This window comes from Motacilla alba, chromosome 3, assembly GCF_015832195.1.
Source record: "Motacilla alba alba isolate MOTALB_02 chromosome 3, Motacilla_alba_V1.0_pri, whole genome shotgun sequence".
Classification (NCBI taxonomy): domain Eukaryota; kingdom Metazoa; phylum Chordata; class Aves; order Passeriformes; family Motacillidae; genus Motacilla; species Motacilla alba.
In genome coordinates this window covers 35,077,853-35,149,311 of record NC_052018.1, presented here as the reverse complement: position 1 = coordinate 35,149,311, position 71,459 = coordinate 35,077,853, and the positions used below count along the sequence as shown (strand labels likewise).

General features: G+C 42.1%; 2 protein-coding genes across 6 annotated transcripts; one reads left to right on the top strand and one right to left on the bottom strand.

Annotated features, from left to right (window-relative positions):
- Positions 1 to 25,037: 25,037 nt before the first annotated feature.
- Positions 25,038 to 28,281, bottom strand: LOC119699702 (neural Wiskott-Aldrich syndrome protein-like). Of its 5 annotated transcripts, none has more exons than XM_038133561.1 (3): positions 28,112 to 28,281; positions 26,565 to 26,860; positions 25,038 to 26,185 (listed from the first exon to the last, which is right to left on the bottom strand). In XM_038133561.1, the coding sequence occupies exons 2-3, from the start codon at positions 26,727 to 26,729 to the stop codon at positions 26,000 to 26,002; spliced, it is 351 nt and encodes a 116-aa protein (XP_037989489.1). In that variant the 5' UTR covers positions 26,730 to 26,860; positions 28,112 to 28,281; the 3' UTR covers positions 25,038 to 25,999. The 5 variants fall into 5 exon arrangements, with proteins under 5 accessions (XP_037989489.1, XP_037989487.1, XP_037989486.1 ...); XM_038133559.1 differs by lacking the exon at positions 28,112 to 28,281 and adding an exon at positions 27,903 to 28,023; XM_038133558.1 differs by lacking the exon at positions 28,112 to 28,281 and adding an exon at positions 27,858 to 27,982.
- On the top strand, positions 27,987 to 50,879 carry TBX18 (T-box transcription factor 18). Its single transcript, XM_038133556.1, has 9 exons — positions 27,987 to 28,083; positions 28,499 to 29,202; positions 29,990 to 30,173; positions 31,706 to 31,807; positions 34,861 to 35,032; positions 41,411 to 41,578; positions 42,747 to 42,811; positions 46,485 to 46,579; positions 49,103 to 50,879. The coding sequence occupies exons 2-9, from the start codon at positions 28,929 to 28,931 to the stop codon at positions 49,825 to 49,827; spliced, it is 1,785 nt and encodes a 594-aa protein (XP_037989484.1). The 5' UTR covers positions 27,987 to 28,083; positions 28,499 to 28,928; the 3' UTR covers positions 49,828 to 50,879.
- The last annotated feature ends 20,580 nt before the right edge of the window (positions 50,880 to 71,459 follow it).

The window sequence follows — 71,459 nt, the reverse complement described above, 5'->3', positions numbered from 1 at the left end:
TGATGGAATAATGAAAATAAATGTTCATTACTTCTGACTTTTTCTAGAGATGATTCTCTATTGACAGAAATATTGTCAGGGAAAAATTATAACATAATCAGTACAGAAGTCTGTCTATCTCTTGGAGTCTTCTCTCTTCATTCAGCAGTTCAGTCCTGGCGCAGTTTTCAGAGTGTACTGTGAGGATGCTTTCAAGCACGTTGCCTTTAAATCACTACTTAGGCCACAGCAAAAGTACCAGTATAACCATTTCCTGGAAAGTTTCAGTGCCTTCTCTAGGTGTTCCTAACTTTCTTAAAATCAGTAATTGACAATGTCAGGGTCCTATTAGTTACCAGATGGATCATTTAACCACTCACAGAAGGTATCCAGCACCTGCTCCAGTGGTCTGTGTTTCCCAACCAGAGTCTGCTGCCTTTTGATCTTGGGCTGCAGTTTGACTGTGACTTCTTGTGAGCAACAGCAGAAACGCTGACATCTAACACCTCAAAGTCCACTTTTAAGCTAACACAGACCCTGGAAAAACAGTTGGAGAAATGGAGCATCAGTGGTCAGACAATTCTGCTCTTTACCACAGACCTTACACAGAGCCAGGATACCCTGCTCCTTTTTTTTTGGTAAATACCTTGTATAGAGCAGCTTGTCCCAGACAGGCTCTTATTTAGTTCAGCTCAGTATAGCATAGCAGACCATTTACAGGTACGTTCCTTTTATTTTCCATACCTTTCATTTGAACATATTTGTTATCTTTCACCTAATAAATCTTTTATCAAATTATACATAAAGCTTGGATTGATTTAGAAAAGTGTCTGTGGCAGGTTTTACAGCTGAAGATCTCCAAAGTGCTCTTTTATCACTGCTGGGTTTTCCATATAATGCTAATACTGGTTGGTCCCTTTGTGCAGCCCAGGGACTAGCTGCAGTATGTCCTTTGAGGGCACTCCAACTGCTTGTCCCAGGAGAGCCCCTGTTCAGGACTCATGAACTTGAACAGAGCTCACAAAACCTGCTGCTAAAACTGGGGCTAAAAGCAATTCTTCAGGAAGCACATGCTTAACAGGTGATGTGCCTGCAGATCCCCACAGTAGCAGAAGCAGAGGTGAGGTTTTCATGTCCATGTGGCTCAGTTAGGGCCTAGGGCCCTTAGTAGCAAAATCTGGCCACCTTTCTATGCAGGAGATGGTCAGGAGAGCTGGCAGGAGGCTCCAGACTACATGCTATGGACTAGCCCACCCCCTGCTGAGAGCAAGCCCAGGAATCTCCTCTGGGGCTAAATTCAGTGTCTATAATCAGACAGATTAGTAATTTCAAGGAAAAGATTTAAAGTGCCATTCAGATGTGGGATGGGTCTCAGCCCAAAGGTCAGCTGGAAGTTGTACATTACTCTGAAAGGGCCTGGAAATTGCAACCGAAACAGAAAACCTCCTCCAGCCAGAATCCTTATATTCGTGGTGATGACCATATTCCCTGAAAAAAATTAGAAAGGGGGCTGTGGACTAAAAGGACTGCTGCTGGATGAGAGGTACAGCTGAGGTACATCATGCAAGGTGTGAAGTCAAACTTCCCTGGTGCTCAGAGGTGTTGAGCCCTCAAACAATTTCTGTAAGATGCACTCAGACAGCTTTGCACGGCAGAGGAGAGGCAGTATTTTTTAAAAAGCTTATTGAAAAGGAATTTGGCTCTCATAGGGGGTCAGCAGGATTGAGCTACTTTAGATCTGCATTAGCATATTTCCTCTGTGTTCAGCCAGACATTGCTGATGCATCACAGCTTTGAACTTTAAAGGAAGCTGAATGACTTCTGCTACAACTTGCCCAGGGACTGCAAGGAGCCCCAAACTCCAATTCTGGGTCTGCCAAGGGAGCTGAGGACATGACCTGGGAGCCCAGAGCGGCTTTTGGCTCCCAGAAGAGGATGTGAAATCCAGCCTTACCAGGCTGTCTGGAAACAGAGCTGTCTGGAAAAGTGCTAAGGAAGGGCCTTAAAACCTGCCCACTGCAGCAGGTTTAGATTAAAACAGGTATGTTGCAAGCAAACCTAAACCCACTCAAATGGCTGGAGACCCAGCTCCTGCTCAACTTGCAGGGATTAAGTGCCTCACACTGACCAACTTCACGCTAGCAGCCAGCCCCCATGCTGCTCAACTCCCATCTTAACTCTAGATCCCACCAGAACTCCTTTTTTCAGCAGGTGGTAGGTATTTACTCTGCAAAGCAAAATCTTTGTTGAACCTGCTAACTGAAGGCTGATACAGCAGGTAGTGCTTTCTTTATGTTATTGCATGCAGACATGGGAGCATCAGTGTGCCCAGCTGACCTCGTGGGGCACTGCTTGCACAGCACCTTTTTCCACTCACACATTAAAAATTGTCCTGTGTAGACACTTCCACACACTCTTGTGAACACTTTGCTTTTGTTCTTTCTTGTTTTGTTTCCCTTAATCTAAAAGAAATTACTCAAACTGAGAACATATTGTTGCTCTTTGAGTGTGGAAAAACATAACATAGCAACTTGTCTTAGCTTTCTAATAGTTTCACGATGTGCTTTTAAACAATGTCAAACTTGTTCAAGGCTTGTGACATTTGAAGTTGGCAAGTAAATCAACGTTTGGGTTTTTTCCCAAAAGCAAAACTTTTTAGAAATAAAATGGTTGCATTTATTTCAAAAGAAAATATTCGTCCCTGTTTTTTCTGGTTTGGGTTTTTTTTTTTAGACACAAAGTGCTGTGTATGCAGGATTATTTTTATTTTGTATGTATGTTGCAGTGCTCAACATTTTAATTGCCACTTCCTCAATAAAACTATTGGAAATCTTCCATCTTGCCATTAGCACTTACAAAATAACTGTTAACAATATGTTATCCAGACACAGAAACTTTATAATTAACATTGGACTAGTCTTCAAAGTCCAGTGACTAAAATATATCCTATAAAATTACTGGACTTCATTCAATGCTATTCTGCTGGTTTAATGTTCAATAAATGTGTTGAGGGGAGATATTTGGCAGCATGAATTGGTCTCTCTGGCAGAGAGAATGACTACAATGGGGTTTGGTCTCTGCTCTATGGCAAGAGCACCAAGGCTCTGCTGGGCTGCCGCGCAAACACTGAAAGGTTGCTGCTGGTGTGAAATAACATCGCTCCCAGACACACTGCTGTGCAATCCTTCACTGCAACGCTCCTCCCTTGTCAACTGACAAGGAATTGGACAGTTTTCACATGAGCAATAAAACACAACAGGCAGTGTATTTCTGGACCATTATAGCACAACTGGGGTAGTGTCAGAAGGCTGAAGGCCAAGCGTCTCAACTACGGGAGAAATACAAGATTGGCTCTGAAGCGTCTTAATGCTATCCTTAAATGGAATTTCTACAGTACATTAAATAAGGACGAATACTTAGTCCTGTGCCTTTAACACAGACATGGACATGACATCATTGGCAGCTAATTAAGACTTATTCCAGCCAGGATTGTGCTGCAGCCATAGCAGGCCATTGCACTGGTAAAGAGTTTGGAGGACAGGATGAAAAGGATTGGAACACACTTTTATTTAGATTAAACTGTGAAAAAGGCATGATAATGGATTTAAACCCACATAATTTTGCAGGATGGAGGTCATTTAAAGCAGTGTCTCCACATAAACTGATCATATGAAGCTCTTTGCCCATGGGAAATATCTGAAAAAAATTTCTCTGCCTAGTTTCTGATATAAATAAGACTAATGGACCAACAGACATGTGGATAGATCTCTTAGTCCAGCCAAGATTGTGTTTGCCACTCTAGCTGCTCATGGGATGAAGCGGTCACTGTCCCAGTACACTTTCATTTCTTCCTAGGTATGAAATACTTCACGTGCCAGGTGATATCTGTGCCTGGAGGTGCTGAAGGCAAGAGTCAGGCTGTACAAGGTTCCTGCCTAGCAAGAAAAGTTGAGAAGTCAGAAGCAAAATTTTTGGCCTTAGAGCCACTGGACTCCACAGGACACTGAAGAAAGGAGGGGTGCGAATGAGACATGCACAGCTCTTCCACCCCTGCAGTTTTTGCCCTGGGTGGACCCAAATATATAAAGAGAAAATGCATAAATATGCACTATAAATATTAATACAGTTTTTCTCTATCCAAAAGGCAAAATTTACTGTTTTTCCAGATCACTGTACTAACCTTTTGCAGATTTTTTTTAGCAGGCAATATGTAAAAATATGACTGAAACATCTGGGCAGACTTTCCTTCAGAAAATAAGCTTTAGTAGGAGCTGTTTTCTTATACTCTCCCTGTTCTCTGCTCTCAGGTCATCTAATGAGGCCACAGGTCGGAGTAAGGGCTTCAGAGGAAGAGCAGCACCAGGGAAGAGCTTTCATCTTTCATGCTCGTTGCACATATGAAAATTTCCTTTCTGTCAGCAATTTGAACACCCGGTCAGACTAGTTATTTTCAAATTGTTTGTCATTGTCTGTCATTGAGCAGGTTTGGTCTCTTTGCAAAACATAATTTTTCAGCTCTGTCTCAAGCAAGAATAGACATCTGAGCAAGTAGTTGGATTGCTGAGAGAAATAGTTTGGCCTCAGAAATACTCCCTAGGACACAGTGCAAGCTCTTGTCATTTGGATATTTCTCTGCACTGAATCAGTGGGCTCCTTCTGTTCAATAATCTACTTATACTATAATCTAATAATACACTTTTGAAATTAACTTACTGATCACTGTGAGAGTGACTGAATTGTGCTAGTATAACACCACTATATCACAACAGCCAGGTTTGAGATTAAAAACATGGGCAGTTTTTTAAAGGGAAAAAAATCCTTTGTTTAACCACTGTCAAGCACTCAGACTGAAGAGAGAAAACTTATTTTGGAGGATATAATTTTTGTGCTTTTTTTTTTTTGCCATCATCATACAGTTATCACTCATAAGGTCAGAGGAAAGGCACCTATAAGGGACACTAAGATGTTATCTAGCGGATCCACCTCCAACATCATAGGGCATATAACCACATGTACATCATTCCTACCATTTGCTTTTCTAACCTCTTCTTTTGTCCTTTTGATAATTTGGCTTCACAGTTTCCCTAGACAATCTATTTCAATGGTTGTTTATTTATTACAATGGAAACAATATTCTTACTCTTCTGCAACCTAAGAGAATTCTTCCTTGTTTAAATTGCCTCCTTTTTTTATGCACGAAGGGCAAAGGAAATTTTTTCATTCTTCTTCCCTCATGTATCTCAAGGCTACTTTCACAATTCCTTTTGATTCTTCTGCGGACTAAACAATCTAAATTCCTTCAGTTGTTATTTGTAAGATGTGATTTTAGACCTTCGCCCACTGTGGATGTCCTCCTCTGGTGCCCACCATGTCTTTTTGGAATGCAACACCCAGGGTTTACACACACTGAATAGAAGGAATATGACTTATGTCTTACATGATATCCCTGTCAGCTGGCTTCTTCTAACATCTGGGATTAGGAGGCAGAGAGAAGAGATGTGAATCATTCACACTGTGACCAGGGTAGGTATTGTAAGACAAAGCATTTCTGTGATCTTTATCCAATAAAACCATTTTCATCTTGAACTCCATTTATTTTCCTGAACATTTGCCTGAATACACACAGAAGGTGTGTGCAACTGAAGACACAAAGGCAGCTGTAACAAATTCAGACAGATATCCCTAAAATAAGTGTAAATGTCACCTCATCCTGAGTTAATATAGGTACCCTTCTTTAGGATGATGCAAGATTATAAATTATTCTGCAAGTTTGAGAAGAAAAAATTGCATAAATTTGTCAAACTGGGAGTAGATGTACATCATGTTGTAGTTTTAATGTTTTAAGAAAAATGAGGCAATGCTTATAAAGAATACATGGTCTTCTTATGCTCTAAACAAGAAGGGAAAATACACAAAAAAAAAAACCAACAAACAACCCAACAATGAGCTATCATCCACAAGCTGTCCTCAAAACAAGCCTCTGTCCTGGAACTGACAATGGGATTTTGACCTGAAAGCTCATCTCTTTTTTTCCAATTATATTAGTCAGCCTAATAAAAGAGATGGCCTCTCTCCATAAATCTTGTTGTTGTGGTGGTTATCACTGTGGTATTTGCCACCACAGGCCCCTAGGAATATATGGATCACTGTCTCTCTCCCTCTCAAAAAGACAGAAAGGAAAAGGTCAAATGAAACCCTACCCCACTCCAGGTCCATACTCCAGTGCAAAACAGCAGTGTCAGGGATTCTGTGTCAGCCTCAGGTGAGCTCAGGGTTGATACAATGGGGTGCAGTGCCATGAAGAAATGTGACCTTGTGTCCCAAAGCCATGAGACCACCAAAATCAGTGCTGCACTGGGGCAGTGACAGCAGGGCTGGTTTTGGAGGCTCTCCTAGCACTCCCTCTGCTCTAGTGCAGCTCCCAGACTTCTGCTCCTGGGGTGCATGGTGGCTTTGGAAAATACAGTCTCCACTCACAAGCGGGAGAAAATCACCAAGTGATTTGTTACAAATTATTTGCCATGCTCTAAGAATAACCAACTTATTTCATTTTAAAAGAGGGCACAGAGGTTCTCTGCAAGCACGTGAGCACTTTTCCCCAAGGAAAATTTCATAATGGTTAATATAAGCAGAACTACAGTAGTGCATATGGTTAACAGCTGCTTTAACATGATATGGCATGACAACTGTCTGGAAATCATTAGCCTAACTTTTCTTTAATATTTGGGTAATTAACCATCAGACAGAGCTATTTCAGCTTATCAGATAATACTTTTTTTTTATTTTTCCATTTTATTTACAGTACATATAGTGCTGTTTCTCAAAATAATACATGAAATGATTGCTGAGTGAATGAAAAAAAAAATCAGAAGTCTCAACAGATATTTGACATATATTTAGATCTTTCCAAAACATTGAAGCATTCATGGGTTCCAAAGAAGACTTTCCTTTAAGGAAATTAAAACATAAAATGCTATTACTGTTAAGGTTGCATAGAGACTAGCAAAAGCCTGGAATATAAATATTTATATGTGTGTATATATATAAATATATATATATAATTTTTGTTAAATATATTAAACAGTAAAGCAGAGTTCTCAGGGACTTTGATAATGTCGATCACCTTTTGGTACAAAGACTCTCTATAGCATATTTTTATTGCTCTTGACAACTGCCACCTTCCCCCTTTATTTTCTATCCATAAGAATTTTGTTAGCAGTACAGCTATTCTTCAGCTTAAACAGTGATATCAGAAGTATTGCAGTATTAGGCAGAGCCAAAACTGAAGAGGAAGAGAGAGCAGCACACACAGGGAAGGCAATATAATGTTATGTTGATCTACAGAAAGCAAGAAGTCATTGCTGTCTTGTATGAAAACATATATAAACATGTGCAGCATAAAGGAAGTATAGGAAGCTTGAAAATTATAATAGTTTAACAAGCCAGCAACTCTATAATTCATTAAGCTTGCTGGTCTAAGAATCAAAATTTTGTTTATTAAAAAATTTTGAAGTCTTGTTGCATATTAAAACTTTATTCATTCTGCAAAACAATCACATTATAAGAATAATATCACTTCCAGAAGCTTCTTTGGGAAGTAAATATGGTCAAAGGAATGTCCTAAAATTTAGGATGTACATAAGTGGCAGAAATAAATGCTTAAAATCCTAAGGGCTGAATCCTTTTCAACTTCATGAGTCCAAGTAGTAGGGAGGTAAGGACATAAAACTTTCCTTTCTGCTTCCCAGGGTATTTCATTTGGGGATTTTTACACCTGTCCTTCCTTGAGGACAGCTCAGAATTCATATTTAATACCCACAGAAGGCGCCCTCGTGCAGGTGCATCCAGCTTCTTTTAAGAGGGGAAGTGAACTGCTCGTAATAGTTTTGTCATAATGAAGATTTTGGAGTGAGGAAGGAGAAGTGACAGGACAAAAATAAAAGGGGTTACTCAGTTGCCTGAGAATAGGCCAGAGATTAGTTTGATCCAACAGACTTCTATTTTGGATGCTACTAAATGCAGCCTTCTTAGCTGCTCTACACAGCATAGCTTATCTTCCATTTAAGAACCTCATATGTACCAAAACACACATTTTTTTCCAGTGCACATCTGAAAACAGACTGGTAAATGCTAATCCTGTGATGGATTTTGGAGCACAGCTACGTTCTTGCTCGATAAAGATTCCATTTCAATGGCAGCTGTTTCGTAAGAAATATGTGTAATGCACTGCTGTCTGAATCTGATCTATCACGTTTCTCCTAATGCAAAACTTTCTAGAAGCCAGACACAAAAGACTTATTAAGCATCAGTAGCTTTTCCAGATTGCCACTGCTACTAATTAAGTGCATGTTAATGAGGACAGCATGCTTTCTAAATCCAAATCTAGCAACTTGGACAGAACTCGGCAATAAACCCACCATCTTGATAGGATTTGACAAACTACTAAAATGCCTGTTTGTGGTCATTGTTGGATAATATAATGAATAAAGCTACCTGATGGTAATTCCACATCTACCGGAGTCCTGTGTGTTTTGTGATCCTGCGTGAGCAATGAGTGCAGTACCTGCAAAGTAACGGTGGAGATGGATCCAGCCGCACCTTGTCAGTGGAAGCTGGCAAAGCACAGAGCAAGAGCTCATATAACATGGACAGCTAAGCTTTGGGAATAGATGCAGGGCTGAATCTGTTCCTAGTTTTGCTTCCATGGGAGACAAATAGCTGAAAAACTCGCATTTCCTCGTAAATGTCAAGAGTTCAGTTATTTCTCCAAGATCTTCATATAGCAGAGAATGCTTTTGGGCTGACAGTCTTGCACAATGTTTAATTGTATTATATTAATTAATACTTGACCTGTAACTCTCAGAGTATTTAATTACATTTTGTCTTCTCCAAGCCTGACCCAAGCTTCTGCTAAGTCATCCTGTGACTGAGAAGGACTTTTGGAGGTGCAACAGTGGAAGTCCTACCATCTTCCAGCTGAGCATTCCCCTCCTTGCAGAGATCATGGGAATACTTTTGGAGCACCTATCATGCACTGCCATGTGCAAGCACATTTTGATGGCAGCATCTGAGCCAGATTCCCAGCCTTCCTGGGGAGTTTATAGGAGTAGGATATGCACTTTCAGATTGCTCCCATCTTGTTGCAAATGAGGCATACAGCCATTCACGTACAACAGGCCATTGCAGTAAACAAGCACACTGGGGTCTTGTGACCATGGATAAAAAGCAATTCTCATTGGGGGAAAAGGGTTTTTACCTCACTTGCCCTTTTTCACTCTCACAGGACAATAGCTTGAGTAAATCTGCACAACAATAGAATCAGATTTCTAATCACAAACTAATGTTTTCATTCACAGCACATTATTGGCCTCTGACCAAGTTCCATGTGGGTCCAATACTGCAATCTTCATTCAAATAAGAAGAGATTTATCAAAGTGAGGATCGGGACTTTTGTCTATAAAATCAGCTGGTTCCTGTTAGAAGATTCATTCAATCATGATGACGTTTGTAATATCTCCACCAAAATCAGTTAAACTCATTCCTTTTGCTTTGCAAGATTTGTCTCATAGTGCATTATCAAAGTCTTTTTGTTGCTCAGGCCAGTGACTGTAAAGAATTATCAGAAAAAAAATCTGAAACTGCTTAGAAATACTGATTTCATGAGGTGGGTGGGATGACTGTACAGAAATCCCCTTCCAAATTAATAGCATTTTAATCCTGAACCAAAGGTAATGCGATAAAATTGTCTTCAATGTCACAATGATTTTAATGAGTCGTAGAACATTTCAGTCACAACAATAAAACACAGACTTATAAATAACAATAATAGTAACAGACAAATTTGAAGAATAAGTAGTGCATCTATCTGGTAATAACAATGGTGAGAAAATGAGAAATTAAATCAAATCAGAAAATGAACTTTCTATTGAAAGCTTACTATCCAGGCATTTTATAATTTAAAGTATGTCTAAAAAAACAAAAGTAATAAGAAAGTGTTAAATATACCACCATAATATTAATATTCCAATTTTTTCCAGTTTCATAACTTCCATCTTTGTTTTTCAGTATATAGGGCAAGATTCCTGGGAATGTGTTTCATAGTTAGCTTCCCATTTATAGTGTCTCTTCTGTTTTTTGTTCCTAGGAGGTAAGAAATGGCAGTAAAGGAAAAATAATGGGTCAATGGAAGGAAATTATAGAGAAATTATCTAGCTTTATTCTCATTTTCTATGACATTCTATGACAATTTGTTGAAAATTAGAAATGGCACATTATGGTTTCTAGGTATTGTTAAATGCTGAATCGACCTGTCCACCAGGCCCATAGTTCCCAGACTATTTGTGAATCCAGCACTGGACTGTAGCTTGTGCTATTCATTAATCCAACTGGCTCTTTTGCAAGTGACCCAACCTGTAGTTTATAAACCATTTGTGCATCCAGTGTTGGACCTGTAGTTATAGTTTTGCAACACCAGCAACACTTTTGAGAGGACTGCTGCCAAAGAACAATATAATATCTACAATTCAAGAAACAGAACTCGTGTCCTACTGCTTCCTCCAAGAAAAAGGAGAACATTACTTCCCATACTTATGTGTTTCTGAAGAAACATTTAATCCATGAGCTAATTGGTTCATTTTGGCAGAAGAGTTGTCCTTTCCTCTTTCTCTTTTTTTTTGTTTTTTTCTTTATTTTTCCCTTTTCTTTTCTCTTCCCCTCCCTCCACCCCACCCCCAGGGAAGCAAGGATGCTATCAGGACAGCTTTTTTAAATGTGAAGATTTGCTTAATAAACTTCTTTGAGACTATTTGGGACAGAGATGTTTCTTATAATTATTAGTTATAGCTAAAGATAAAATGATAAAGGCAAATTAGAAGGCTGGGTTTTTTAGTGTGCAGATATTAAATCTCTATTAATGACTTTATCCAGCTGTATGCAACAAACATATTACTGCAAAGCATGCATTTAATATACAGTGCGCATGTAGCCAGATAGTTGAAGGACATTACAAATAATGCAAATATTTGCATTCTTTTTCCATAAGGGTGCATTTATTTCTATAACATAAAGCTGTCCATGTTCATCTAATACAAGAATCGGTGTTTTTTCATGGCAAATACATAAATCTTTCCCCCTGGATGTTTTCCTGTAAAACTTAGGTGGCTCAGCCCTCTCATGCAGAAATAGGATGGCACTTGCTGTCGACCAGGACAATATGGCCGTGTTAGACCTGGACTTAGAAAACAGGTCTTCGTTATTAACTGTCTTGCTATGCTTAGAGGGCTCTGTTAGTGATCGGGATCTGCCTCTTCTGGGCACCTCACATACAGGTAAGAGCAAAATTTTTGGTTCCCAAAAGAGTTCAGAGGCTTGAGAAAGGAATTTGCTCCTCAGCCAGGCAGTTGTGGCTGGTACATGTTCCTCACCAAAGGCAAGGGGACAGTCCCCAGCTGAGAGCAAGGGCACAAAGCCTTTGGTGCCCCCCCAGGCCATGTTCTGAACTGCTGACTGCAAAAAAGTCGTGTTTTCTCCATTTTTGACATGTCATAGCTGTGTTCGCTTTCTCCCTGTTTGTGGGGTTTTTTGGGTTTTTTTTGTTGTTGTTGTTGTTGTCGTTAGGGAGTGTTTTCCTTTTTTTTTTCCTCTCTCATTCCCTTTCAAATCCTTCACTGTGTTGCCACAGAACTCATTTAAGCCATCAAGGATTTAAATTTAGCTCTGGCAGAAGTCAGAGGGTAGGCTTATGCACCCACCTCCGGTGATGTAAGCTAACCTCAAGGTCCACACTTCCAGCTGAGCCCAGTGCTCAGCCCAGGAAAGCTAAACACACTGATTTTCCCATGCCCTCAGAGAGGCCTGCAAAGCCTCTCTGGGCTGCCTGGTGGCAACCACTGGAGTAAACAAAATGAAAATTCAGCACAGTCAGTTCTTGTTTAATCCTTGTTGCATCAGCATTGACCTGATCAACCCAGCAAGGCTATGCCAGGTTCTGTCACCTGAGGGACCTGGCCCCTGGTCTGAGGAGTCTGCCTTGAAGTTCACTGGGCAACTTTCAGCCAAAAAGCTTTGTGTTCCCTTTCCAAGACTGACTGCCTTTTCCTGCCCTCTGGAAATTCTCATAAAACATGTACTCTTGTTATTATTGTGGGACAGTAATGCTAATGTTATAGTAGCACCCAGGGGCCTGGAATGAGGTGCACGCCAGCCATGCTTGTCTTCAAATACCCAATCTTCTGTGCAGAGGGCAGGTTTTCACCCTCCTTTTCAGAACCTCAAGAAGTCTTCTGGAAAGAAAAGTTATAGGATGTAACATAAAGCAGAGGGTAAGATAGAGAGGTCATGGTGCCCCTCACAGAAGAAGTAAGAGAATATCTGATCTGTGCATCAACATCAGTGTGTTTTTCAACAGGAATATTCCAGTCATAGTTTCTCTGAAAGAGAGACTTTTAATGGCTTAGGGTAACCAACAACTGGCTTATGTTCCCTCCCAGGATTCCAAGATCTTTCACATCCAAAAGGGAGAGAAGACGTACATGCTCCCAACTTCTGGCTCTCAGACATACCTTTAAAAATTGTACAGCGCCCTGAAAAAGTGTTACAGAAGAGATGTCACCAAACAGATCCAGTCTGAAAGAAGTTTTCCATGGTTCAGACAAGCGATCTGCTAGAGAGACAGGGGAGCCCACAGTTCATTTGCTCATTCATTTATATCAAGAATGAAAAAAAAAAAAAGTATTCAATTAGCTTTCGTGGATTTGGTTAAATATTTTACTATTTTAGCATGAGAAAACTCTAGTTATTGTGCCAGTTTTTTTAATGGAGAAGCAATTATTGATTGACACATGCTATTTATTGGTACTCTTTAAACAGATTTAACATTCGTCAGTCATAGTGCTGCCATTTATTCTCTGTCCTAGGGTACCTGGAGACTGACCCCACGCTTTATCATTCTGCAAGGTACTCTGCGGCCACGTAATGTTTTGGAAACTCTGTTTTGAAGACTTTTTAAATCACGTTCATGGTTTTTGGACTGGTTTCTCTGTTAGTTTGAATTGGCAGCCCTGCACTGACTTCACTGAAAAGTCTGGCAATTTACACCAACTGTGAATTTTGATCTTTATTTCTTCTTCTTTTAATTTCTGAGGACAGATTGGTTTATTTTAAAACCTGGCTGCTGATTCAAAATGTGTGAAATAGCTTTTTTTTGCTGCATAAATATTTTCAAACAGTATTTTCAAGGATTTTGCAATGAGCTACATGAAGCTGGCAAAGCTCTGGTACCCCCTTCATCTTGTGCAAACAGAATTATGTAAAGAATAGGCCTCTGGGACATTAACATGTTCAAGCAAAAAGGACATTAAAAAGCAACTTTTTTCTCAGAGACCCTTAACCTTTCCCCATCCCGGCCCCTGGAGTGACATTCCACCATCTAGATTTTTACCTGATGTATCCTGACGAGATTTTCTTTATACCCCTGACAGAACCAGCTGGCCAGTTCACTGCTTGTATTTGCCATCACTGCAGTGAACAATTTATCTCATGCTGTGAGTCCCTTGGTCTATAAAGCTTATTCCAGATTCAATTAAATTTCTAAGGGTAGGCACAAGGCCATCTAAAAGTTGTTTTTCGCCTGAATTTAATGGGGTTTGGCCTAGAAAGTTGATCCTCTGGCTTGGTAGTCTTTCCCACATGAGGGATGCCTTTCTTCCTTACTCAGAATTACCTCAAGATCTTCTTAGCAGTGAGTATTTGCTTAGCTATACACCTTCCTAAAATGCTTTAATGTGATGAAGCTGTTGAGCATTTCCAAACATAGATGCAAATTTGAGACTATACTGTAAATGGTTTCTGCATCCCTTTGAGCATTGTCTGAGGCCAAAACTCATAGCCAAGGAAGCAAGTCTAAAACCTTGCCATGAAAATCAAGGCTCAGTATCTGGCTGTCGAAGGAGGGCTGCACCTCCTCTGGGGCTGCAGGGATGTTCTCCCTTCTCCAGAGCTGGCATTCGCCCAGCTCCCTGCACGTGCCTCAGCATCCTCTCCCTCATCCAAGGTTTTCTTTCCCTTCTCAGCAGTGTTTCGGGGAATCAATATCAACTTCATGCAACATCCAGTCTCTTTCCTGATGAAGAAGAAATTTTCCTCCTCAGCTCTAACCACTCTTATTCCAGCCTTCCAGTCAGTTTTACACTGGTATTGCCAGAGGAAAAAGTTAACAAATTGAATAACAGCAAGACACAGACACTGCCAGATACCTACATGCATGTGGGATGACTTTGATCCCGAATTCCTTTCACTTCCTCATCTCCAAAGGCATGTGTGCATGTTGGTGCAAGGCTGCATGTAGGTGGGTGAGAGCTGCACAGACAGTTTCAATCCCAATCCCAATCCCAATCCCAATCCCAATCCCAATCCCAGTCCCAATCCCAACACAAATAGTTGTCACAGGGCTTTGGGTATTAGATGTTGATGGGTTCTCCTGGCCTTTGCTTCATTTGACAACATGCATGCCTTGCACCAGTGCACTTCTCCATCTAATAACAAGAGATGCTGCTTCCTGCCCCTTTCCACCTGCCCCAGATGTGCCCCCTGCCTGCCCCTGCTGCCCAGCTCTATCTCACTTTGCATTTCCAGCCCCGAGGGGCTGCTTCCCTAGCTGCACTGTGCTTCCTCACTTTTGTATTCCCATCACACATACACAAATACACTGCTGGTACATCTGCTTCTGTAGGGATTTCCGCTGCTCTCTGCCCATCCTCCTGCTCCCAGTTTTCCAATTCAGAGCATGGCAGCAGGGGCTGGCCAGGAAGAAAGCCCAGGAGATGTGCATCCACCTGAGCTGCTTCCCTCTCCTGAAGGTGCAGGGGCAAGGCACAAGGGGCCAGGCAAGGAGGGCTTCCTCCCAAAGGCAAAGCTGAAATTTATTAGAGGGCTGGAGTTCTGTCTTTAGATCTTTCCTGGCTCTGCTCCCGAGAAAATCATGTCAGTGAGAAGAGCTGGCAGCGCTGTTGCCGGCTCCCCCGGCTCCTCAGCCCTGGAGCACAGGCTCAGCACTCGGCCCTCCAGCTTCTGAATCGCGGCTGAGCCGCACGTGGAGCTGGCTGTCGCTCCCAGCCTTTTCTCTGCCTCGCCATGCGCCGCTTCTATGAATCACAGGTGTTGTGCATTTCCCTCCACGGACTGAAAGGAGTTTTCAAGAGCTCCAAAATCACTCCAAGTTAATGGGAGCTGGGAGCCCAAAGTGCCCCTGAGGAGCTGCACTGCCCCAGCGCCGCTCAAGCCCTGGTGTGTGCTGGAAGTGGGATTCCTAAGTCACAGGATGCTCTTAAAAATGTGTTTCGCTCTCTCACACAAGTAGGAGCCAAGAGCTTGAGAGTTCTGGTTTGGCTTCTGCAATTAAACTGTTCTAAGTTTTTTTAGGCAAGTCACAATCCTACTGAGCCTCTTTCACCATCTGTAAACAGGAGATAACAATACTTAACATCCTTCCAAAGTAAATGTTAATGAGACTTCAGCAGCTTACGTCTGCATTGGGTCTTGGAGATACAAGGCACTGGGAGAGCATTATGTGCTGTTGTTACTAATTGTGAATATCCTTCACTTTAGTTTGTTGTCAATTATTATTAAAAGTGAGAATTTGTGATCCAGTGTAATATTACTCCGAAAAGATTTAGTATCTTTCACAGCCTGTAAATAACTTGGTTGTATTTGTCTGATGCAGAGATGGTAATAGGAAACAGATTTCAAAAGTGGTGCAAAAAGGAATGTGTGGTTGTTCTGACAATATAGTTTTCTTAAATTTAAACCTGATAAATCAACTTTGGACTCATATTTTCTGTGAGAAGGATATTTTTAAGCGAGGCAACATAAATGAATTCCTTAACTGAAACATAAACATTAGCACTATGTTCCTACTCTTCTGTTGAATTCTGATGAACAAACAGACACATGTCGAGGCTTTAAACAACATTTGGCAAAGCAGTATAGAGAATTTGTTCACAAATTGCAGAAGGAATCTGAGGTGGCTCTTTCTTTTACCAACTTTTTAACCCCAAGAAGTGAAAAGTGATGCATGCATTGCGAGTCAGACACATCAGTGTCATGAAGGGCATTGGGACATTTCATCTGTTTACCAATACTCTTTGTCTTTGTAACCATGAAATACCTATCTGAAGCCACCTAAAATTTGCAAAATAAAGTTAACTAATCTGCAGTGAAGATATTAGATCAAGTAAGCTACTCACAGGGAAAATTGCCCAGGCACAGGAGAGCTCTGCTCAACTTCCTTCATATTTTTCTTTTCTTTCCCTCTGGTACCACAGGACACTAGATGCATACACTCAAACTTTGTATCTCCAGCATGAATGTCTGGATTTCCTCCCCCATCCTGTTCATTCCTATGGATTCCCGCTACCATGGGCTTCCCTGAAGTGCAGGCTGTCCCTAAAAATCAACCTTACTGTAAAGGGCGGCCTAGCTCTTGGCTGTTGTGTCATGAAGTAGTCAGTTTAGGAAATGCAGAAATTTTCCCAGGGATATGGGATTGCTTGTTAGGGTTTGCCTCTTAGAGACTTCCATCCCCAGTTGACGGAGTCTACACTCCCTAAGACCAAAGGGCTCCCAGCCCTTGTGGGCCGTGGTGCAGCAGCTGAAGGATTACTGATGCCGCTATACTTCCTTGCACAGGAGCATGTACGCACACAAGTACGGGTCACTGACGCAAAGCAGCCGATTTGTCTGTGGAAAATGAAGTCTGGGCTCTTTCTTTCATGGCTGAGGGATTTTTTTATGCTCTCAAGCCTCATAAAGCCACCGGGTAGCTCCAGGTGTATGCATGGCTTTGTGTGTTTTTAATTTGACTTCCTAAATACTTTAGATTAAAATCCATAATATTTTTAATATAATAGAAAGTTTGGAAGAGTCCGTTCTAATTAGTTTTATTATTGTTGGTAGCAGCTCTTGGCATACATGGATCTTTAATGGAATCTTGACTTCTGTGGAGCTGGAGCAGATAGGAATTTCTTACAAGGACAGAAAGGAGTGAAAATTCTAGTCTTTTCCATATTTCTAAGCAGCCAGTTATTTTGGAATCTGTTGCAGATGTATCCCATTAACTGTCAAGTTACTTAGTAAACCCACCAAATTACTACACACTCACTCAATAAAAGTGCTAGTTATATAAACTATCAAGGAAGTTCTCAAGGTTTTGTTTAAACTTCAGCAGGGAAAAAATAATTTGTTTTCATTTGGTGTTTTTTGTTTTGTTGTATTTTGGGGAATTTTTGTTTGTTTTGTTGGTTTGGTTTGGTTTGGTTTGGATTGGATTTTTTTGATTTTTTTTTTTAAGCAAGGAGTACAGCCAGGGAAAATGAATGTTAGAAAACTAGCAGCACAAAATGAGGGCTTACATTTCCAAACCTCGACATACCACATGTGCCTATAAAATACAGGAAATGGGTACAAATGTGAAGCTGCACACAGGATTAGAGGCACATGAACACATTTAAAGCAGGTGGAAATAATGTCAGCTGCAGCTGTAATGTTAGGTTTGTACCAGGGGGCAAAGAGTAGATGTGGCTGCACTGCTATTAAAGTACTCTTGATACAATTTTCTGAGAAGAAAGTATAAACGCAAAAACTTCTGGCATCCTTAAACAAATGTACAGATGTTAGCTGCATCTCTTTCCATTGCTTTTAAAACAGGAAAGCCTCCAGGCCTTCAGTTCAGCTGCAAAGACATCCAAATCCAGAGAGCTACTTTGTCAACCAAAGAAGCCTTGGGGAACAACACAAAAGTGACCTTTTTTTTTGGTCAACTGGCATTACACTATCATGCAAGGCCAACGCATGACATCAGGCTATTGGGAAATCCGTGGTCTGGTGTTCAGTTATCCTCGAATAGGTGTGTCATGCATTAAAACAATGATGGGATGTACAGAGAACAAGTAATAAGATGGCCTCTACTGCCCCCACAGACTCATCCCTACAAGATCGTCACAGGCAGAGGTAATCCTCTGTAAATCTTCTGTTTCCCCCCACGTTTATCAATGCCCTTTGGTGTATTCTATATCAGAAAGAGCCTGCCAGGATCAGTGTAAGGTCTACAGAGGAAACAAGCTTTTCATCTCTTTTCAGATAATCCTACCATCAGTGAGGGTAAAAGTAATTTGTCTTTGGCTATGCCCAGCACTACAATCTCCTCCCACAAGATCCTGGGGGCAGCTTGAGCTACAAATCCACCAGCCAGGTGCAAGGGCTACGATGGCACAGCACAGGATGGCCCCAGTCCTGTCTGTGTCCTCTGGGATATGAGCTGCTCTCTGTGCACAGTTGGTAAAGTTTACTGCATCCTGTGCCTCTGCTGCCAAACTCTTGCTCACAGTGAGGATCCAAATCAAAGGCTCTTCTACTTCTGCAGCCCTGCTTCCTCATAGCAGCTTAGATTACACATTTTCCATGGACTAGAGAAGCACCCATATCCTACAGCTTAAAAGCAAAACCTGAATAATTGCCCGGTCCAAAGAAATTTGTGTTTCCAAAAAAGACAAAATGTGAATGATTTCAGAATCTGGAGTCCCTTCAATCAATGTCTTCCAAAACCAACCCTAGCCCTGCATCCAAAATCTACTGAGAGAAAACAAGCAAACCTTTCCCACTTCTGAAGATACGGCATACTTGCTTCAGTGCCCGTTAAATGAGATAGTAAGTTTTCCTCCTCTGTGCCAGGTTAAACTACAGATACTCCTTCCCATTCTCTTCTACTGTGCTCTTCCAGAGCACAAATAAAGCACCATCTGGCCCTTCATTAACTCTATTTGATTTCTTTTGATCTCATGTAAACGATGAGAAAAAGATCTAAGACTCCCTTCTCCTCTTTAGACATGTGCATAACTCACATCAGTGTCAATGAGAGTTAAACATGCCTACAGAGAGGAAGAAATAGAAACCACTGTGTGTTTCACTGTAGCATCTTTGCATTTGCAAAATGGAAACAAAATGGTCCAAAACCTAATTCCCAGATCACATTCCTCCAAGTTTCAAAGTGAACCTCAGAGAGGATGTAGAAATACCAGAATACTGTGACAGGACACAATGGGGTTGTTGATGTTCTTATTCATAGAGAAAATCCTCTCGATTGTCATGAATTCAAGTGTCTGCAGCCCAAAGGAAGAGAAAAATAATAAAATTTAAAATGCATTTTGAAGTTTTCCACAATATACTTAATCTTCTGTTTATATACAAGACAAAATTTGCTATAAATTAATGCCCAAAGTCACGGTGCTTTCCAAAGCTCCTCTTTTATTTGCCGTCCACAACCCCCCTCCCTAAACAGCACCATCACTCTCCAGATGAACGGAGCACGTTCAGCATTATCTTTTCTCACTGCTGGTCAATTTGTATGGACAAAAGATGCTCTCCCTGTTTTTCATTGGGCAAAGAAGCAGTGGTTCTGGAGAGCTTGCAGTCGCCAGTGAATCCCTCACCCTCCCCAAGGCACAGGGGGAAGTTCGCGCCCATCTCGGGCAGTAAAGGCCAGGAGTACCCGCAGCCCCGGGAGAACACCAGTCACCCACGCAGTTGTGGCCAGGCAGGGGCAGGGATGTGGCTGACCCCCTCACATCCCCTGGAGCGGGGTGCTTGCCGTGGGAGGCTGAGCCGTCCACTCCACACCCTAGCACTGAGGCTCCCGCTGTGGTCTCCCGCCAGTGGATTTCTCAGCCTCCACCCCACACCTCAGCATTCCCTTCAGCCCCATTAGTGAAACTTTCCATGGAGCAGGTAATGGATCTCAGGGTACATGAGTGTGGTAAGAACAGCTAAGAATGTCCAAGAGCTCATCGCTCTAAATGTTTGGCCTCTCGCAGCCAGCGGAAGCCCTCTCTATGCGTGTGTGCATATTTGTACGTACACGCTTACACATCTCAGGCCAGTCTCTGCGGTCCGGTACTCCCGGCCTGAGCACCGGCCGTGCAGCCGGACAGCCGGACACCACGGGTGCTTTGCTGCCGGACCTGGCCGGGAGGAAACGGAGAGCGCGGGGCTGGGGAGAGCGGAGCAGCTGCGCGGGATGCCCAAGGGGCTTTGAGCCTTTTGGCGGCACCGCGGCTCGTCCCGTCCTCCGCGGGTGCGGAGCGCGGCGGGGAGCGCGGCGGCCCTGCGGAGCCCCAGCCCCGGCGAGCCGCGGATACCGCGGGCGGGAGCCGGGCCCGCACAGCCGGTCCATTTCGTTCCCCTGCCGTTTAATGCGGGCTCTGATCTAGTGCAATAATCAATAATCATCCTTTAGTCTTTGAACACCAGGGGGCTGAGAGGACTTTTCAAGACAAATTCCTCTGGCGATGATGTATATTTCACACTTACTGTGCACTTTCCACTGAGAAAAGAGAAAGAAGGAGAAAGGAAGGGGAAAAAAAAAAAAGGAGGAAAAAGAAGAAAAAAAGAATAGAGTGAAAGAGGAAAATACTAAAGGAAATAATTTAATTTATCTACAGACATGAGTGACTGAACGAATCTGGACCGCAAGGCATGTCTATATGTAATACAGAATAGTGCAATCGATATACATGTATGTGTGTATATGTGTTTAGACATACATATAGATTTATATTAATATGTATATATGACTGGATATACACACAGGCATTTGTTTGTTGCTAAAAAGGCGCAAAGGGACTTTACCCACACTAACTTTAAAGGATAGCGATTTTAAAGCCCCGCTTTTATTGAGTCCCCCACTAGCGCCGCGTTCTCGCCCCGCTCCCCTGCGTAATTACGAGCAGAGTGCTCGCACAGTTTTAATAACTGTCTCCTTTTCAGCTCATCATCGAAAAAAACCAATATATTTAAAAACATATCTTGTATGCAAGATGTGTTGATAGGTAACTCAGGGGAAATGATCTCCTGGATGTTACTCTGAAAGCGTTTTGGTCTGAGTGATTGCGGAGGAATTTAATTTTGACGGCCCAAATCCCTTCATTCAGGTGACAGGCTGGATCGGGCCATGCTCAGGGGCTCGGCCGGCACCTCGCCGCAGCGGGCGACGGGGCGGCGCGGGGAGCCGGCGTGCGTGGGCGGCACGGCAGAGAAGCGAGTTTGATGCCTTCTTCAAAAATCGCTGCCCATATGGAGCTCAGTTTTTTCCTTCATCGATGCCTTTCTAACCCTACAGCCTACCCGCCTGCATCTTTTTCCGCCGGCTCCCCGAAAACGCGCTCGCCCGCCGCTTCTTGGGTGCGCCCATCCCGGCCGGGCGCCGGGGCGCGACGGCCCCGTTCCCAAGCAGACTGCCCCCAAAAAAGCGAGCAGACGGAACCCACGGAGCGCGGTTGCGGGCCTTGGAGATGTTCCAGTACGGACACGGGACAGCGGGGACCCGTGGAGGGTCCCGGAGTGCCCCCATCCCGTCACCGTCCCCAGGCGTGGGCCGCCGCCAGCCCGCGGCTCGCCTGGGCTTCGGGGACGTTTGCAAGGGAGGGAAAAAAAGCAGAAAGCGAGTGCTGCCCCCAGAATGAGCGTGTTTGCCCTCCCTCGGCAGCCAGAGACGCGCGGGGCTGATCCGAAAATCCGAGCGCGAGGCTGCGAGGTGAAGCCTTCGGGCTCCCAGCGCCGAGTCCCACAGCTCGGGTAAAGAGCAATCGGCGAAGGTGCGCTTCAGTCAGCGAGACAGTGCAATTCCCCTCGCATATAAACACAGGAACGACCTTTCATGAAATTCAGACAACTTTGTAAAACACCATCTACTCACACGTTCGCACCGAGAAGAGCAGTAAAAGGATATGAGTGCAGGGTCTGGATTTTATATTTTCCTGTCCTCTGGGGTCTGGTTTTAGACGGAGGGGATTGTGTCTTTTTTTTTATTTTAGAGATTTTTTTTTCTTTTTCTGTGTGGAGAAAGATTAACCTTTCGAGCTGAGAAATACAGGTGCTTCCAGGAATTTCTCTCTCCCCGCCCGCCCCCCGACTCACACATCTAGGAGAGAAGGGCCAAACTGGGTTCTGCGGCTCAGGGAAAGAGAGATTACAAAGCTGAAAGTTAAAACAAAAGGCTCTCGTGTTTCCCACCGAGCAGTAGTGGGCTAGTCATGGCAGGGAAAAATGTCGAGTCCTTAGCAAGTGGGGGGAAAAGGAAGAAAGCCAGTTCAAGTCGGAGAGACAGGGACTTTCGTTCAGAAATTTGTCTACGCTTGGAACAGGAAAAATTGACTCTTCCCTTCACATTTGCCCGATTATTTCGGTTTACTTATATCTGATGGAGAAAATATCTTCTCCCTCGCCTTCCTGGAAACAGGAAAAGCACTAGTAGCTCTCTCCTACGGGATGAGCTTTTCTGCCGCCGAGAAGAAGCGCTGCCCGCGGGATCCGCAGGGCGGGGGCTGCTCCGCGCACCTCCTGCCCCCGTCGCTGCCCCTCGCCCGTGTCCCGCAGAGCCTCAGAGCGCCTCGCAGCTCAGCCTCGCGTTTCGGGGGAGCCCTGCGAGGCGCGGAAAAGGAGGCCCGATCCTGCAGTCACCCCCGCATAGCGTTGGGACTGAGCAGAGACCGTAAGGTCAGCTTCCGAAGCAGCCTGCTGGGCCGTTTCTTGGCCATAAAGTCCTTAGGTAACCTTGCATTAAAAACACAGGGGGAAAAACAAGCCAAGGATAAAAAAAAAAAAAAAAAAAGCCTTCTTTGATATGGTTCAGTAATAAAACAATCGAAAAAGTTAAATCTCCTACTCGGGCGCTCCAAGAAGGGAGTTCGCAATTAGCTGCAAAAATCCCCTGTGAATTAATGACCTAATTTGCGAGGTATAAATTCACGAACTGCCTTACTTTCTTGTTGTTTTTTTTTTCTTCTTCTTTTTAGGTTTTTTTTTTTTTTAATTCCCTGGACCTCCGTGGACATTTCTTTATTTATTTGTTATAATACACGAAAGCTACAACTGGGACGCTCCGCAACATCTGAAAGAACAGAAACTACTCGCTAGGGTACCCTTGGCTTTGTAAATAACTGCTTTGCCAATAGATGGCATAGTGTCCTTTCCATTGAGAGGAAGCTCCGCTTCCCCGTTTGTTTACCTGTCTTGTTTGTTTTGCATGCACCTTGTTGGTTTTTTTTTAACATGTAAACGTCGCTTTGCATTTCCTCCCCCAGAGCACAGAAAACATAGATATCTTTAAAAAGGTATATTGCAAAAATTAAAATTACAGATGTAATACATACTGTGAAACCTATAAAAATGCGTTTACAATGGTTACTTAAAAAAGAAATTTATAACTTTCATATGTACCTTACTCGTGCAATATGCAACTGCCATATGTTTCCTAGTTCCATAATTCAGTTTTTCCTGGACAGCTGGAGCAGGTAGTACTTCTTAAAGTACATTTCATGTAATATGAGAACTAGCCCTGACTAAAGACCGAGGGTTGCCATAAAAAGACACAAACCCTGCTTAAAAAATGTTGTTTAACTACACATCATTTCTTACAATGGTATGATATAAATGTTCTCGTAGACCCACGTTATGATAAAAAGGGGATATACCTTATCTTTTTACTGCTGAAATCTCAGCTTCGCAAACATAAATATTTCCAATTAGTGACTCTACCCCAAACTACAGTGATTTAAAGCTACCTGGTTTAATTTTATTCCATGCACGTTTTCATTTTTTTTTTCTGAGACAATAATGAAGATGTGAGTTAAATTTATAAGAAAGCAATAAAAAAGTAAAGCCAGAGGTTTCTTCAACCCTCATTTAGTGTTTGTAAATGCTTATTTTTTGACTGAAGAAATGAAAAGGCTATCTTTAAAAATCGTTTGTCTGAAACGAACAATAAATGTAAGTGGGAGCGGCGTATTAAAGGCTGGAGATTTCCTTAAAAACTATTCATACTCGTGGCTGTGTAATTAGGAATTAAGATAGTAATAGAAGCGCTATAAAACGCAGTCACCAGACTGTTTATAATTTTAACACGGATGCCTTTAAACTGTGTTTTCAATGCTTTAATGTCGTTCCACAGCATTTTCATCCGTCCGGAAAGCCGGTCGGTTGGCTGAGCGTTTATTTCCGTACGCTGATCTTATTTATACACCGCAGCAGGGAAGCGACTATTTTTTTCCCCTAAGTTTTAAAACGAGACCTGAGGCTGCGGGGGTAGCGCCCGGTGAGGCGGCCGGGCCGAGGGGCTCGGCGGGCGCTCGGGCAAAGGGGGATGACCCGCGCCGGCCGGCGGCTGCGGCGGGCTGGCCCGGACCCCTTCGCCTGCTTCGGTGCGCGGCCGTCCCGCGGTGCTGAAGCGGGAACAAAACTTGCCAGGCCGTACCGATGAGCCCTTCCCCGACCCCACTCGCGGCGGCTGTTTGAGGGACGCCGGGGCCACGCTCCTGGCAGGTTGGGCTTGGCTTCGGCGCGACCGGCGACAACCGCAACGAGGCTCCCCGCGGCTCAGGCTGAAGCCGGGTCACTCCAGGCGACAAAGAGCTCTGTGCGCGATGAAAGCGCGGGGGGCTTCCCCTCTCTTCCCCAGCCCTGTTCCTTTTTCTGGGTTCCTGAGCTAGAAGCACCGCACGGGATGCTGCACGCTCTGTGGTCCTGGAGGCTGGGTACAGAGCGGCCTCGTCATCCCCTCGTTTGGGACCCGCCAGTCGAGTTAAGCAGTTTGGCCCGGGGAGTCGCAAGCGTCGGGAAACCGACCCGGCTCCCTCTCGTTCCGGCTCGGCCGTAAAGCTAAAGCCCGTCGGGCGGGCGTGCGAGGCGGTGCGTTCGGGACAAACCCCGGGACCAATATCAGGGCGTTGCCCAGGGCCGCCGGGGCACCGCGAGCCTGGGCCCGGCGTGGGATCAGCCGGGATCGCCTGCGCCCCGCGCTGTGAGCCGCGCTCGTTTTGCGCCCGAGGAAGGTGACACACACAAGTGGGAGCAGGGGCAGGGCCGTTCTCATCGGAAACCAATAAAGAGCCCCGCCGCCGCTCCGGACGACCGTTCCTGCCGGCTCCCTAGTGCCACCTCCTCCTTCGGGCTGCAGCCCACCTGGCAGCAGGGAAAGCAGCCCGGCCGGAGGATCCCCAGAGGAGAGGGACGTGAGGGCTCCAGGGGACTTTCCAGCCTCTTTTAATTTAAGCCATGCTTAACCTTCTCTCAACCCTTTTGAGGGTCATCTGTATCCCTAGGACAGTCGCTCTAGGCTTGCTGTTCACCCCGTTATAAAAGAGCTGGAAGTGCTAATTGGCCCTCGACACACGCTCAGCCGCAAGCAAGGGCAAGGAAGAGGGACGAGGGCGAAGGTGCGCTTGGGATGTACAGAAAAAAGGGTTTACAGACTACTTTCTAACTTGCGCCTATAATTTTTTTCTGGGGTTGATAATGTTTGACTGACTAGCCGCCGTCAACTCCTTGCTGTCAGTTTTACACGCCACATCTCCTTAGGGTGAAGCGATTAGGCTCACTTGGGGGGTGGAGGGAAGAAGAGGCTAATGATATAAATATGTTTTCCTTAGTGACCGCTTCTATGGATCCCTGCTGGGTAGTTGCAGAAAATCATGTCTTTGAAGGGAAAAGGACCCTGTGGATATTTTACTCTCTGGTGGCGTCTGGCTTCAATGTTCGAAAAGATTTGCAAAAATCCCACTGCGAATGGCAGAACATGGCCATAACCTTCCTGTAAATATCCTCTCAAGATTTTCGAAGGGAGGACAGGAGAGTATCTTTCTGGTGGAAAACAATGCATTTATTCCCCTGAAGTCTAAATATGTTACTCTCCTACATCAAATAAGCACTGCCTCACCGATTGCCTAAAAACCCAGACTGCATTTTAAAGTCCGGAAATAAAAGTAACCCCAGAAAGGTGTTTTGGATATATATATTATTCCATTAGCAGATCACTATATATATAGATTCTTCTCTCTTTCATCATCCCATAAAAAAATTAATCGGACAGACATATGGATAACAGGTTGTTCGATAAATTTAAATCCAAATAGTTATTTCAAAAAGTCAAGAAATGAAAACAACATGCCACCTACAGAACACAGCAACCTACAGAAATCTAAGGAGGAGTAAAAAAATCAACAACAAGGGGCATTCCTCTAAAAATAAAAACAATCCGGGCGATCTGTCCATCCGCCGCAGAGCGGACAGGCTGCGCGCACCCCGCTGTGCGGCGCGGAGGGGTGCGGAGCGGTGCGGAGCGAGAGGTCAGGGTCTCCTCGGCGGGAACGCGCGGCGGCTGGCTCTAGAGGGGGAAAAGAATAAAAAACGGGCAGGATCAACAACCCCGTGCCCAGAGGCTTCTGCGGGACCTCCGCGGCACCACCGCCGCTTCGTCCCCGTCCCTGCCTGCGCGCCGCAGCCGCCCTCCGCCTGCGCTGCGCCGCGGAGAGCCCGGCGGAGGAGCGGAGCAACTCGCCCCTGCGCCGGCAGGTCCCGGCGGCCGCTCGGGGCCGGCCCCGCGCTCCGCGCCCGCGCCGAGTTCCTCCGGTAGCTCAGCCTCGCCCCAAAGCCCCCGCGCCCCCCGTCGCTCGCACCCGGGCCGCGCCGCCACGGAGCTCGCCCTCCTCCTCCTACCGCGCTCCTCCGCGCCCTTCCCGGGCCGCGGCGGCGGAGGTCGGTACCTGCTCCCGCGGGCCTCGCCGGGGCCGTCGCACCGGTGGCGGTGGCGTGTGTGGCCCGGCGGCCGCGGGCGGCGGGAGCGCGGAGCGGGGCGGCGGAAGGTACCGTCGGAGGTGGGCGGGCGGGAGAGGAGGCAGCGGGAGCGCTCTCGGACAGATAGCATCCATTTCCTTCCTTCCTTCCTCTCCTCTATCGATCTCATCTCCACCGCGACGGCGTTTAAACTCCTGCAAGGTCCTCTATCTTAGCACGTTTCGATCACTCTCGCACATCTGATTTCCTTCAGATTCAATCACGGCTGGAAAGGCAGAGCAGACTGACTTTAGACCACGGAACAGTTAATATGTCCCAGATTTAATGTAAAGATAAACTAACTCCACAGCACTGTTCGTCGGTGACAGGCATTAGGCATTTTCTGCTCTCCTATCAATTCAGAGCGGCGGCAACTGCAGGGCAATTTTTTTCGTAGTGACGAATTTTTCTCAGACAAGTTGCCATCTCTTCCAATGTGGAAAGAGTTAGTGCTCCTACGGCGGTTTCGTTTCTGTTTTATTTTTTTCTTTAATTAATTATCTTTTTGTCACATGCCTAATTTTTCACGTCTGGAAAGTACTTTTACAATTTTAACGCTGATAACCTTATTCGAAGGGATAATTTATCTCTAGGGTATATTTATTAATCAGCCCATTCCTCACAGTCTCTGACGAAACAGCTACTGAAATTAGCGATAAATTTGCATTTTAGGGGTAGGTAAAATGCGATAGTGGAAACGGTTACGTCTCCTAAATGGCAGCTATTTCCGTTTCAGATTACGATCAGAAATCTCAGCTGTGCCACTCGACGGCCCGAACAGGACCTCCAAGACTGTGACACAGGCGAACCACATCACGAATTTCCTTCTCTCCGTTCCACAAAACAGAATGAGTTTTAGATCCTAGTCCCCTAAACAGTGAAATTTGCCCCACTGATTTATTTTTTTTTTTTTTTACAGCTGGAGGGTTTCTATTCTGTTTCTTTCAAGGGAGCACGTCACTCCATTTAGTTCTGAGGATTAAAAAAAAAAAAAGGGAAAAATATCCCAACAAGAGAGAAAGAAAGAAAGAAAGAAAGAAAGAAAGAAAGAAAGAAAGAAAGAAAGAAAGAAAGAAAGAAAGAAAGAAAGAAAGAAAGAAAGAAAGAAAGAAAGAAAGAAAGAAAGAAAGAAAACACAACAAAAATCTCATTAGCTTTTTCATTTCCCTGGATATGCAAAGAAAAGAATATTTGGTTCCAAAAATTTAGTCGTTTTTACTCACTGGAAAGATACGAAAGAGGATTTTGCCTGTGACTATTTTATGCACCTGAATATGATTATTACTAAAGTTGCTGTGGCTGGATGCCTCGATGTTCATACAAGATTCGGTTTAATTCTCGTTTTATTGCAGCCTCAGCGCTAATGGGTTGGGTTTAGTGGAGGTTGTGGATGGAACCTCACTGCAGCCAGAGCTTGAATAACAACGCGATGAATCTCCAAGCGCAACAGTAACAGCAATAATTCCTAATTCCTTACAGCAAAACAGGGCACAACGTCATTTTTTAACGTCCGAACGGTTTTCCCGGCCGAAACGCGGCGCTCCAGGGGAGCCCCCCCTTCCCTCTGCGTTTCGGGGGGAGCTACGGCGGGGGGCGGGGGTGTCCCTTTAGCGTTCATTGCGGGTGCATCTGCCGCGGGCCGGGGCCGCGGGGCTCTTCGGGCCTGGGCGGAGGCGGGCGCGGGTCGGCGGGCGCTCCCCCCGGCCGCGGCGGCGGGGCCCCCTGGAAGGGCGGCGGGGCCGGGGCGGCGGGGCCGGGGCGGCGCTGATTGGGCTGCGGGCGGCCGAGCCGCACCGCCCCCGCCCCGCGGCTCCGCCCGGCCCCCGCCGCCGCAGTGACACTAATGAGCGAGTTCTTCCCACAGGTCTCCTGCCTGGAAGTGCTGACAGATCAAGGCAACAAATTTCAATTACAAGCCCTAATTTGTGTCCGCAGAGCGTTTGTTACCCATGTCAGCCCTGCCTGGCCCATCAGACGGGGCAGAACGTGGAGGAGGAGGAGGAGGAGGAGGAGGAGGGGGAGAGAAGGAACGCATCTGCAGAAAGGAATAGAATTTTTTTCTACTTAAAAAAACCCAAAACAATCTCCCCCCCCCCCCCAAAAAAAAAAAAAAAACAACCTAAAAAAAAAACTTGGCTGATAACTCGGATTTAAAAAGAAAGGCGAGGAAAAGCCCCAGCCCCTTGCCTGCGCGGTCGGGAGGACGGGAGGGCGGCCGGCGCGGCGGGCCGGGCGCGGGTGCCGGTGCCGGCGGCCGCGGAGCGCCTGGATGCGCGGGCTCTAGGGTGGCGGGCATGGCCGACAAGCGGCGGTCCTCGCCAGGCACCACCATGAGCCTCAAGGCTCACGCCTTCTCCGTGGAGGCTCTCATCGGGGCCGAGAAGCAGCAGCAGCAGCAGCAGCCGCCGCCGCCGCGGCAGCCCAAGCGGAGGAAGCTGGGCGGCGAGGACGAGGCGGCGGAGGACGAGGGCGGCAGCGGCTGCTGCGCCAAGAGCTCTCCCGCCGCCGCCGCTGCCGGCAGGACCTGCGGCGACATGGACCTGGGCTGCGCCGCCCGCGCCCCCGCCGGTGAGTGCCGCCCGCGCCCCGCCGCTGCCCCCGGCCCCGCTCCTCGGCTGGGCTCGGGATCCCCACTCCCCGCCTCGACCGGCGCTTTGATTCCCCGTTATCCCTTCAGTATTTCCACGCTGCGTGGGCACCCAGCACCCTTCCCGCCGGCCTGGCGGTGAGGATCCGCGGCGCCTCTCGGACGCCGGCACGGGACGGGGCGGCTGCCGGCGGGGCTGTCGGTGCCGCGGCGCGGTGGAGCGACGGCGGTGGGCTCTCCCGAGCCCTGTTTCCGAGGAAAGGCAAAAGGGCTTATATGACACATATGTGTGGATGTGTGTTGCTGAAAGTGCATATGCAACTACGTATATAATTATGTGTATATATATATATATATATATATATATATATATATATATATGCACATAGAAACACACACGCAACACCTACACATATGTGTGTGTGTAATTTGCTGTGTGTGGAGGGGAGCGCAGTTTCACGCTGCAGAGCAGAAGCCCGTGGCTAAACGAAATGCGCCGCCGTCCTCGCACCCCGGACGGGCTGCCTCCCGCCTCGGCCCGGGCGCGGTGTGGTGGCGACGGGGGCAGCTCGTCCCTGGCAGCCCGGCCGTGCTACCGCGGTCCCGGCGCTCGGGTTGCCCCCTCCCCGGAGCCAAGGCTGCGGCCCGGCCCGGCCCGGGGCAGGCCGTCGCTTCCGCCGGGCCGGCCGGTCGGCTGGGGCTGAGGAGACCTCAATGGAGAAGTCCGCTCCGCGCCGGCCGCTATCGCTCCCTCCGCTCTCTCCGCAGGCGGCGGCGAGGAGGGCTTCCTGGCGGGCTCCCCGCCCGCCTCCCCCGGCGGCTCCCCCAAGGGCTCGCGGCCCGGTTCGCCGCTGCCCACGCCGCAGGCGCCGCGGGTGGATCTGCAGGGCGCCGAGCTCTGGAAGCGCTTCCACGAGATCGGCACCGAGATGATCATCACCAAGGCGGGAAGGTAACGGGCACGGCGGGGCCGCCACCCGCGCGCTCCCGGGGCGGGCGGGCACATCAAAGCGGGCCAAAACCGGGGGAACCCTCCAGATTTACGAGGCAGGTAGATGGCGATAATGTTAGATGGGCACGGGAGCATGTGGCGTTTCGGGTTTCCTGTTCATTAGGGCGAGGTCTGGGAGCGCCGTGCCCTTCTGGGGGGAAGCTTTTCCCCTTTCCAGGGGATACACATGGTAACAACCTGGGAAGTATAAAAGTATTTGAACTTATTAGAAATTACAAAAACATATTTTATTGAATCCATATGCTACCGTCTGCATTTTCAGAGAGGCTTTATTAATGATTGAAACGCAGTCTTAAACAGCACAAAGCTGCATTTGTCTTAAGAGAGTCCAGTCGGGGAATTTCTGTTTTATCTTACAGGTGCACTGAAATAACAGCAAAAACTAGTTAGCCATAGTCAGGTTTTTACCCTCCTGCTTATTCGGAAATGGCGGAGATAGGATTTTCGTTTCCAGTAACTACTTTTAATAGATTGGTTTTTAATATATATATATATTTAGCACAGCAGCAAATACTGAGCAAACTGGAATAACTTTCAGGTTTATAAAATGCAGAAGAGTATTTTATTAGCTTGCAGTTAGGACTTTTTTTTTTCTTTCTTTTTTTTTTTTTTTTTTTCCTTGTGCTTCAAGAATGAAGTTTCCTGATAAAAAGCATGCCAAGCTAAGAGCTAAGGGCAGTTTTATGTTCAAACCACCTCATTGGTTAATTAATCCGTTTCTCCGCAGAAGGATCTAAATCTTGAACCTTTGTTTTTGCGTCGTTTTTGTTTTATTTTTTTTTCAGAAATTTGCTCGTAGATTCGTTTCTGCTTTCAATAAAGAAGTTTTACTATACCTTTCAAAGACAGAGTAGCTCTTGCACTTCACCTTTAGTAAGTTGCAGACAGGAAGTCCCGTGTCAATAAAGACCATATTGTTGGGTTAGAGCATGGCACATTGGCTTTTATAACTGCATCCTTGATGTGCTATAATTGTATCACCGTAGATTCAGCTTTCTAATTCGCTGCTACAGCAATGATACACCATTTTTCTGCTGTCACTGGAAACTTTAGTGGCAATTTGCCTTTCTGTAAGCCTTGGGCTTCCTGGGTGGAGGTGATGTTTGCACATCTCCAGGAATACATTTCTTACTAATATCTCAAATGGGTTTTAAATGTGTGCACCGCTAAAGTAGAGTCTCAAACCCAAATGATTTACTGTCTAACAATAAAGTTGAAATGATGTGGTAATAGCTGTACTCCCAAAGCGTATCCCCAAACATACAAAGCATTGTTCGAGTAAATGCACTTTAGAAATCTGTTTTGACATATCGAATGGGCCATTTCATGGCTATGTAACTATAATCGTCCAAAAGGACTCTGTAGGCTAAAAGGAAGAACGAGAAAAATCCCACGAAGCGGTTACTTTACCTAAACAACCATTCCCGAGTCTGTTTCGTATTAAAAATGACCTCTCTCTTTCCAATGTTCAGGCGGATGTTTCCTGCAATGAGAGTGAAGATCTCAGGTTTAGACCCACATCAGCAGTATTACATTGCTATGGATATTGTGCCAGTGGATAACAAAAGATACAGGTATGATGACTTTAAGGCAAAAAACACACGATGTAAGCTATAGGGTGCTTGGCTGTTGGAAGAAAACATTAACACAACATAAATTAGCAGAAGATCATGTTTAACTCTCCTTGAAGGTTCTTGTTTTCATCCCAGTGTGTTTTAGAAGACCATATTGTACCAAGTATGCAAAGGCAACAAAAATTTGTGTTGAAGCTCTTTATGATACATTTGCCTCACACTGTGTATGTACTGCAGGCAGATGCTCAGGTTTGGCTTTCAGAGTGCAGTTCTAGTGCGGTCAGGAAATGCCATAATATTTTATTCCTCCTTCTGTCAGTAGGAATTATTTCCTATTAACAAATAACTATGAAAATGTACATTTTTTAGTGCCAAATGGTATTAACATTAGTTGATACCATTAATAGCATGGATATCTGATTTAAATACTTACAAGTTATGTAATGTGACTTAATAAGTAAGTCATGCTTCAAATTGCTTATAGATTTTAATTTAAAAACTGTTTATCACTGACATATTTGGTTGCTTAAACAAAAAGAAGGTAATGTTTCCAATTACTCTTATTTAAAGAATTAATGGTGTGATTGTCTGGAGAATGATGTGAGGAACAAAAGAGGTTGTTCTTTGAACATTTAGGAGTAGAAATTTTGTGCTGAAGCTCTCACTGTTTCGAGTGTAGTTGTGTTTTGAGGGTAGTTGTGTTTTGAGGGAGCTGGTTGGGCTCTGCAGAAGCCACATGTCCTCGAGAAATGTTTGCAAGATTGGGTCTGCAGCAGTTCCTGTTGTGAGTTGAAGCCGTTTCCAAGGTCTTGCTTTACACATGCAATCCCATGCTCCAGAGTAGCCAGGGAGGAAGCCTGGCCAGAATAGCTCAGAGGAGACAGGATCAGGTCTTTACCAATTGCGGGTTTGATTGTTTTAACCTATACTTAGTATAATGTAGGGAAAACCGCTGCAGATTTAATTCTAGAACTAGGAACATTTCAGACCATGATTAAAAGGTTGGTTCTACAGGAATGCTGCCTTGTTTCCTAAGCAAATGCTGCCCTGTGTTTTTCCTGTACTTACCTCATTGACTGCTATTTTGTCATTTTCTTGTGTGGTGTATAATACCTTTCTTAGGACCATTTTTGATTTTGAGTTTTTCAACAAGGGGCACCAGATACCAGGGCTGATGATGCTCAGCATATACAGTCAGGGGAGTATTTCCTGTATCTACCATAGAGGAAAAAAATGCTCCTTTTTCCTTGTACCAGTGCAGTGCAGTTCAAATGGAAGTTTTTTTTTTTTTTTTTTTTTTTTTTTTTTTTTTTTTGTTTGCTTTGTGTTGCATGTGTGCATTTGCTTAACAATCTAAACATATAATTCCTAGAATGTCTGAACAATTTATAAATTCATAGTAAAACCAAGGTAATAATTCCAAATTAATTAAAATGCTAATACTAAAAATTTAAAGCAGTTATACTATGAATTGTTTAAACCTCATTTAATTTAAAATAATTACAGTCATACTGACCTGCACTGTCTTCACAGTGTGCTACGTGGTGCCCAGATAACTGAAGTAACTTAATGAGAATTGTAGGAAGGGCGGTATTTTCTTAGCTGGCAAACTAGAAATTTTTTGTATTCATGTATTAGTAACTATGCCTTTAAGCTTTCCACTAAATGTTAATATTTTATGTGTTTTACTTGGTGTCTCTTCTCATTCTATTCTGCGCTTTTTATTGCTGTCTGTTATTTCAACTCTGGCTGTTTGTGCGGCTTCACACACTGTCCTGCAGATCTTTAAATTTCATAGAAATGACAGCAGTCACATGGAGCCTAGTCTTTAGTCTGCTGACAGAGCAGATAGCAAAACTAATGTAAATGGAGAAAATTACATATAGGTCTGGATTTCTAGCAAAATTTGACCTTATAAATATTTGGAAGCTTAAGCTGTAGCTCAAAATGTGTACTTATCACTAAATTTGTATTTATGTGCATTTATAACTTTATTTACTTTTCTAGGAAAAGCATATATATAGTATAAACCAAGAAATATAAAACAAATGAAAAATGTTACAACAGTGATCTAGGGTGGAGAATTTGTCTCCAGGAGAGACTCTCACCACCACTCTAAATCTTTGCAGCTTGATCTGATCTAAATCTTATGCAGCTTGATCTGAATTGTAGAGAGCGATATTTTCATTGGATCATTTTGTTTTCTCTTCTGTGTTGCTTGTCTTTTTCTAATAAGGAACTGAATTGTGCAAAGATAGGATTTGATGAAGTCTTTCTTGTTTTCATTTAGAAATACAGGTGAATTACTGGATTTTTACTGTACTTGAAAAAAATAACTTTCAATTACTGCTTTTTAAACTTCTTTGTGAAGTGCCTGCCTTCAAAATAGGTTTTTAACCCAAGCAGGCACAATTTTTGTTATAAAATCATCTTGTCAGCATTGGCCCATCAAATGAAGTACAGACTCCATGTTTTCATTTTTTAACCTTTTTGCTATTCATTTTTTAACCTTTTTAACTATTCCAACCTATTAATATGGTCTACTGAAATATCAAGAGCATAGTTTCACATACTTTCATGGTTTTTCTCAATCATAATGTTCTTTCCCTTCAATAGCTTTGTTTATAGAGTCTTATATTAGACTCAATGTGATAAATCTTCCAAATATGGAATTACTACTCAAATTGATGAAAGAAGAACCAGATTCTTCCTTATTTGCTGATGCCTATTCAGATCAGAGCTGTAGCAGTCAATGAACTGACACCAGCTTAAAGCTCATTTTGAGACCTAGTGTTGAGACTATGACTGATTTTAGGAAGAGTAAGGTCAGGTCAGAGCATGGATTTTAACTTTATTTTTGCAGGTGCCAGGACTGTGTTTTGAAACAAACAAACAAACAAAATTTCTTTTTATTTATGAGTAATTGTGTCCTTTCATGTTTTGTTAATGGATGGGTTTTTGCTCTAAACATGGGCTCTAATTTATTCATGCTGAATGAGTCTAATAGATTGTTTTGGTGCTTGTGGCTAAAGGTATTTGTTTTCTTTTTACAGGTATGTTTATCACAGTTCCAAGTGGATGGTGGCTGGTAATGCTGACTCCCCAGTGCCGCCTCGTGTTTATATTCACCCTGATTCACCCGCCTCGGGGGAGACGTGGATGAGACAAGTGATCAGCTTTGACAAACTGAAGCTTACCAATAACGAGCTGGATGATCAAGGGCATGTGAGTACTTGCTCTTTCTTCTGTGGCATTATGTGTAGGCACATTGCTCAACCCTGAGAGGCTCTGACGTACAGCTTCAGGGTGCCAGAAATAGGCTTGACTTTTCCGAGTTGTTTTGGAACTTTACTGTCCACATCTAAAAGCTTCTTACTTTCTGCTCCGATAATTAACTGCTTATTAGAGCCTGCTGTTTTACTCCCCCCTCAAATAGAGGACTCCTTCTGCAAAGTAAGACTTTACAAGGCTAAATTGCCTAATGCAGAAGGGCAGAATTGCTCTCAGTATTTCCCACCGAGTGTGTTACTCGCAGCTTCTCCTCCGATAAAAAAGGACTCTTAAATTCACAAGTGGCTAGGAGAAACATTAATAGTGTGTAATAACTTCACGTGAACAAAAATACGCTTAAGTATTTTCTTAACCTAAACGTTTGTGTGAAATCCCGTGAGGTGTTAATAATTGCAGTCAAAAACGAACAACATGGGAGCTGGGTTTGCTCCGATGATGATTTATTGCATACCTTATGAAGCAAGACCCTTTCACAGCTGAGGCTCATTACTTCTGGAAAAGCTGGCGAAGACGTATGCAGTATGAGTGTTCTGTTTGCAAGTTCTAAATTGTTTAGTTATGACATTATCTAATGTGACAAAATGTGTTATGTTAATATTTCCTTTTCTCTTCAAAACTGTTGAAACATGACAGATGTAAGCCAGTATCATTCCAGCAATCCCTAAAATAGTTTTACTCGACACCTTAAGAAATAATTAAAAAATGAGGATTGTTTTTAGTCGGGATGAAGTCTTTGATTTTACAAACCCGCGTAATAAATGACAAATGTTGGCATCCTTTCAGAAGAAGCATCAAGTTCCAAGTGGTAGAGTTTTAAGATGTTAGAGGAAAGTTTTGAGACAGGATGTAGATTCCATTGTCCATAGCGTAACCCAATTTATTAACCAGGATACTTTCTCCTTCAAGGAAAGGAGTGAAAGAAAATATATCTGTCGCAGAGCTCAAAGATACCACACTCATCCTTCAGTATGGTTGTAACGTTGAGCCAGGTATTTTGCTAATACATAGTCTGAGATTTTCCCCCCTTATTTGCGTTTGCAAATGCAATGATCAGAGGCAGGAATATAGGAGTGTGGCTGACCTAACAAATGTGATAACAAGGATAAAAAGACTTCCATTTGTGCAATAATTTTCATTATTTTATTTTGTTCTTCCTTAAAAGAAATGTGGGGGTATTCGTGCCTCTTAAGTTAGCAGTGCTTTTCTTAGGATAGTAAAAAAGTGGTTTTATATTGCTTCTTTCCAGAATTACAGTTATGGAGTCTTATTTGGCAGTGTCCATTTGAGTTAAGGTTAGCACATGAGGTTCCCCTAGTTTCCCCAGCATTTGTGTATTTGTGATTCCTCTCGAGTGGGACTTGTTTTCCCTGAATCCTGAGCCTGTTGTAAGGGCTTTGAAAGTGGAGCAGATGCAAATGGATAAAATGTTGCTTTTCCAGCAGGGAGCTGGTTTTTGTACTTGGTGGGTGCAGAGGGACGATCTGTGGGTACTGTGTGGTCCACCCATGCACTTGTAGTTGCAAACTGCCCTGTGATAAAATCTCAGCTATAAAGAGAATTGTGTTTTTCTATTTTTCCATCCCAGATTTTAGCTTTGTGTTTATTCTGAACTGAAACCTGTGTAGTGTACACAGCACACCATTATTTTTAATAGGGGGGGATATAAATTTTCTGGTCTTCAGTTAAGTATTTTGGCTTGGAAACAAGTGAAGCAAAGCTCAAGTACAGTGATTTGAGACACATTGAACTGATTCAGAGCTATGGCAGTGCCCCTCCTTCCCAAAATGGAAATTTAAGTATTAAAATAAAAGGACAAAAGAAGGATGACTGTAAAATAATTTCATATTTCTCAAATCTGGAAAATTGCAAACATGTCATTCATAATTACCAGAAAAGGCAAAAGCAGAAAGCAGAAAAGTGTCTCTTCCAATGGGTACATTTTTTCTTTTAAAGCTATGGTAGTGTGGAATGCTGTATTGAAAAAGCTATGTAGCCTCTGAATGCCTCTAGCAATAATGGAAAACGAATAATCATATTTTGTGATGAATATAAAAAAACAATTGTTTCTCATAAGCAGGAAGAAACTATTTTTCTCAGGAGGGTACCAGGGGACGGATGATGAATTAGAAGAGCTAGGAGTCGAAGCTGTAGAGTCCCTCCAATCTTTACTCTTATATCAGAAGTTTTGACTCTGCCACCCCTGGGTGGGACATGGGGTATATTTTAGATTATTAGAAAGTAGGTTATTTTCCTCTTGTGCGTAGGCAGTGTGGTTCAGAGAAACCTCAGTGGGGTTTCCACCAAGCAGCATTGGCCTTTAACTGTTGTTTTTTGGGAACGCTTTCCCTGCTTTCTGCTTCTGGCAATTTAATCCTGGTTGAAATTGCTCCTTTATGCTTCGTGTGCTTGTCAGAGGTGCAAGCTCTTGCAGAGTTTTTGTCTTAAAATCTTGTGGGTAGGTTTTGATCTTGAAGGCTTTGAGGTAGGGAGCTTGCATGATGTCAGTCTAGAGCTTTTTTACCTGTTCTAGGGTATTAACTCTCAGGATCTCTGAGAGAAGTGGTCCAGGTCAGTGGGCTTAGAGACAGTATTTGCAAGTAGGCACTAAGGTAGAATTCCTACTCAGTATTTATGTTGTGGTAGTAGTTGGTGGCAGCCAGTTCATTCCCCTTGCATCGTGTTGCGCTGGGATTAGCATTCTGTGAAAGGAGATCAGCCACCTCTAAGAGACTCACTGCTCGAGCACTTTCCAGATTCCGTGCTGCCTGCTGCTATTTTCATCATCATTTCAAGTGGGACTTTGTGACTGCACAGTTTTATAGTGCTGCTCAGCTCAGAGATTTTTGAAGTACGTATCTGCGCATAGGACACTCTCCGATACATGGGCTCCACTTGTAGTCTGCAGAGATGAAGCAAAATTTGTACAGTCGTGTTTTCCTTGTGTATTTTGATCTCAAAAGAAGTTCCAGAGTGATTTCCCTGCTTTGGAAATACTATAGAGTCATTAAGACACACACTATGACTTTTGTGTGTTTCATCTAAGTTGTGATGCTAAGGAAAGTAAACCTGGATTTTGCAGTTGTCACTGAAAAGTGCATGGTCTGCATGCTCTTTGTTAATGCCTCTCATCCCTCTCTCATCTGTAGAGTGAGTGCTGCATTGTAAAAGCAGTCTCTCCCTCCGGCTGGTTAGAGCTGGCTAATTTTTCTATTTCAATGCAGTTTTTAAACTGAATTTCAGTGGAGGGGAAAAGTCAACATTTTTTATGCTATTTTCCATGCTTTTCAACTGAGTATTTTTTGATGCAGAGGAACATCTTTTAACTTTTAGTGAAAATGAGGCTGTTAGTGTGTTAATTGTTCCTTGGTGGTTGGGGTGGGTTTTTTTCCCCATTTGAAAGTGGGGCGAGGCTGGAAGCAGAGGCGGACTGTAACTCTGCCCAGACTTGGCTCCAAGTAGCGAGCTCTGCTTACAGTCAATGGGCAGTTATATGTTCTTGTCACAATGAAAAGCTGTGAAACATCAGTATTTGCACTTGCAGTTTTCGTCTTAGTACAGAGGGAATCCGTGCTCCTCAGCCCCACACACTTTCCTAACTGCAGAGAGCCCGAGTGCTTGCACTTTGGAGGGAGGATAAAGGAGGATTTTTAGCAAAATCAGCAGCAAGGACTCTGTCGGCAGTGGGGAGGTGACCGTGTAGTCTTGGCACAGCCAAGTTGCTGGAGGATTGGCGTCTCCCCTGTGAAGGAGTTTCTGGCTCTCATTTGTTTGGGCTGAGATGGTTGTGCCATGGTGGTGCTCATGCTCAGGGTCAGCTCTGCGGCCTCATCGTGGCAGCAGCTCTCAAAAGCCATTGCAAAGGTAATCCCAGCTTTGTGTGGCTGCAGGTGTTCTGGGGGCCTTTGCTCTGCCTCCTACCTGTGGGCTCTCTGTTGCAATGTCTTCTGTCTGATCATGATTTCTTGACAGCTGCTGTGGCCAAAGTTTAATTTTACTTTTTGTGAGAGAGGTTTATTCACACTTCCATGTGAAGTGTTTTCGTCTTGTTCTGTGAGGACTTTGTAGAGAGAGGCAGGCTCTTCAGCTGTGAGTTGAATGTAATGCCAGTTCACATTTGGGAACAGTGGGATTTCTGATTGGGGTTTTTTGGTGATGGATTTTAAGGGCATGAAGGGAAAGTTGCTGTTACTGCAGATAAACTGTTAGATCCTGATGGTGTTTTTAAATGTGCAAGCTGGAAATGTGAAATGAAAAGCTGGAATCTCCGTTTCCTTAGCTTTTTCTTCACAGTAGCTTTAGGTGATGCTTTGAATAATAGAGCTAGATTGTTTTTGGAGTGGATGTTGCATCTTCCTCTCCTTTTATCTCCTGTCTTCATATGTTGCACTGTAATTCTCAAGGGCTTTGCAGTTATGCGTTATTTAGAGTTTGGAGTTCTTCACAATCACGAACAAAGATCCCATTGTTAGAAGACATGGTACAAAATCAAGAAAAAAAAATTGCTATGGATTTGCTAATTGCCAAAACAGCGTGTCAGCACAGGAAATTTCAGTACAGAACAGAGGCCAGACAGGTTGTTCGTAGGAGATGACATGGATCAGTTTAGCCGTAATAGCCACCCAGATAAGCAGTGGGAGGTGTTCATCTCCGTGCTGCTTTGATATCACTTGTTCTGATGTGTGAGCAGAGCTCTTTGTAGCTGCCAGGGTTATCGTTGATGTGTGGGCCAGCAGTGGTTTGCACCACAGAGCTGATGGGGTCAAGTAATCCGTGTGGGAGGGAACATGGCATGCTCAGTGGCACCCAGACAAATGGCAAGGCACAGAATAGCCGTGGATTTGAGCTGTGCAACATCTTTTCTTGATAATTTCTTTTTCTGTTGCACCAGTATTTCCCCTGGTACCACTGGGTGCTCACAGTGAAACAGGGTGAGGAATGTGCTGTCCTCTCTGCATTTTCATTTTGTAGATCTTTGCCATTGGAGAACTGAAAGGAGTGTTGTAAAAGAGAAAACACTTCTGTACGATAAAAAATCTTGCACTGTTCAGAAACTCGAAAAAGACTTCATATGAGAACATCCATAGGGCACTCCCTGGGCAAATTAATTGGAGCCTGTGATGTCACTGTCAAAACCTCACTTATAAAACCCCTGATTATCCAGAAACTGGCCTTACCAAAACAGGGTCATGTCATCTGGCCAGGACCAAGTGTATTAAACTAGCTAAACTCTAGTTTATCCAAACAAATGTAATGTCCTGTATATAATTTGGGTGAATGAACTTCCATGGTGTCTGACATAGGGGCTCTGTTGAGTGCTTGAGCACACGCACGTTGTGAGCCTACTCAAGGAGCAGGAAATTAAAAAGTTTCCCCAGAATGTTGATTAGTGGTTCCACAGGCCAATAGCCATAGGACTATTTATTTATCAAGTTACTAATTTCTTAGGTCTTCCAACAATAATAGCTGAACTTCAATTTTTTTTTTCTTGAAATTTTTTTATTTTAATAGTGGTTAGCTGAAGTGGAGTAAAATAGAGGAAAAATTATATATTTTAAATCTCCTTTAAAATTGGGGTACAGTACCAAGAGGTATCTGTGTGTTTAATTTATGCAGTATGAGTTCATCCACTCCTCTTTTATGATTTATTTTTTGATTGAGTTTTTGTATGCTGGGAGGGTATTTTTAATTGAAATTCACTGTCTGTTTTATGGATCGATTGCTATTAACACTTTAGAGTTTTGGATTTTGTTATCATTTTACTCTTAATTTTATGCTTCTTCAGAGTGCGAGAGTCTCAGCTTGTGTTCCAACCAAGATTTGTTTCCCGCCTTTAAGGAATAAGGGGTATAAGGAAAAAAATTGCTCCAATATTACATGCTGAAGGTTCCAAAAACAAAAGGCAAATTTCTGCTGCTGTTAATCCTGTTAGGTCAAATCCAGACTTCAGTGGCAAAAAGTGACAAAACTTTCATAATTCCACTGGGACCTGGACTTCACTCCTGATTTCCCTTTTTGTTTTTTTGGGTTTTTTTTTTTCTTTTTTCCCTTTTTTTGAGCCAATTTCAATTGAGCCAATCTCTGAATTTGGAGCTCCTGAGTCGTAATTTTTAAATGCTTAGGGTTGGCAATAACATAAATGCACAGGGATTAGACTACTGTAACAAGAACCTTCAGAGGTTAAAGAAAACATTTGATTTCCAGTAAGTGGCATGGTAAACACATACCATAATCTGTTCCAAAAAGCTATTAGTCCTGAAACAGCAGGGTGTCCTTTCTAACAAATGTTATCTTTTTCCTTGCATGACTGCATAGATTATCCTTCACTCTATGCATAAATATCAGCCTCGTGTCCACGTCATCCGAAAAGACTGTGGCGATGATCTGTCCCCTGTCAAGCCCATCCCTTCGGGAGAAGGGGTGAAAGCCTTCTCCTTCCCTGAGACAGTCTTCACTACTGTCACAGCATACCAAAATCAACAGGTAATCCAGGGTTTCTGGTTGGCACTTTACAGGCTTTTCAGAGCAGAACAGAGATGTAAGAGAGAGGAGAAAAGTAGATACTTTCATTCTATCACTTATTAAACTAGAATTATCTAAACCCTTTTTTTTTTACAAGTAGCTTTCACTGTTAGTGTTGCTGTAGTGCTTGGAAGCTATGGCTGTGCCTTCAGAGATGCTGCACGTAAAAAATTGTTCTTGTTATGGAGATCACACAGTCCAGTTAGCATGCTTAATGGTGTCTTGATTATAAACACAACATCGAAGAACAAGGCAAAGAGCAGTCTAATTTTTAAAGGTGTTTCTGTACCTTTAAATGTGGATACATGTCAGGAGACACTTTTTAAAGCATTTTTGTTCCTGGCTCCAGTGCTTTTAATACTCCCAGGACCTTAACAGAGAAGCTGAGTTTTGCAGAAAGTTGCAGTTGTTTTTATTAACTGCATTCAGCCTATATTATTAAGGACAATTTATCTGGGTCCACATGGATTCAAAGTCAAAAGTGAACTGCAGGTTGTATCACTCGGCTCTTTCTACCTCTTGTTTAAGTTTCAGCATACATAATGACACCATAGTTAGTGTTGTGACATTTCATTAATTCATATAAATTATTGCAGCTGTGTTTTTTGAAATTACATACACATTGATAACTTTACAAAAAAAAGAGCAGGAGAGCCATGTAAATACTGAAATATAAGTATTTGGTGATTTTCCCATTTATTAAAATAAATTATGGTTGTTTGGGGTGTGGTGTGTTTTGCTGGGTTTTTGGTTGGTTGGTTTGGTTTCTTTTTTCATGGAGGATAATAACCTAGAGATAATCTCTCTTTTCACATTTCCTTCTTGACCAGTACAGAAATAAAATTTAATTTAAATTTTGTCGCAGTTAGACAGTGAACTCTCTTAAATGAAGAATGATATTTGCCTGAAGTTTTTTCTCAGTAATTCCTGCTGCCATTTGGCAGCTTTAAACACCTATTAGCTTTTCTAGGGATGTGCAAAAATAATGATCAGAAGATTGGTCCTGGTTTTGCTGTGTTTCAGGACAGCCATCTGTTTCCTCCGTCAGCTTTTTTTCTGTCAGGAGAGCTGTTTTCTGTGCTACTTATCTGAGTTTACAGGTAATAACTTTTCTTAATAATATTCACAGATAACTCGTCTGAAGATTGATAGGAATCCATTCGCCAAAGGCTTTAGAGATTCGGGCCGTAACAGGTAGGTGTTGGGAAGGAGCTGGGCTTCTTCCTGCTGACAAAATCACTTTGTGGAGGCTGTTAAAGGCAAGCACTTGTACTTACAGACAAACTAATTTGAGAACTCAGACTCCTTGAGGGACCACTCAGACTTCCCAGTAATGTTCTCTGTGGTGAGTTGCTGTTGCTACACTTCTGACCATCTAGGTCAAGAACAGGCTGGCACTCGACTTGACTCTTGTATTCAAGTTTCCTTTCAGTGGAAGCAGTGACACAGCATGAAGGATGCAAATGGACTTAATGTATACTCAGGTCTATGATTTCAGGCTGTGCTTGAAATCTCCTCTTTCTCCTGGCTGGAGACAAGTTGCAGATACCATTGTCAAACTACAAGCTCAGGCTCTCTTGCATGTAAGTGGCACATAGCATGGGTTCATGGCTTGTTTCCTCGTTGAGGGGGAGAAACTGGTTTGTGCAAAAACCTTATGTTTAGAACACTTGCCTAGGAGATAGGAGACCCGTGTTCAAGTGTCTGTTTAGTCTAAGGAGATTTAAATCCACTACCTAGGTGAATACCTTTTCTAGCAAGCTAAATAAGACCTTGAAATGAGACTGGTTTCCACTTCTTCTGTGGTGGATGGAGTGATTAATTGCATATTCTCTCTTGATCCATGAATCTTTCAAAATAGCAGTGGGAAATCTGTGTAGTGCAAAGAGGAGACTTAGATCTGGTCCGGGCTGCCAGTGCCAGTGAGGTATTTTATCCAACAACTGTTTAATGCAAGCTACTTAAGCCTGTTTTGAATTGTATGTTAAACCATTTCAGCTAAAAAAAAAAAAAAAAAAAAAAAAAAAGGCAGCAGTATTTCATTGTGGTGTATAGTGTACATCAGTTCCAGCTACCACATTGTGTTTGGTGTCTGCAGCTGCTATATTTATGACCAGGCCTTGCAGAGAAGGGAGCAGACTGTGCTTGTAGAAATGATCAGAGAGTTTCTTTTTGATAGTTATTTTATTGAGCTTCTCTTTTAGCAGAAGCTACAGCATTAAAGCCTGTTTTACATAAAACCCGAGTTACATAAAACCTGAAACTGGACAGTAAATGACAGTAGTTTTTGGAAAATGACTACTTACAGAAGGGATGACATAGTTGCAAAGATTCACAGGCATTCACTTTAAGTATCTTTTTAGTATGTCTGAGATTTTGTCTTCTAGCAAGAAATAAGAATCCATGTTCTGTGACCACTGACATAAACAGAGTTTTGCCCTCTTTTGTAGCCTTCTGTTAGAAATGAACAGTAGCTTTGAGGTAAATGCAGTGACTGAAGAAGCAAAACATGCTGTGTGTACTTTAGGAAGAAAAGGGTTGCCATACGTACCCTGTTTGAAAGCTCTCTCTCTTCTAGGCAGTGTCTCTGCTGTGCTTGCTGTTTGCAGAACTATAAAATAAGTACTATGGAACCTCCTAAGAAGTGTGGAACCCTGATCCTCTGAAATGTGCAAATTTAGGTGCACTTAGAATTTCTTCCATAATGTTATAAGAAACAAGAGAAGATACCCATTTAGACAGCAAGGAAATAATTGTTCAGAAATTAGTTTTGAACATTTTTAGTGTGGCAGGACAGCTCTGGAATTACCTGAGGATGATGTAAGAGTGCTGCATCTGCAACCACACAAATACAGTTATGGGACTGGGTGTATCCAGAGAGGGTTTTTTTTTTGTTTGTCTGCTAGGAATAGTCTGGTTCAGGCATTGGAAAAAAAAAAGCAAGATATTTTGATTGAAAGTTATTTTTTACGGAAATGGATTAGGAAGGCAAGTTCTAAAGTAAGAGCTAGCATCTCTAAAATGTTTTGGAGCAGCCTTTAGATGAGGTCTGAGTGCTTTTACTCTACAAACACATTTGTTACAGAATTGACTCTGCAAACTCTTGTTTGTTGCAAATTGACATTGTTTTATTGAAGTCAGTATTGCTGTTTCCTTTATAGTCTGCATTACTGGATAAGTATGTTTGGGAATTCAACTCAGAATTTTAATTATCAAGGAAAATTTCTATCAGTATACTCAGTGGATTATTATTTTGCTCTGTTACTAAATACTGAAATTAAATGTTAAGGTTTGGTAATCCTCATTGTTCTAGCTGGTGTGTTTATCATTGAGGCATTTTAGTCTGCATCAAGTTTAAAAAATACTGTGGTTAAATTATACCAAAGTTTTCAATATTGTTTTTATGCAGTTATCTCACTCTTCACTGCTGTATGCAGTAATTCAGTTTAATTAAAAATATGACCTTCTAGGTCATTCCTGTTCAGTCCCACAGGCCATTTTACAGAAACCAGTAGCTTCACCTTTTAAAAACATTCCCAGTGCATTTGCAAAGTGCAACAGAATTTAGGTGCTGAGAATAGCTTTATTCTTCAGCTGGGCCTTAAGTTTGACCCTATAAAAACTTTTACTCAGCAAAGGACCAGAATTTCTCCCTTTAAATACTTTGGGAAAAACATAACTGTTTTGTTAAATAAAGTTGGGCACTTGATAGCACAAATTAGGGGGGTGATAAAATGTGGAAATTGTTCAAAGGCATCTTGTATAAATTAGCGCCTTGGCTACACTCCTCCAGGAGGTGGCTTTTATCTCCACTATAACTAGAAATGAAAATTCACCATGACTGCAGAAAATTAAGGCTATCTTTTTAGTCCAGGTTCAGCTAATAAACGCTTTATAAATGTTTCCTGACAGACATTTGTGTTCCTGCTGGAAGGAGTAGTATCAGAACATGTCGATTGCCTCAGACTGGGCTATTTGCATAATTCAAGTTCACAAAGTACTGCTGCTTGAAGGCAAGCACTTGTATTTGGTGTGTGTCTGATGCTGACACTCAACGGGCCTCTGGGGCCCAGCAGCCAAAAGTAACACCAAAATTATACCTCTAAGTTTATATACCTCTGAGGTGTATTATTCATAAATAATTGTCAGAAACCAAATGGGTTTTTATCTTCAGGAAACAGAGATTCTTTTAAATATTTTCTGCAACCATTGTCTACACAGTTACTTCTGTTTTCTCAGGACACTGTTGCAAGAAAATGAGTGAAGACTTTTAGTTTTTGAAGGCATTTTGCTCAGCAAAACAACATTTTTTTTACACATGATTTTAGTAGCAAAATAGCTGTACATCCATACCTTGCTCATGTTCTAAGTGTGATTTTCCAGCTCATCAGTAATGACTGTGAATCCTGTTTTAATAGAAGTTGTCAGTAGAGCACCTTTATTCTGGGAAGAAATAGCAGATCATCCCTCTGGCAGTTAAAATTTTAAAGTTAAAATTTTAACTGCCAGAGGAATGGTCTCTTTAAGAAATATCATACTAGCAAAACATTTAAAATTATTTTAGCCAAATTTTCCCACTCAAACAGCCCTCCCAAAAGGCCCAAAATATTGAAATAGAGAGCCAGGCTTGTGGAATTGGAAAACACTTTGTGCAGCCCAGTGGTTGCATGTGGGTCTCATGGTCTCAGGGATAGGTCCCTGTGGTCTCATGGATAGGCTGTAAGGCTCTTTTCTAAACAGCAAAATCAACTTGAAAATAATCCGGAAATGTAACTAATTTTTATATGTTTCTGAGGTAGAGCATCCAGAGACGTGTGACAAAATACAGCGTGCTTTCATGACACCATAATTCTTTTGTTCTAAATAGAATGGGACTGGAAGCTCTGGTAGAGTCTTACGCCTTCTGGAGACCTTCGCTGAGGACATTAACATTTGAAGACATACCTGGGATACCCAAACAAGGTAACAAATGTCTTTGTGTTCTTTCAAAACAAAAATGAAAGATAAAGCTTTGCCCATCATACCTTACAAAACTCTAGGTAAGTGTGTCACTCACAAGGCAAAAACAACCAACTAACCACTGTGCAGCCATCCCCCCTCATCAGAGTTATTCTAAGTTAGAAAACTAATGCTAACTCAGGCACCATGGGAAGAAAACTGTTAGATTGTAAGGAAAAATCAGATCATGTGTGGAGGAGAATGCCAGTTATTTAAGGATTGAGTAACCTATTCCTTAGTGTTATGTTCTGACTGGATACAAAACATAGAGATCACTCACAGATGACTTCTGTCGTACACTGTAAGAATTACTTGTGTTTTTAAGGAAAAAAAAAAGGAGAGAAGAAATGTTCTTTTAAGTAATGGGTAAATAGGAAGAAGCTTAATTTGTTTTCTTCTTAGAACCTCTTCTTGATTCTTAAATACCTGAAAATTGTTCAGTAAAAGGGCCAACAAACTTTGTCTGCATCCTAGAACTTAAAGAAATGTATCTCCTCTCAGTTTTGCTTTTTCCTGCTCCTCACTCTTTGTTGGAAACCTCTTTGTTTCCACCTTCCCCATTATGCAGATAGTGTCATCAATGAGTAAAATATTTAAATGACCCATTTGGACAGAGAATGGAACCTCTGTACTCTTTTCTGGGTTCTTTTATTTCCAGAGTAAACCAATGCACATAGAAAACTTCTCGGTCTTTTCCCAGCTAAATCAGACATATTGCTCCCAATTCTTTGCATTTTCTGCTACCAAATTTACAAACATCCAGTCTGGTTTCTTGATGATGGATTGATTGCAAAGTTGTTAAACGTCTTCAGAGCGAAAGTCCAGAACATAGAGAAATTCAGAGAAATCACTTCTGTCAGCATTTTGGTTCACTCCTTTGAGAAATCTTGGGTATCAGTCCTTGATGTGGGCAACCAAAAGGAAGGTTTGTGCCAAGTCATAGAGACTTTGGATGAGTGTTGGCAGAGTTTTGGGCGTAGCGTAGGAGTGAGGGATGGTCTCATCAAAAAGGCCTTTAATGAGAAGATAGAATGAGACCTGAAATACCTTGTCAGACTGTGTAAGAATGAAAGGCAACTGATGATGCAGTTAATCCATTTAGGAGACAGACCAGCTTTATTGGCTGTTGGTGTGTAGGAGCATTGTTTGGGAGCAGGGGAAGTGCTGTTGTGAATTTCTCGCTTCCTTTTCTGCGGTTGCCTGAGGTTAAGAAGATTGTTGAAGTAACTCTTGATATTCTGGGGATGAAAACTGGCATCCTTGCAAAATCTTTAGTCATCTATACCTTGGACGTAGCGACTTTGTGAAAGACCTCATTAGAAATTTATCTGGGTTGTTTATGCTGAAAGTGCCCATCTTCAGGTAGTGGAGGCATTGATGGAGATTAGAAGAAAAATGTGTCTTATACCAGGACTTCCGTAATGTGGCAGTGTCTAATGGGGCCTTGTGGTGTCCTGTTAACAGAGAAGCAGCAGCAGGCAGTGTTCTTTAATAATGTGTTTTTCTTTTTACTAGCTCACCTATTATGATAATCTGTTAACTTATTGACAGAACTTCTCTCTTTGCAGCATCAAGCTGTTGATTGTTAATGTGATTCATAAACAAGAGGTCTTCCTTGTTAAGTGTCTTCTGCCTTGGAGACTGTAAAAGGCCCCAGTTAATTTTTCCACACTCAGTTTTCAGGAAGATGCAATCTTTTAAGAAAAGGAAGTCTTCCTTGCAACTGGAAAACTTTCAGTCCTGAAAAAAGGCTTCACCTGTGGCAAGCAGTGTGCTTTCAGGAGCATTCAGCACTGGTATTTGTAATATAAAAAGTTCTGATATCAGTAAATGAACAATTTGCAAACAGTTTGCTGCAAACCTACGCATTCAAGAAATGAAGCAGCTATGTGTAGTGTTCAGCCCACCCTTTTCCTGAAGTTGTTCTGAATTTTTTGGTTGTTCTCAGAATTTTTTTGGTTTGAAGTCAGAAGTTTTTGTTCTGAAGTTGGGAACTTCCCTGAAGCTGTTTTTTTGTGAGACACTCTGAGCTAAGGAGCTGGTTCCTCAGCTGGTGCTCTGACAGTGACAGTCAGGCACAGAGCACTTGAAACACATTCTGGACTGTAGCAAGAGCGTAGACGAGCCAAAAATCATAATTTTGAAGAAGGCTTCCTGTGATGTGGTACTCACTTGGCTACATCTTAACTACCATGAAATTTCCTTCCATGTCATATAAGAAGCAGTTAACCTTTTGGGCAGGAGCTCTAAGTCCTGAATGAAGGTTGTAAAAACATAACTTCAATTCTCTTTCTTGGTCAAGTTGTTTCTTTAGAAACATGCATGTGGTTTGCTCACACATTTTCCTGCACGTGTGTGTAGAAGTTTTTAATTAATCTGAGTTGGATTTCATCTCAAGAGTTGTTATAAAAGACAAAGGTCTTGATCTTTCGCCTAGGAAGTGTGCCTTTCCCAATGTGCTTCTTACACTGTGATATTCTCTTCCAGGAAATGCAGGTTCCTCTTCTTTACTCCAGGGATCTGGCAGTGGAGTGCCATCTACCCACCCTCACCTTTTACCGGGCTCCCCTTGCTCTTCTCCAGCCTTCCACCTCAGCCCCAACACTAGCCAGCTGTGCACCCTTGCTCCAGCTGACTACACAGCTTGTGCCCGCTCGGGCCTGGCCCTGAACAGATACAGCACTTCCTTGGCTGAAACCTACAACCGGCTCACCAACCAGACTGGCGAGACCTTCGCTCCCCCAAGGACTCCCTCCTACGTCGGCGTGTCGAGTAGCACAACTGTGAATATGTCCATGAGTGGCAACGATGGGGATGCGTTCAGCTGCCCGCAGACTGGCTTATCCATGCAGATTTCAGGGATGTCTCCACAGCTCCAGTACATCATGCCTTCCCCATCCAGCAATGCCTTTACCACTAATCAGACCCACCAAGGCTCCTACAACACGTTTAGACTGCACAGTCCCTGTGCACTCTATGGATATAACTTTTCCACATCCCCTAAACTGGCTGCCAGTCCTGAGAAAATCGTTTCTTCCCAAGGAAGTTTCTTGGGGTCCTCGCCAAGTGGAACCATGACGGATCGGCAGATGTTGCCCCCCGTGGAAGGAGTGCACTTACTTAGCAGTGGGGGGCAGCAGAATTTCTTTGACTCTAGGACCCTAGGAAGCTTGACACTCTCGTCTTCTCAAGTGTCTGCACATATGGTTTGATGAAGCCTTTAAGTAAAAGTACAGTATGTTTGGTGTCTACAATGTATTTCTTTTGGAATATGAAAGGACACTCGATGTAGCTTGTAAAGTGTGTGTATATATAATATGAGAGGAAGTTTCACTGAAATTTTGACTTGCTTGTGGCCAGATTATTCTCCTATTTTGAGTTACACAGAGTTTGCTGCGGTGCAGACTGCTTTAGTTTTCTGGTATAATACACTTTGTTGTATAACACGTTGGGACATATGCAACAAATTAAGTAAGACTTCCTCCCCTTTCCCCCTCCTCTGTTCTAACCCCTTTAAAGAATGAAGTGACACTTGGAGTATTAAACAACACAAAAAAAGCCCACTTATATTTCCTGTAGTACTAGTGAGTTTCTTTAAAACATTCATACAATAAGCTGATGCACCAAAGGCATTTTACAAGTTTCTTCTGTTACAAGGGATACAAAGGGTATTTGGACTTCTTGGTGTTAAGCATCAAGCATCCAGCCTAAAATAGAAGTTTAGCTAATGGATTATTTACAAAGTAAATGGAAAGATTAGTTTGCCTTCTCATGATATGCTGGGTTTAGCTTATCAATGGCACAGCATTCTCACTAGAATTTTTTTTCAGCATTAGTCTAGATTTATGATTATATGTTTGAAGACAAATAATGCATATTCTAATTGTGGTGATAGGAATAATTCAAATCAACAGCACTAGAAGCAGCATCCCTTTGTATGAAATGAATGTTGGGGTGCTTAATTTTTTGTCAAAGGTAGGGCTTGATGCATTTTTTCCTCCATAAATATTGCCTATAAGACATTTACTGGACAGTAGGATATTCTAATGTATCTTTGTTTTTGTATTTTTACTTTTTTAAAGGAAAATTCAGTTTGATTTAGGAAAAAAGAAAAAAAGAAAAAGTGAGCAGGATGAGAAATTCCATTATTGGTTTTACCTGTTTTGTGTGCGTGACATGTTTTGGGTTTGGTTTTTTCCTTTTGTGTTTGCTTGGTTGATTTTTTTGGTTTTGGTTTTTTTTTTTTTTTTTGGTTTTTGTTTTTGGTTTTTGGGTTTTTTTTGTTGGTTTTTTTTTTTTTTTAATAAGGGCAAAAGGTCCTGCATCCTCAGTATTTCAAAAATACATCACCTATATCAAGTAGGCAGATGATCCAGTTTGCCCAAAAGTGTTTCTGGAAGCAGAACATTGTCATAGCTGCCTTCCTGTTGCTCTGGTTTTGTCTAGGAATGGGAGAGGTTTCATTCATTCCCACTTCTGGTTTCTAAATGGCATTTGTAAGAATGTAGATCACCATCTGTTCCTGACCAGCCTTCTCCAGAGTGAGAAGGACAGCAGGGAGACATTTACCATGGTGAAATTTCTGCCCTCATCTGCACCTGCACAGCCCAGGTGTGTATCAGTCCTTCTGCAACAGCTGCCTCTCAGCTGCCCATCTGTCATACCTGAGCCACAGGGGTTGTGAAACAAATTTTAGTGCTTGAGAGAACAGGTCATCTTCAACAGTATGCTAATCCTAATTTATATTGTGCAGGTGATGTAAAGGCATTCTAAGGTGGGTACAGATGTGCTTGAAAACACTTCCCCAGTCAGCATTGAAGGAGATTAAGGTCTTTCAGGTTTATGTTTCTTAGATTTTTTTTCGATGAAGGTGAATTTTCATGTGTCTCAAGTGTTCTTATATCTTTTCAGGCAAATAGTGGGCTTACCCACTCTCACTTCAAAAAAGGACTCATTTTAGCTAATATTTCTTCAGTGGGATGGAGATAATACATGCAGAACTCTTTCTACCTCCTCTTATCTGGGAATAGAATAGCAATCTCTAAGCCTGTGCCTAAAGAATGCTTTATTTCTATTGGTTATGTATTTGTTTCTGTTAGAGATACATATAAAATTCTCTTTCAAAGTTAGAAAGAGAAGACGATGCAATTGTGGTGATGTGGGCTTGTTTCTTTGCTGTCTTAAGCTGTCTAAGTGACCTTTCTGAGTAAACCTAAGTTCACTAAGTCTCTATCAGATTTTTTTCTTCTGAAAAATGTGATAATAGCACTTCTCTTCCTCTGAGGAAAGGGTGACAGTACATTGAAGATGAAGACCATCTTTACATTTGCTGTGCTGTGGACAGTATGTTACAGATGAATGGCTGGGTAGTGTTCATATATGAGGATAACAAAGTAAATTCCTGTACTTCAGCTCTGTTGCTGGTCTTGGCAGTGCAGTGTCCTTTGAGGCAAACTTCCTAGAAAAGACCTGCAATGCTAAAAATGCTATTCAAACTCATGCTATTGGTTTGTGAAATGGTTCTAAGGTGTGTAGAAGATAGGAAAATTTTCAGCTATGCAAATGGCCATAGCTCTGTTGGTTTAAATTAAGAAGTAACTTGCACATAGTTATTCCTGCTCTAGGCAAAACTTTGAAATTTTGCAGTTGGAAAAACACTTGAGTGGAAAGATGGTACAATTAATCCATACTTGAAAAAGCATAAGTAGCCATATCAGCTAAAGAGCTGTGACTAGGTAGAAATGTGGAAGAGCTAAATCATGCATGTTCCTACAAGGAAAGAGGAAAAAAAAAGGGTTGTGCATGGATGTTCATGGTGGTGCTCCTGTCAAGACTATGTACTTTTTTGTCTGGGAATTTTTTAGAACTGGTCTCTTATTTTTCTCAAATTATTCTTATCATATAACCACACAATATTGTTTTATTTGTTCCTTAAAATTTGAATAATATTGTAAATACTGGTTTGTCATTGTGAAAGGAGTAGCTTTTTATCAATACAGTAAATGCTATATGTGCATTATATCTATAATTATATATCTGTATTTTACAAAAATGCCACAGAAAATATATTAAAGTGTGTATTCAAACACTTTTTACTACATTTGGAAAACTGAGAGGCTTGGGCCTATTTTTTTTCACTACAGCTTCAGCAAGACCAAATGCAGTGACTCGAAGGTAAGCTCTGAATTTCACAGGCAATTCAACAAGCTCCAACAAGTCCACAATTCTTTAATCACCTGCAGTTGAACCTCTCTTGTTATTTCTATGCAAAAGAATCGTCCCAACAAATGCTGTGTATAAGGATATAGTGGGCTGAAAGCAAAGCAGTGAGGTTCTTACATGGGGAAAAGGGACTGAGCTGCTTGCCAGGGTCTTTAGCCAGTGATGGAACTTTGGTACTTCTCACAGCCCATGTCATCCCAGCTGCCAAGATCAGTTCAGCTGCCCTGTGTCAACTGGATCTGAGAAGTTAGCACTTCCATGTGACCAGTTTCTTGAGCGGGAGCTTGGTACTCTGCGCTTTTACTCTCTCTGTATTTCTTTGGTAATTGCCCTTTGGTTCTGCTAGTTCTAAATGCAAAAAGCCATTGATTTTGAAGGTAGAATTTACAACCAATAATCATCTGGGTATACTGTTACTCAGCAATGAGCAGCATTTCTCCCTCCAGGAATACTGTTAGGCATAGTGGCCTTATTTCCTATTGTACTGCAATAAACGATTCCATGTGACATAGGGCGCAGGGCCTGAAAATCTGATTGCTTCAGAGACTAGGGTTTCATAGTCACTTAACACCAGCATTGTTGCAAATGACCAGAATTAGGACAAGAGAAGTAGGCATGAAATGCTTGATCATAAATATCAGGCCTCCAGGGAGAATGAAAGCTTCTGTTTTTAATAAGAGAACAGTCCTTTTTTTATTATGATTTTATTTTATTTTTTTCTATAGCACCATCAGACTCTAAGAGGGCTCATTTCTGCTTCAGCAGAGAGACAATTGGAGCAATTTGAAAGTCATGGGTATTGTTGTTGTTTATGCTAGTAAGCCTGTACCTTTAGCAGTTCAACAGAAAAAAATATAAATCATCCTCAGAAGTAGCTCACAAGTTATATGGGTATATTTTTCTTGTAAAGATAATATGTCTAATTAATCTGTATAGAAGTGTGCTTAAAAAGGTTGCAGTTCATGATAATGAGTTAGGGCTTTTTTGGGGGGTTGACTCTGCACTTCAGATGACAAAAACTGTTTGTCAGACGAGCTCTTCATTAATGTGATCCTCAAGAGTCAATATTTTGCCTTGTATCTAACAGAAAGTTGTAGACATGTCAATTTAATATATGCAAAACTACAGGAAAATTAATTTTTGCCTTATATTCCATCATATTCCTCAGTTACATGGTTGATTCAAAACACTGACATGACAAGGTGACACACACTTCTAAGATGTGATGACTCGCATCATTAGGAAATGACATTTCTAGAGAATTCAAGTTGCCTTAAATGCTTTTTGTCACTGCTGTTGTGTTCAAACTCTGAGAAGGTGTTTGTTACCCAAAAAAAGAAGTCCTTTGCAGTCATCACTTATTCTTGAAATCCTATGTATTCACCACTTACTTTTGAAAAGCAATGTTGAATTTGCCATAAAACCATCTCAGTTAGCTGGTCCCCAAACAGAGCAATTACAAAAAAAATGAGAATCTGAATATTCTGCCTCAATTTTAGAATTTGAAGTCCATAAAGTAAATGTTTTTAAGAAACATCAATAAATCTGCTCAAATACTGTAGGCATATAGAAACACTCAGCTGAATTTCATTTGTGTGTCACTTTCAGAAGTTTATTTGCACTTCAATAGTTAATATCTCACATCTTCCACTACTGCAGAATGAACATGAAGCTGCCATGAGATGGCTAAATTTCCAATTTTTTTCTTTGAGGCCTTTCTAAATGTTGGAGGTAGCACCCATGTTTCAAGACAGGCACCCGGGCTCTGGTTTTGCAGCAGGGAGTGGCAGGAGACATGGAGTTCACACAAATGGGGCCTGCAGTGCCACCACACACTTTTGGAATGCCACAGGTGCTGTGGTGGCACCCACAATGTACAGTTCTATCCAAGCACATCTCACAGGAGGCTGTAGCCTAAATTGAGAACTGATATCAGGAAGCATAAAGTCTGATGTGAAAATCCTTAGTCTACCTGAAAGCTGGGCCATGGCAGTGAATGTTCAGCATATCTCAGCATAGACTTGGCCTTTGTCAATGCTGCTGCCACTTTGACTAATCCACGCCCTCATGTTCATTTGCACACCATTGGTTTTATTTAGATACTATAATAGAGAGCCAAGAATAAATTTAGAGCACATTGAAGGAAACCTGGACCCACTGTGGCCAGTGGTAATGTTGCCACTGACTTGAGCTTTATGGATACCACATTTCGAAACACTAAGACATCCCTCTTTCTGTTCCGGAGTGCTTTACCCACACAGCAGCTGTAGTCATAATGGTCTTGGCCATTTTTCTGTCCATTTGTGATGTTTTTCAGATGGATAACTAGTTTTTTGCATTTCACATTCTTGTATTTTGTTTTTAAATTTGTGATTCTGCAGTTTTTGAGGCATAGACTGAAAGACAAGATGAGGTTGCAACTCGTTGCTCCATCCCCCAGAAGCCCTGCTGATGGATGGTGTATCCTTTCCACTGCAGATAATTGACTATATATTTCCCCACAATGTTTTTATTGTATTTTACAGAGAAAAGTAATAAAAATAGAGGTTGTATCACAATCAAAGCAGTGTTTCCATTCCTCAGGCAACGTTTTTCAGTAACCCAAAGGAAAATACCTCCCCACCCTTTCCTGGTTGCTATACTCGCTACATGGCTCTCAGTAAGAAGAAAACCAGATGCCATGTTTAAATGTAAGATGGCAGAAACCAGAAAAGCAGAAAAATGGGTCCCAGTTCAGGGAAGTGTTCCCAGATAGTCTTTGCATTCTTTGAAGCTCAATATGGACGCTAATGCTTCCAGAGACATCTGCAAAGGCCCTTTGATACGTCCCCCAGACATTTGCTGTTGGTGTGTGATAAAGACCTCACCGATGCAGTGAGCACTAGGGATTACCTGCAACACACTCAGGCAGGGTGTTGTCAGTGTCACACAAGGATGTGCAAGCAAATGCTATTTATGTGGTTCTAGTAATCCTGTGCAGAAGTGTAGCTTCACAAGTGTTAAACAGACCCCAAAGCCATGTTAAGAGACCAGGTCGTGGGGAGAACTTATCGCAGGCCCAGCCCATGCAATCCAGTTACCCTTGTGGTGGTAACTAAAAAACATCTTCTTAAAGTGAATATAAAAGCAATTATCTAAGCAGATATTTATTTCACTTTGCTGTTACTGGGTGTATTAATGTCCTGAACATTTTGGTGAGGGTGAGAAGTGGACTAAATATTTATGGACTCTAACACTAAAGGTTCCAGTCCCACACTAATTTTTTTTGTGGAAAGAGAGGAGCCTTGGAAAACAAAATCTAAATTAAGCAAATGAAGGCTGGTCTATGAGTAAGGACCCCTTAGACATAAAAAATATATCATCATGAATGTCTAAAAATGGTCTATCTCGTGTCACATCCTTGCATTCAGCAGAGAACAGAACAGTTAGATTAAGGAGTGATCTGTGAAATGTTAGGTAGAGTGAAAGCTTTTGGTAAGCTGAACTACTTAATCTAAGTTTGAATTTCCTCCATTTTAAGTCTTTACATTCTTGCATTCTTGTTTGGTTTGTTTTTTGGTATTGTTTTTTGGTTTTTTTAAAGATGCTATTAGCAAAGAGATGATGCTTAAAAATTTCCAGCCAGATGTGTCTCCAAACTTTCCCAGAGATGACAGATATTTAGATGTAATTTGAATTAAACTCATTATATAGATAAGTTTGTTTTATAGCTGGCTGCAGCTGTGAAGTTTGGATTCAGATCTGTAACTCCCCTCAACTTTGAAGACTGCAGTCAAATCTGTGGTTTTGGGTTTGAATCTCCAGTTGCCTGTTGCGTCAGGCTGTCATTCACATCTGTTCCACCACCAGCTCGGTGCAAGACCGTGATACCAGTTTCAGCCTTGGCAGAGCTGAAGCTCAGAAAAGCCCCTTCTCAAGCACACTGTTACATATGGGCAGAGACAGCAGCATTTTGTGGGTCTGTAGGTTAACAACTACAGACCCAATGTGCCATCTGACAGCCATCGATGACCCACCACGGAGCACTGGCTGGTGGGCCACAGGTGGTTGGCTCCCACCCTGCAAAGTATGCTTTGCATACTTCATATGATGTTTCTGTGTAAGTGAGAGCTGTAGCTTCCCACAGGGATATTACATGAGCCAATGTGGAAGGAGAGAGGGTTGGTGTAATTGCAAATGGGGCGAAATCTGCTCCTTGAGGTCCTCTCTGAGGGCTTATCTATACAGAGTGGTTGCTGAGAAATAAACTAGGAGTGAATTTACAACACCTCAGCTCCACAGGTGGGCACTCTTAACATGCAGTTAGGAGAAGGTGCTCCATGTGGAAAATAAGAGAGAAAATATTCCACACCAGGGATGCTCCTGTGAGGACACAGTGCTTTGAGGCTGAGGTCATGCAGTTTCCCTCTTGTTTGCTCTACAGGCAGACCTTAAGGCTTCAGCCACACTATAAAAAATAACAACCCACAAAAGTCTGTTTGGGAGGGTGTCACTGGTTGTCACCATGGCACAGACAGCCTCACCAACTGCAGTGACAGAGCCACCCATGGTAAATGCTGGACAACTCTTCTGACCTGTTAATAGCTGGCAGACTATTTGATGACAGTTGCAAGAATCTGATGCACAGCAGTATCCTTTACAGCAGTTTAATCTTTGTCATCAAATCCCCCAGCAGCCATGATTAATAGCAGCACTTGAGCTTGTTTTGAAAGTTGTATATTTGGCAGCTATGAACTTTGATCTATGGTTTCGCTTTAAAGAATCATTATGACACAAACTTTTCCTGTAATCCTTCCATCTAATTAAACCACACACAAATACTGTGTGGGGAAATATGATGCTATTGATATAAGCTGTGTGTTTATTACATTATTTTAGGCACTTTATTAAAGTGGATAGTTGTTCCCAGCAAGATAGTAGATAAGCTCCCCAAAAACAATAACATCACCCAGAAAGAATATATAAGAAAATTTCCCAAGGCCAAATTCTATTAGAAACTTTCTTTGTTGATTAATACTGTGCCCTTGAACCCATTGAAGGCTCAGATGTTTTAACCTGAGCTAAAATTACTAGCATTTAATGAATTCAGCCTACTAATGTGTACTTTTCCACAAAACCTTTGCCTTTGTTCCAGATAGTCAAAGGACTTCAATACCTGACATGATAGCATCTGTCTTCCTGAAGTAATTTGGGTACAATTTAATCAGGAAGATTTCAAAAATCCAAGAAAATTTATTTTCATGTAACTATTTTAAACAACAGAACATTAATATTTTTGTAGATGAATCAACCATAAAGCAGCCTTTTCTTTCTGGTCTCTATCCTGCTGCATATTTTGTAGAGAAATTTTTATAAGGCACATAATGCTCCTGTTTTCAAGATGAGAATATGAATTGTGGATCAGTCTGATAATTTATTTTTTTTAGGGCCAAAGTACAGGGCTACTTAGTCTGGACTGAGTGGACTGAGTGACTTCCTCGTGCATTTCATCTTCATGACCCCAGCATTTGTGCAGAAATGGTTTCTTTTCTCTAGAGCCACTATGGAGTCTCTGAGCAACAGTTTTATGGAGCTGCCTGGAATCCCCAGAGTTTCTCCTGGTTGGTCTACATGGATCTCCTAATCTGGGTGCCACCAAACTGAGAGATAACAGAGGTATAAATCACCACCTTGAAGCTTCTACTGCTGCCAGGGCCAACAGTGTTTATATTTGCCAATCACCATCTTTTCCATATTTTTGGGGTAGACTTTCTGCCAGCTGGCTTTTGGCTAAAACATTTCTTCTGTCAGTACTGGTTAAGCCCTGTGACCATGGTTTCTGAGTCAGCTGGAGACCAGACAAAGTACCAAGTATAATAATTTTCCCAAATTGTCTCACAAATTTGCAGAGACTTCATATAAATGTAGAACAGCTGAAGCAACATGAGTGATCCCTTAGAGAATTCACAGCTGAGCACCCTCAAGCAGAGGAATAGCTGCCCATCGCCACTCTCTGGACAGGATCAGAAAAGAGTGAAAGGGAATGGCTCTAATGCAATTCTTTTCCTGTGCCAGGTTTTCTAGTCTTGGTATTAATACTCTGTGATGATCTGTGTCCAAGACTACCACAAAACTAGGCAGAATTAGCTGGGACATATGTCATGTGTCTGTTGTCATGAGGGAGGCTGGATCAGTGGCCAGAAGTGGCCTTGACCTAACCTGCTCCTGAATAGCTGGACGTGAGCTACTTGAGCTGTCATCCTCTCTTTAGTGGCTCTTCTCTGAAAAGCAAAACTTGCTTAAGTAACCTGCAATCCTTCAGACATCTGCACAGCAAGGGCTTGAGTGACAGTCACAGACTGGGCAGAGTGGAGGTGTCACATTATTTTCAACCAGCCACACAATCTTGTGTATGGATATGGGGTCAAAATATATTTCATATACAACTAGAGTAAAGTTTTGTATAAAGAGCTTGTAAAACCTCATGAGGACTTTTTACTAGTTCAAGGGTTGCCTCTTGTTCCTATTGAACTCAATGGGAATTTCGCTACTGACTTCAAAGGAAGTTGAAAGGAGCCATGAGGGGTTGATTTGCACTCCTGCATGTGTGCTTCTGCACACCAAATTTGCAGCTGGAAGGACTGTGTTTTAGTTGGTTTTGTTGCTGTACTTGTTGGGTTTTTGCTGCTTGAGAGTTTGCATAATCACGAGATCTGCTGCATGCGGATTGTCTACACACATGCAAAATGTATGTAATGCAAAAAGGATTCATTAAGCTACCTCATCTAAGTGGCTTCATTCTTCAGAGAGGCAAAAATCTCTACTGAGCACATAATGGCTGGTGAAGAAGGTTCCTCACCACTGTAGGATGCATAAAACCAAATCAAATATAAATTACTCCTTTTGCAGGTCTTTTCAAAGGCTGCAAAATGGAAAACTTCAGCTTCTGTTCTATAAGCAGGCACAGAGCCCTAAGAACAGATTCAAGAATCCAAACATGTCAAAATGGTTTGGAACTTACTTTAACCACTTCTGAGCACATTCTTTTCCGTTTGTTCTCTGCAGCAATTTGCAGGATGAGACTTACCAACTACATCCAAATACACTCCATTAGGCAAGAGGACCCCTTGCAAAGGAGTGTGAGTTAAGGCTTTGATGGTTCAGTAATAGAAAGTAAGTTGTTTAGAGTGGGAGCCCAATTTAAAACTAGTTCACTATGAATAGGGGAGTGACTTTACAAATATCTGCCAGTTCTGTACAAACCATGTGAGTGCTGGAGGCTCCTGGGGACCAAGGCAAAATCAGATAGAAGTCATTTCTGTGTCAGTAATAATATACTCTGTTTGCTTTACAGTTGACTGAGACCTGGCTGCTGATAACTTTCTTTTAGGGATGAGCCATAGTTCTTCCTGCTAGGAAATTCTCCTGCATTGCATGCTTCAATAATTACCATCCCAGTCTTGATAGTTCTACATTCAACATGAGTCTAAGTAGCATTACTCTTGCATAGATTTTTAATGTACTTCATATATTAGCAGGCATTATCTATCATTACCTTCTCCAGTGATCCCGTATGTAAACAATATGCATTTAACTCTTTCAGCGTTCCCTTGTGAAAACATTCCAGGGAGACCAGAAGAAAAGCTGAGGCAGCATCAGAATCTCTGAGCAAGTGTGTAACAGAAAGCAGAGTGGTTGAGCCCTCAACCGCTCAAAAGAATACTGCTTTGCTGGGTGTCCCATCCTGCACGACTCTGTTCTGAATTACTCAGACCATGGGCGTGGAGTAGAAGATTGCAGAAGCTTCACAGAGGATGACTGCTGTTAACCAGAGAGAATTGAGTGACCAATATGATGTGTGTAGGAAGATACTGACTCTGGAGATAGAGTATTGGTGAAAGCTTACACAGCCATGTGGTAAAGAGTTTGGGTAGTCCCAGAAAGCACCAGCACCTGGTTGCTGATAAGAAACAAATCCAGTTTTCTGAGCTAACTGTTGTTTCTTTCCTCTTCATGAAAAATATGTACTTAAGATCTCACACTCTGAAGCTAACCCAGTCAACTTTTCAGAACAGGTTTAATATCTTTCCTTGTATTTGAGGTCAAAGGGCTTTGCTGCAGCTGCAGCTCAGTCAAATAATCTGGACCTGTTGCAGGAGTTACTAGTCAGGCTCTGATTTGTGTCAGGTGTAGGTTTAAACCAGATGTGACAGGGATACTTTTTGGTGTTGAAAGCTAAAGAAGGTGTCCCACACTTCCTGGGAGCTTAGCTTTGGGCAATAGATACCTAAAATATATTTAAAAGGCAGACAATAAAACAAGTGACATTGGAAACAGAGTTATAACTCATGTAATAAACAGAAACATCCTATACCGTGGTTGTGGTGGTGCCTAGTGTTGATTTTTTTATGTTTTATATAAGGCTTGCTTTATGTCCAGGATTAGCTTTTCAACATCCAAGAGTGATAAGGGCTTTTGAAGGACTGTAGGTAGCTTGCTATAAGATAAAGCCACAGAGCAGCTAATAGCTTTCTTTCTGTTTTAGCAAATATAGGTACCAAACCCAAAATAAAGTGTCCTGGAGACAGGTACTGACACAGAAGCCTGATTTGGAGGTTCAGGTCTTTTAAAAGGTGGAGTTTAGACTAAGAAGACTTCATGGTTGAGAGGGAATGAGGAGACTGAAGGGACATTTTCACATATCAATATGTGCAATACATGCAAACTGGGGTTCATGGTATGAACTCTAAGCAGTGGCTTGGCTAGGCTCAGCTTTCAGCTCTGGCAGCCCTCAGCATGAACAGGCAAGGACACAGCACAGATACTCATCATCCCTTTTGACCTGACAGATGTTTCAACCAGAGTATTTGACACTATTTTGTCACCAGGTTTTATGCCTGTAAGTCCTGATGGGATCTCATGGATCCTCACTTTGCATTGACAACAGTGCTTCAGAATATAGTCAGTGAATAAGAATACTTGGATGGACAGTTTCTTTGGGATAATTAAAAAGAATTTTCTCATATTGATATATTAGACTTTCTAAAATGCTGTTCACATCACTTGCTGTCCACTAAGAGTCTAATGCTGCACCCTGTTTCCCTGAATGTTAACAAAAAGAAGGAAATGTGTGAAATACCTGTATGCTGCTGCCTGTGTCATAGAAACTCAGGATATACCCTGCATATGTAAAAGCACAGCACAGCTCTCTTCAATAAGCAAAACGACAACACATGTATTTAAATATCAGAGTCTGCTTCTTTTCCCACACCTCTGTAAAATCAAAGTTTGAAACCCTGTAGGAGCTCTTTTAAAATATCCTGGCTTTCTTGCTGCAGACCATATGTTTTTTCAAAAACCAGGACTGCAAACTCGAATAATTGCATGACTTGCATTCTATCACTGTAGACTGTGCTCCACTGGCTTCAACTGGCACGGTTTGGTAGCTGTTACAGATGCCACAATTCATTGCTTTGAAGTCTGCACATTAAAAAAAAATGGGGGAGGGAAAAGAAAAAAAGCTTTCAAAAGATTGCCTGACTTTCTGTTATGAATAAGTCGACGTTTTGCAACATCTGTCATAGTCCCTGCCACTTCAGCTTCCTTCCTCTGCTCAGGCTTACAGGCTTTATGTTAACACTGGAGCAGCTGTGAATTCACACTCCGAGTGAGGTGCAGTAGAGTGGTAAGGGCAGTAACTGCTTTCCCTGAGGATCAGGGCTGTAGGTGCTGCCTTGCTCCGCTGACACGAGGTGGGGGGCAGAGACAGAGTTTGTATTATTGTGGCACTTCTCTGGAAGCACATTGTCATTGCAATAGTCTGCAATACCCTGTCCTTGTGAAAGAGCCTCAGATCATCCCTGAGGAGCCTATAGGTACCCCAACCACCTCCCAGCACTGCTCAGGCATTTACCCCTTCTTTACTGCTCTGCACAAGGTGTTATGGACAGCTGTGGCTTGGATCACTGGCTAACCTGCTTCTTCTCTTGCTGTTTGGAGGCTCAGGGCAGGGAATCCACGCTCTGTTCAGTCCATCATCACTACTAGCTCAAGTGTTGCTGTAGGAGGAAATCCCTGCACTGTTTCTTTGGTTATTGATTTTCATACTCCTAGATGCAATCTGTATAACCTCATTCAGCTGTTAAATGACAGGACTCTGAGGCAAAAACATGTCCCAGGTGGGCTCGCTATCAGTTTGTTTTAATTAGTTTTTGGAAAATACTGCCAACAAGACAGAGCAGTGCTATTAGTGGTAAGATTAAGCTTTGACTATTGGAGTGCTTGAACTCTAAGAAAAAACACATTCACTTTGGCAACTTCAGCTGGAGAATTTGCAATGTGATAGCATTTTGCATGCAGTACAATTTCCCCGTTAGAAAAGTGACGCCAGCCCGTCCTTGGTGCGCTCTAGCAGGGTTCCTCACATAGTGCTCATGCCTGGGGAGGTGCCCTGGCCGTCAGCAGGGTCCTGGCTGTGTTGAACTTTGGCTCTTCCATTCACACTCCAAATGGAATAATTCCACCGAGGCTGTTTTCAGGTTTGAATCTGGGGGCTGGAATTCATCGCCTTGGAGGGCGCTTCCCCTGATTCAGTGGTGTGTTCGGTCACAAGCATCTGTAATCCCTGTAATCCATTTCACCCGGCTCGCCTTTTGCATGGAGGATGGGAAGAGAAACGGTCTGACTCCATAAAATCATGAAACACTGCCTGTGACCCTGCTTAAAAGCCAGAGGAAGGTGTCCTTGAAGCTATTAAGAGGAACTATGTGACAGCTCTTTACACAATTATTTTGAGTATCAGCTTCAACTTCCTTGTTCATTTCCAATATATTTTTTGTTTTGTTTCTATTTGCTAATAGTATTCTGAATTCTATTTGCTAATAGTATTCTGAACATGGGGCTCATCTGTTTTAGCTGAGGTGGTGCTACTGAGGTAGATTCCTCCATCCCCCATTCTGTTGGTCTGTTTTATAGAACATGGGAAAAGGGTCAGGGCAAGCATAATTAAAATGCCAGCACATGAGCAGATTTTGTCCACATGTTCTTAAGATCTTGTTGTTCTCGGGTTGGCTGTTTCTATACACCAGGTGTTAAGACCAAGCTATGTTATAAGGGTTTCCTATTAAAAAAAAGTATATTTGATGTGGTATATTATTAGCTGCCAGCACTGCTGTCTTATCCCAAAAGGTAAAACAGCAAGTTTTTGCATAACACTGCACTTTGCAATCTTTTGAAATGTGAAGCATCTAAGTTTTGGGAAAGTGAATGCATTTCAGCAGATACTGCTTTGTCTCTCCCTGTCAGCTATGATTTGGGAGGGTTTCTAAGTCTTTACCACTTGAAATCACATCGAGCTGAAACTTGCCCAAAAAGCTGTCAGCCTTGCTGCTTTTTTTTCCTCTAACATACTGTTCATTACTTCCATATACCTTCCCCCACAAATAAAAAGTGGCAAAAAAAAGAAACAAAGGACATTTAAAAAAAACATATTTCTAACTGGTGATGATTTACAATCTTTGCAAACAATTAGACTTCAGTGAACACAGAGATTATTTTTTTATTTTGATGATTAGCATTTCTAAAGAAAAATATTTTGAAGCCTTGAGATACTGATGTTTGAAAAATTAATTAGAACCATGCTCTGTTTTTCGTAAGGCTATGATTGTCTATCATGATGCTTGCAAAAGTTCAGATTTAAAATACAGAAACATTTGTCTGTGTTTAAGAATCAAAAAAGAGGCAAGCGTGAAAGGAGAAGTTGTTAGAGTGGAAGGGAACATTTTTGTCAAGTAAAATTCATGAGCAGAAACCACCTTTGCTCCTGCTGTTCCTGCCCCTTTTAGTTAACAGGATGCCAAAGCTGCAGATCAAAGTGACACACAAAAGTGATTCTCCAAACAAGCAAGGTTAAGGATGATCTCACCTCTGTCATTATCTTTCCTGCATCATTTAGGATACCTCCAGGGGCAGAATTTGGGGTGTGGGGAGGGGCAAGGCTGGAATAAGACTAGAACAATGTTGAAATCGAGGGAAATGTGAATATATTATGCATGCATGAATATGCCATGCCAGGGTCATGTTGTTTTGTACCATGGAAGCTTTACCCAGCAGCCGGGGAAACACAAACTGAGCAGCCACCATTCATAAAGGGGGGGTCTGTCCAGGTTTTATACGTGTTTTTCATACATAGCTACAACACATGGATGGTTGTCTAGTTACTACTTTATAGCCCACAGCAAAGTTGAAACTTCTAGGTTTCCATTCCTCCTTTCCCCCCAAAGAAGATATATAAAGCAGGTTGGTTAAATTACTTTCTAGAAGCACTGCTAACTCTCCCAGAATTATAAAAGGTAGTTACAGAAACCCAGGTCAGATGTAACAAGATGTCTGTAATCAGATGGGATGAACTTTATCTAAAATCTCTGTGCTAATGATTCTGACTTCCTCTGGATCTCCTTGCATATACACAGGCATAATGTATAACACACAGCAGCCCAGGCCTTGCACACAGCAACTGCTTGTCGTTTATCTAAGATTTGTTCATTCCAATCCTATGGTTTCTTTGAAAAAGGAAGTGCTTTTCTATCAATGCTTTGCAAGGTGCTATTCATTACGCAGAGTGACATTTATACCTGTGCCTGGAGCAACACCCTCTAAACTTTGCTGGGCTGAACATGAGCTGCTTCTATTTCTCCTCCTGAAGTGGCACTTGGGAACATTTTGCACTTGGTGCTGGACATGCACAACTGTCTGTTCAGAAACCTAAAACCCTAGTGTTTTGAACATCAGGTGTGGCCTAATTCTTCCAGCGCTGCAAAAGAGCACTGGCAACACAACTTTGCTGCCTCTGCTGCACTGTGCCTTTTTACAGAATCCTGAGACCAGAGATCAGTAAATTCAAAAAGTTAAAATCCCTTTCCTTTGTCAAAGACCTCAAATAGGCTTACTATAACTAAGAATTGGGTGTGGGCTGGTTGTCCCTCTCTTTCCTGCTTTTTTAGTAAAAAAACGAACTATACCAATACAAAATTGTGTAGTTACGTATATAATGGTAGTGTCCTTAGAGTGGATAGTTGTTACTTTACTCAGTGTAACTCATTGGCAGTATTTACTTACCTGTGCTGAAATAAATACCTTGCTGCTGTTGTGATTATTACAGTTAAGACTGAAGTGAAACTTCCAGTTACAGCTCCCACTTATATATCTAATTACAATGTTCTTAATCTTAATCTTAATCTTCTACCAGTTTTGCTTGGCTGAAACATTGTATTCACACTCATCTGAGAAAAGCATTCTTGGTTTTATCAGTCATGAGTAATGTTGTCATTTCTATTTCATACTGACAGCCACACAATCTTGCCTTCATATTCTATATATATATAAAGTTTACATATATAACTTGTTATTTTATATGAGTACTTATGAGTATGTACACGTACATACACAGACACATAAACTGATAAGGAAAAATATTTCAGCATTAGGCTTTCAAGGAATTATGAAGTTGGAACAGAGTGAAAGGTTCACAATGAAACTTAAAACTTTACGGGCTATAGGATTTCATTACTGACACAAAACTTAGTCCAATACTTTGCTCAGGCTGGAGTCAACTTATTTTTAGCAGGCAGAATAGTCTTATAGTTAAAATACAGGGGAGAATAAGGTTTGAATTTCCACACAAAAATGTTACATGGCTGAGTAGCCCCTAAAAGAAAAAAAAAACAACAAAAAAAAAACAAAAAAAAAAGAATGAGGTCTGTATATTGGCAAAAATTCAATCTTGCTCAATTAGGTGCAACCAATTTGGTTTTGCCTTCATCTGTGTATATGGGAAGGATCTATATGTTTGTTTCTTTATTTGCTTTCGTCCACTGCACACCACCACTGCTTTATTCTTCTACTGAAATTGCAGGGCAGAGATTGGTGTGCAATAAGTCATCCATGCACTAGCCAGAATCATCTCTTAAGATACAGAGGTTGGCGTGTTTTCTTTCTGTGCCCTCGCTCCTTTCCCATGTGAGTGTATCCGTGCCAATGAGAAAGTTTTCAGAGAAGGAGGGGTACTAATGAGCACATAGCTGCTCCAAGTTCCTGAATAGTTATCTTGGAAACAGCTCTGCACTTTCAGGAGTCATCCCAGGCAGGAGGCAGCAATGCTTCCTATTTTAGTCAATCGCAGACCCCAAGGTTTCAATAACAAGAAAAGAGATCTTGCAATAGTAGTCACAGCACATGGTCAGCATGAGCAAGTCTCACGAGATTGTTCATTTACATTTGCTGAAGGCATCAGTGCTGAATTAAAAATTGTCTAAACATTACTTATAATTGGGATGTATTTTCTAAATATCTAGAAAGACAAAGTGTGTATTAACAAATTTGGTCTTAGAAAGATGAAAAACAGAAAGAGGAAAAGTGGCCGGATTTTCCCCTGTTAATTGCTTAACACTCTTCTCCAAAGAATTTATTGTTATAAAAAAAAAGATATCTTGAGCTAATAAAACAGCATAAAAGTTGATGACTTTGCTGGTAGATTTATATATGAGAATTCTAAGCTGGGAAGAGAAAATGAGTCATTATTTCTGTCATGCAATAAGGTTTCAGAACATTCATCATCAGGAATTAGGTTCTTGCATCTCTGAAGTTATGACACAAGCTGTGACATTTTCCTCAAAGGATTTTGGGAAAATATATACACACACTGAAATTTTACACCTGCCATTGGTTCCCTCTCTTGCATATTGGGGAAAACAATACTTTGTGAGCAGAGACATTTTACAACCCTTTTATGGAAAGATCATTGGGCCCAGTATTGTGCTAATATTTTTTTAATCTAAGCAGATGTTCAAACAACGTTGTAAGACTACAGCATCCGTGGCTGCTGGGACTTGCCCTGTTCCAAGGCAGAATTGTGGAAAATTGCCATAAGGAATTATTCCTCCATGGAAATGAAGCATAGGTTTGGAGGTGACAGACTACCCCTGAGGAGAAACAAGGAACCCCTGAGGAAGTTCTTTTCTTTGGCACTTGGCTTTATACAAGCTAGAAGCCCCCCTGGGTGTTCTACAATTTTTCCAGTGGGTGGGAAACACAGTTAACATTTAGGAAAGGCAATTTTTGACTGCCAAAACTGCAGAGCCTGACAGTTTTTCATCCAAGCAGAACTGATGAAAATCCAAATATTGGTGGATTTTGCTTCAGATGCAAATATTTTGTATAGCTTCAATCCCAAATTGAAGTCCCAATGGAATTTTGATTAAAACTCCTGATATCCATACCTCAGTGTTTCCCTCATTTCAAATAATATCAAGCTGAACATTTTTAATAACCTTCTGAGTGTATATATATGTCAAAAATATTTTAGCCTAGTACATGCTCGTAATGTGGTATGTGTGTTTTCAAAGCAGACTTCAGTGAGGATTTTTATTCAGGGTGTGTTTTAGGTCCAAAATAACAAGCAGAAAAGATGATTATTTTCCAGGAGGCATCATTCAAACAAACCACTTCTTGGCCTTGGGTCAATTGTGCTATCAATTGCCTTATAAAAAATCAAACTGTGGAGCAAAAAATGTCACATCTTAAAACAACAGTCAGTCTTGTAATGCTGTTTGGATTAGCAGAAAGGATATTGCTGAGGCTAAATAAGCATCACTGTCTTCTGTCAGCTAAGCAGACATGGCAGACATGGCAGAGCTGATTGCTGCTAGGAAAATTATGTGTAGAGTGATCTCAATTTTTTTAAAATGTCTAAGGTTTTGTTCCACATACTTGGTGCTTGAAGTTACAAGCTTTCATATTCTTTGAAGCCCACAGTTCAGGGAAGGTGAAGCTGTATTCTCCTTCTTGAAAATCCAGAAAGCTTTCAGCAAGGTTTCCTCAGCAATGCCTGCTACAAAAACTAAGCTGCCATGGGATGAGAACCAAAACTCTGACATGTCTCTATCTGATTAAAAGACAGGAAAGAAAAGGTTAGGAATGAAAGGTGGAGAGAAGTCAAGAGTGAAATCCTGCAGGATCTGTGTACTGGCCTGCGCTGTTCAACATGTTCATAAGTGATATGGAAAAAGAGTGAATAATGAGGTGACAAGGTACACTGATGATAGTAAGTTATTTAGGGTGGTAAGGACAAGGGCCTCTTCATGGCTGAAGAAGGACCTGACAAGATAAAGTAACTGAGTAAACAGAAGATATTTGATGGAAGTAAATGTAAAATAATGCATTAAAGAAAAAGCAATTCTAGTTTTACCTGTTCAGTGGTGGGTCTCAAGGTCTGTTGCCACAGCCTTGCACAAATGAGATCTCTGTGTTGCAATACACACTTCCATGGAGATACCATCTCAATTTGCAGAAACTGTGAAAAAACAAATATTTGTTAGGCATTGGCTGCAAACAGAGGGCAAAAACTACCTATGATTATGCTGCCAAGGAGCCTGTGGTGGTGGTGTCTGGAGCAGAGCATACAGTTCTGGCCTCTGTGCATCCAGTTCTGGCCCTGTGCATCCACAAGGGTGTAACAGAGCTGGGAAAAGGCTGGCACAAAAGAGCTGTCAAAGCAGAACATAGATTCTTTAAGGAGTGACTGAGGAGAGCATGAGACACCTGACAAGAGACACAGTACTGCTCTCTAAAATCATGTTTCTGCTACAGAAGACAAATAGGAAATAGATATCCACTGCCTCTTACAACACAAAAGCAGTCCAAACCGAACAATGAGACCTTCTTTGGAACTAATGGGTGTGAAAGAAGAAAAGGGTCTATTTCTTCCATAAGTCAGTGGTAAGGTGTGGAACACCTTGTGACTGAATGATTTGGATGCTAACTGGTGGTTGAGTTGAAAACAGCAGACAAAAAAGCAGTTCTAGACTAAAGCACTCCTTAAGCGATAACTACTGTGAGACTGAGGTTGTATTTTGAGGAAATATTATTGCAGACTGGCACAGTTCTTGCTGCCTTCCCTAAGCATCTGCTACAGACACTCTTGGAGACAGGACACTCATCTGGATGGACCTCTGGTATGGACTAGCCAAACTACAATTAGATTCCTATATTTATGACTCAAAATCTGTGTTGTCTTGTTTACACTTTGGTGGAAAAATGAACCTTTAATTAGGAAAAGTAAAAATGCTCCCTGCTTCCCCAAGCCAAAAAAACCCCAAGTGTTTCTGGTCAATTCTTGTATAACTTCAGCTGAATAATCATTTACAATCAAAAAAATAGTTTGATGGTCACAAATGTTTCCTTGGCTATTTGAATTTTGCATGGGAAACTGAGAGTGACTGGTGTGAATCCTTTCCTCCCTGCTCAACAAACTCACCTTCATATTTCTCTTCTGCATCAAATCACCACAGTGTTTCCAGTGCTGCTGTTGGAAAAGCCGCAGGAATACTTTCATGAGCCACTGTAAAAACTTCTGTTTCTTTCCATTTACTCAAATGAAATAATCTTATATGTCAAATTTTGAGATATACTGTTCAGTCACATCATGGAAAGCTACATTAGGGCATTAGTCGGGCAATATTCCTTATCCAATCTTTCTACAAGCCTCTCCCCTGCATGAAAAGAACTTGACCTGGCAATCACAGAGCACACTAGAATGAGTCATTATGTCAGTCCCAGAGGGTGTACAACAAACAGGAATAGCAGCACTGCCATCCATCCCAACAAAAATAAGAAATTCAGAGTCGTTGAAATGACAGACATGAATACTGTTGTTGCAGAGGAGATAACGATGCTACCAACCAGAAAGAAGAGCAGCAAGAGCAACTGTTGCTAAACACAGGGGGATCTTTGACAGGCTGCGATGATAAGGAGTCCTCAGCTGGCAGGCAGACAGGACACATCTCTGCAGAACTTCTTCGAGTCAGGGGATGCCTGTTGGCCAAAGTGCCTGCAAAGGAAGAGTGTGATGCAAAACAGGAGAGAAAGACAGAACTCATGTGGCAGAAATCAGCATCGGGGTGGAAATTTTAAAAAGTAGCTCAGCTGTGTGCCACTGTGACATCTGTACTTGAACTTTTCCTGGTCAAAGTTGCCTGCTGCAGCAGAATCTCTGTCCAACTATTCTGAATGTGCTGTCAATCACAGAAAAACTCAAAAGTTTTTAGGAAATCCTGGCTTAGGAAACTCTTATTGACCACTTATTAATTTCACTTTAATCAATGTGAGACATTTGTAATCTTTTTTGTTTGTTTGTTTTTCAGCTGCAAGTGTCTTTTGTTGTAGAGAAAAATACTCCAATACCATTTTCTTTGAGTTGTTTCTTGGAGAAAAAAAAAAGTTATTTTGCTTTTTCCTTCTGTCTTAAGTAGAGAAAGTAATTTGAAGATTTTGGTATTTTTCATTATAAGAAAGAAAGAGACAGAGAGAGGGAAAAGAAAGACTTTACCACCAGTAATTACTTCCTCCTTGGTTCTAACAATAATTATTTAATATCCAGAAAATGTGCCAACTCAGAGTTCTCTACAACTCTGTCTCTCTAGCTTGTCAGAAAGAATTTACAGGGCCTCTAATTACAACTTATAGGGAATATAACTCTGGTAAGAGATATAATACAATAATGCAATATCCTTAAATGACTCAAAAAAAAACCAATCTGGAAGACAGAAACCTAATTGGCAATTGAAATCCCTGAAGTGATAAAGGAAAT

Coding starts and splice junctions, on each gene's coding strand:
- LOC119699702 (XM_038133561.1), bottom strand. CDS start 26,729: ATGGATGCTATCTGTCCGAGAGCGCTCCCGCTGCCTCCTCTCCCGCCC. Junction 26,186..26,564: donor GGCGAGGCCCGCGGGAGCAG/GTACCGACCTCC, acceptor TTCCCCCTCTAG/AGCCAGCCGCCGCGCGTTCC.
- TBX18 (XM_038133556.1), top strand. CDS start 28,929: ATGGCCGACAAGCGGCGGTCCTCGCCAGGCACCACCATGAGCCTCAAG. Junction 30,174..31,705: donor ATCATCACCAAGGCGGGAAG/GTAACGGGCACG, acceptor TCCAATGTTCAG/GCGGATGTTTCCTGCAATGA. Junction 31,808..34,860: donor GTGGATAACAAAAGATACAG/GTATGATGACTT, acceptor TTCTTTTTACAG/GTATGTTTATCACAGTTCCA.